The sequence below is a fragment of the Oryzias latipes genome, chromosome 4 (genome assembly GCF_053564925.1).
Source record: "Oryzias latipes strain Hd-rR chromosome 4, Olatipes_Hd-rR_3.1".
Lineage (NCBI taxonomy): Eukaryota > Metazoa > Chordata > Actinopteri > Beloniformes > Adrianichthyidae > Oryzias > Oryzias latipes.
The window spans coordinates 15,222,256-15,294,344 of record NC_136240.1 but is presented as its reverse complement, the minus strand read 5'-3'; the positions used below and the strand labels follow the sequence as shown (position 1 = coordinate 15,294,344).

Here is a 72,089-nt window from a genome sequence, read left to right as displayed (position 1 = left end):
TTCCACAAGTCCAAAAAAGACTCTGCAGGACGCTAACGGTGTGAAGCCAAAACTGCTATTTGACAATCAAGAGAAAAGGTGTGTCACGGATTTTCCTGCTTAGCTCCATTTAAACAGCAGCCATACAAGTGTGCACCCCACCTCCCATCACCAACAAATACACCTGAAAGACCCCCTCCAAGTCCACTCAATGAGCACCATCCACACCCTGCAGAGGTAAACTATCAGCTCACACAAATGTGTGGGCAACTTAAGCAAATGCTTTCTTTTGTTAATGTAAGTGTTTTCCTCCCATAATGATAACAAAAATAAAATAATGTAAGTAGGAAATTTAGTAAATCCAAGTGAAATTTACTTTTTTTTCCCCCCATTTGCCTATATATTGATTTTTGAGAATATAACTAGCATCATAGTACTAAAGCTGCTGCGTTACAGCGGAGGCAGATGTGTTGTCATTGTCTTACAAATCATTGGTGCAACAACAAAGATCATATCTGTTATTATGCAATTATCATTCAAACATTTAAAGTAAATGGTATCTCATTGGCAGACACATTTTTGACAAATACATCAGTATTTGACTTTCCTAAAGACTCACTCCAAAATAAAATTGTTTTTGGTGTTTTTTAACACTTTGTTGTAGCATTTTTGTCATGATTGACATATCTAAAGAAATATTAAGATTTAAACTGGATTTGAGTATTTCTTTATTCAAATCAATGTGAATCAGAACCAGACAAAAAAATGCAGTTTGACAAAGCTTGTAGTTATGTACAAACTACAATAGGCAGACCGTAAGCTCCCTGCTCCACTCCACATACAGAGTATGTCCACTCCATGCATCCACTTACAGACCAAAACGTCTTTGTTTCCTTGCCTGAACTGGCATCTGGCTGAAAAGTGTACAGCTGGATGGCTCCGATATTGCTCACCATTTTTGTTTAACGGCTAATGTCAGGTAGGGATTGTGAGGGGCTATAACCTAGCTGGAGAGGATATAAACTAAGGGATGATGGGAAATGCGCCCCGCCAATGGTTCTGCCCCAAACTCAGAAGGGAATTTTTAATGAACTCCTGCTGCTCTGCAGAAACTATGTCCTAAAAATTGACACAGGTTGTTGGATTTTGGCTAAAAATATTTTTAATTCTTACCAACTATGATTAAAAGACCACTGGGAACGATTTTGCAGTAGATCCAAAAATGTTTGGAGCCCCTTTTGCATGCCTTTAATTTGCCCTTGATATGGAAGGAGTAAAACTGAAATGGTATAGGCATTGAATAGAGTTAATAAAATAATATGAAATTTAAAACTCTAGTTGGTGTGCGTGTTGAATTTCTTTTAGTCTTGGATCATTTTTTTATTAAATGAAACAAAGTAGGGAGCTTTTCCACTTTGAGGTTTCAAAACCCTGCTGTTGCTGTTCTGTGTGTTGTGATGTGTGCGTAAGTTTTCTCCTCTTACACCACAACAACATCAGTTTTGTTTCAGATTTTCATGGCTTGAGAAAACGGATATGTAGAGTGAGAGTATGAGAGAAGTGTGAATTGCGCAAGTCTCACTTTCAGTGTGTGAAAGATGGCAGCTCTGGCTTTATACTGAAATTTCTCAGGATTGCTTTTTCTTTAAAGTAAAACATGAAATGGAAAGAGCATACACATAAGTTCTGTCTCACTTATTTTCCTAAGTGATTTATAATCACGTTTGGTCTTTGCTGGGTGTTGGTGGGTTTGGATGTTTAACCTTTATTCTGTTTGACCCTGTTATTTTTGTTTCTCACACCAGGTGACTCTTAACTGGCCAGACCAAATCTTTTTTGATGTTTAATCCATGTTCTAGGAGTCTGCCACCTTCAGCACCAAGCTATGAACTGCTACTTTCAGATAAATACAACAGAGTATGTTTTTTTTTGTTAACATTATTCTATGAATAAACAATGTATTTGCACAAAAAAAACCTAGAAATTTTTTTAGCATAGCACTTGAACTTTGAAATAAGACCCATTTCTTTTTTTGCTGTGCTACCAGTAATTCCAATATAGAACATTTGCTTAAGATCTACAAGAAAAAAATATGTAAATGAATTTATAATTTTTAGAACAGTTTCACTTTGGGCAATAGCTAGAATCTGCAATGCAGCAGAACATAAGAAAACACTTTAAACTTGTTCTAATAATAAGCAAAGTTTCTCAGCATCTGACAAGTGTGCATTCTGAAACACTCATGACAAGGATTATGTCAGCAGCAGTATTTTAAATGTAAAATTAACTACAATTAATTTAATGTTAATTAATGCTAACTGAATCCTCCTAATTCTCCTGCTAATTATATATTTTTTATTCAGAAATGTGGTTTGGAGCTTCTGGTTGCAGACCTCTGCCTTTTTCTCTGTGAAGGCCAGGCTTTTAACTTGCATGTCAAATTATCAAGAAAGAAAAATGTTCAGAGTCATGTTATGTCAATATGAATCTTAATAACATTTTATTTTTAAATCTGAATATAAATGTATCTGTTTTTCTTAGAGCTTTTTATTTGAGGTTTTTTCTTATCGACTGGTTCAAAAAGAGACAGATTTTCTGATGTTGACTCAAGTTTAATAAAACTGACCATTCACTTTAAAAAAAAAAAAGAACTCCATTTTGTCATTAAAGTGGCTTTGTCTGTGGGCCAGTAGATCCCATTACTCATCTTTAGAGAAGCATAGTCAAGGTCCTGTCACACTGAAAGGCACTAGATGGTTCAAAGTCCTCTTGAGTCTTTGGCGTTGGGCCTGGATGTCAAAGACAGAGGAAGAGAGCGGGAAGTGGGTGTGGCGCTCTGTGCCACCGGGCCAATGTCGAAAAAATGATGGCAGCATCTGCCTGCTTTGTCAGAGGAGCAAAATGTAATGAAAGAATCTAACTCTAAATGTTCAGCAGGAGAAGATGACAGAGATGGATAGGTAGGAGGTCAAGGGCTTTATCTGACCAGTAGGTCCAGTTTCTTATCTTTAACCCTTACTAGCAAATTGATTGGTTGTGGGGCATCAGTCATCTACTAAACCTGGGTCAAAGCTTTCTTCTTCATTCCAACCCACAATTGAGATGTTGTCAGCCTTCATGTTAGCCAGCATATGGAGATGGATGAAAGTACATCACGTGAGAATGTTCAATGAGGAAGGAAGTTACATTTTAGACATTGTTGTTCAAATATTATGAAATATCACAGCTGTTAGATTGCATGACCATCCTATGGGACGCATTAGTATTATTTTGAGCTTTTGAGTTTGTGACAAAAGAATAATCTGGAATTTCTCACTGGCACAATTACTGGTTTAGGGAAAATATCAAACATTCAGTCTAGCAGAGGTTAATTAGATTCACATTTTTATTATTATGTCTAACTACTTTAACAAAAACAATGACATTTGATTGACCTGAAAACATAAACATCAAGATCATTATTTTACCTTTAGAACTTAATTGCTTGAAGCGTCAATCTTTGTTTTTTTTACTTAATTCTTATTAAATTAGAAGACCGTTTTATTAAACTTTTTAAAGTCTTAAATAAGTTGTGCAGAGACTGACCACTGTACCTCTTAAAGTCTCACTCCAATCATCTTTTGATCTATTGTAATACTGTTCCCAGTGGTCTTTTAATTAGGATTATAGCATTTTTAGGAAAAATCAAAAAACCTATATCATTTTCTAGGACATGGCTTCTGTCACGGTGCCTCTGTCAGTTCTCCTCCCCTTCCCCTCTTTGCTTGGCTCCTGATGCGACACAGCTGCGACCACCCAACTCATCACCTGCCTGCCTTCTTAAGGAGATCCTGGACCAGCATTCATCGCCAGTTCGTTGCCCCTGATGGTGCATAGCATGGTCTTCACGTTCTTAGTTATTTTTTCCAAGCCTCTGCCTAAAGTCTCGCTCTTACCTTGTCTCCAGGAATCCATTACCATGAGTGGTCGCCTGAGTCTGCTGCACTTCCGGACTCCAGTCTCGTCATTACCTCCTGTCAAGCCACGAACCTCTGCCGAATTCTCCAGTCGACCACAAGCCTCTGCCGATACTCCTGTTTCGCCACGATCCACGGTCGAATCCACCAGTAACATCACGAGCCAACGCTATCCTCCATCCTCGTCGTGGGATCGCCTCGGATTACTCTGCTTCGCCTATTGAACCACGATCTGAAAATTAAAACCTTTACTACTCACCTCAAACCTCGCCTGTGTCTCCTTCCAGGTTCCAGCGTCTGGGTCGGTTTTGTCCCGCTAGCCATGACAGCTTCAGCAGAGTAGCAGTAGTTTGTTTAAAAATTTACTGAGTTGTGGGCGGGACAGATAGTGCAGAGTGAGCCCGCCTTCATTTCCCCATCATCCATTTGTTTACAATTTCTCCCAATAGCATACAGCCCCTCACAACCAATAAAATTAGAGGTGCAACAAAAATGGCTAGCAATAATTGAGCTATTCAGCCATACAGTTTTCAGTCAGATGCCAGCTCAGACGAGGAAATCAAAAAAGTACATGGATCTATTTGTCTGCCAGTATATGCATCAGAATGGAGAGGAGTAGGGAGCTGGTACCCTGCCCAATGCAGATTTTATGTTACAACTACAAGTTTTTTTAAAAGGCATGCTCCTGATTCACAACAATTTGAAAGACCTAGCTTTTTTCTGTCAGTCTGCCTCAGGGCAGCTGAAGTTACCATCAATAAGTATGAATGAGGGGTGAATGAATAATGGACACGCAAGCGCTTTGAGCAACAAAAAAAGCGCAGATAAATCTAATCCAATATTATTATTTTTAATAAAGAAATATTCAGAAATGCAGTCCTCCATCGTGAGAAAAAAGCCACAAGAACATATTAGAATCACCAAAATTACAATTTTTGAGTGGATCTTTAAAATAAAAGTCACTGTAGTCAGAGGGTGTAAGGTAAAGCTGCCATTTAAAATATGCTAAAAACTACAACCGTCATTAGTCACTGTGATCAGAGCACCTCAGCGCAGCAAAAAGTAAATCCATACATCTAAGTTTGTACAAGTTACAACCAGATAAACCTAAAACTACATGTCCGACAGGGTTCTTTGTGTTGAGTCAGATGTCCTTAAAAGGGGGATGGGGCAAACTTGCCATAGACAGAATTGGAGTACCCAGCAGGGTGTCATTAGGGCACAAGACAAGGGGGAGTCGGGAGGATGTCCGCACTCCAGGGATCTAATCTGGTGCCATAGCCTCTGATTAGAAGTAGATGAGTTCTGCAACTTCAGAGCTTCGTTGGATTCCAGCTGGTGTTTTCTTTTTCCTCCATGGTTTGGCTACTTTTGAGGCCAATTTAAACCCAGGTCAGCATTAGCTTGGCTTCTTCAGTTTAAACAAAAAGATCAGCAGGGGCTCATTATTTGGCTTAGTCACATTTAAGTTTCATGGTTTTTGTTGGGACTTTAATAACATTCAAATTCTGATTGTGTTCTCAAAAAAGAAAAGAAAGTTAACGTAGACATTCCAGGTACTTATGCTAGACTGTCATGCATATCTAGATAAAAGCCAGTAGTAAACACTGATCAAGTTTGATGTTTACTTTTAATTTTTCTTTTTTTGGCCCAAACACTTGTACCCTTTCATTTCTTTCTTATTAGTGTTTTCTCTTCTTACCTCTTTGCCAGGACATGTGCTCTATACAGCACAGCTTCTGTTGCCTCAGTTTTAAAGTTTTGTCTAAAAATCCTCCTCCGTCTTATCTGGAAACCTTTCATCTGAGTGAAATTAATGGTGTGTTAAGGATGGTGGAATTAATGGCTTGCACTAAGGCCTGTGGCCTCAGCTGGCTTAGCTGCTTGCAGATCCACCTGATCCTGCTTGTTAGAGGAGCTTGCCCATTGTGGAAGCCGGATGATTGTGTGGTATCAGCCTCTTGTCTCTGTCTCTTTTGTCTTTTTGGGGTGCACAGGTCTCTTCTTTTGTCTGCCCCCGCGTCCCTTTCAGGTGGTATCACAGCTGGCCTTGTTAATTCACCCAGGACATCATGTGACTTTACCCCCCAGCAGGCTACTGTAAACCCGCAGACACCCTAAAAACACAAACATCATTTGAAAAGTTTTTATTCACTTACAAAGACACATTTATGACCAGGTTTTCAAATGCAAGGGGATTCCCAAATAAGCCATCTGTTCCACCTAAGGGTGGTGATCCACACGGTTCCCTGCACATATATACAGTTAGACAATTACCCTTAACATCTAGTTAATGAGTTTATGGCGTCTGGAATGATAGCTTTTTAAATAAAACTACAGGATGTTCACAAAAACCTGACATGGCTGTAAAATTGTTTTAACCAGAAAATGTGCCTTGTGTGGGATCATTTAGAAAAGACAAAGAGTAGTCTTTAGACAAAAAGGCAAGATTCAGTCAGAAAAAGCCAATTCTACTTAGCTAATGAGTTGTTTCATAGAAATGTAAAAAGGTAGGTCTTTAGGCAGAGCTGCTGTCCTGCTGATTGGGCCTGATGGACTGAAGGGTGCAGAGGTCTAACCACTTTGTCTGCTGTTTATTGTGGCCATGCTAATTCAGCCAAAGAGTCCTGTTATATCACAGAGAGATTTTATTGAGGCATGAAACAGAAAGGGGCACAAAGTCATTAGAGGAAAGTCTGAGGTAAACGGAAGTTCAGAAGGAGGTTTTGTTGAGCGGCCGTACTTCAGGATTCCCAGAGAGGCACTTCTATCAAACACAAATAAAAGCAAAACTTAAAACTTGAGCTGTTCAGGATTTGCCAGTTTCCCTCTGAGTCCTTCAGAAACAACTGCTGTGAGACGGTGCTTTAACTTATGAGGAGTGATCAGCCTTAAAGAAGAACTTCCTGTGTTAACTGAATGTCCTGTGGCATGTTTCTTTTCCAGGTTTGCAAATGAACAGAGGGTCGTTTGAAAAATGAATATATAAAAACCCTCAAAAACAAATTGTATTTAATGTGGAAAAAAATGGGTTTTTAATATACAACCTTAAAGCCAATCTGTTCATTATTGCATCTAAAAGCTGCATTAGGGGTATCACTGTTTCAATTCCTTGATAAAAACAGACTTTGGAGATCATAGTGCTCTTAGAAATGTAAAAGAACCGTTGCAGTGCAAATCTTGCTAGAAACAATGCAATTAAGTTTAAAGGCTAGGCGGTAGGTGCATCCCTAAGAGGCAGAACTATATAACAGGAAGGCATCAGTAAAGGTGAAGTAAAATATTTTTCTTTTTCTTGAAAGAGGTGCATTCTGAACACAAGATTTTGTAAATCTTGCTGTAGCGGGCAGAGCAATCAATCAGGTTAAAAGCAACAGTCTTGTCAATTATAGATTTATTCATTTTCACACAAGAATTGAAGCCTTTAAAAGTAAACAAAGAAATCATATAGAGAAAGAAAAATGGACATTCTTATTTGTGGTAACAGTTGGATTTAAAATGCACCCCCCTGAACTGCTACTTCAAAGGTCTACTTAAGCCTCAGACAGAGCTGGATCTCATGTATTTGCATTCAAATGTCCCCATGTGGTACAATCTGACCCACAGAAAAGATATGGGATAAGGGAAAAAAAAAAGACCCCCCCCCCCTTTTTTTTAATTTACCAGGGAGGTCTTTTCTTTTTTGAAAGCACCACCAAGCTATTTTAGCTTGTATTAGAGGGGTGAAGGGTACAAACAAAATACAGTACACAGAGGACAGCTAATCTCACCAGACTAGATTCGTTTTCATGGTTCACATGTTTGCTGCTCTTCCCTTAATTCCAACCCATAATCGCTCTGCGTTTGAGCGCACTGACCTCAGCTTGCCCTCAGCCCACTTGAGAACGACCTCGGCCCTCTTCAGATCTGCTACATTGGCAGCCCAAGTATGAAGGGCAGATGTGGGACATGAGCCAATCTGCTCTCGGAGGTGTTTGCTGGCTCCATCCTCTCTGTCAACACGCTGCTTTCTCTGTCTCTCTGTCACTTGCACAATAAGAGGCGGTGTTCTTTTGTCTAAGGAGAGTTTAAATGGAGAATGCAAACCCCAGATTGAGATGGGTGGATGTCAAAGGGGGTCGTTTGATCTCCTGATGCTGTTTGAGAAAGGCCTGACTGTGCCTTGATTTGTGCTCTAAACAAGAACTCTTTAGTTTGCTTTTGGCACAGATTTGTGTCCCGAAGATGGTTTTCAATGAAGAGGTAGGTTTGGATGCATTTACAAGGGGGTGTAAGGTTCATCTGCTTCAGCTATAGCTAACTTGTTTTATGCAGTTTTACATGAACAATATGAAAAAAGGAAACAAAAAGTTTTGTTTTCAGGACTTCAGATGTATTTTGTGGATGAATATAGTCAGTTTCACAGCACTTGGAATAGGACACATGTCAGATACAAGGTGAAAAAAAAACTGCCCAAGGCTAAAATAAGAAATAAATACAGATGGAGAAGTGTAACACTACATTCACATCTCCCTTGGAAACACGCGGTCAAGCTGCATCTTCCAATAAAAACTCTGTCAGGGGTGTCTAAACTTTTTGCAAAGAGGGCCAGATTTGCTTAGGTGAAAATGTGTGCGGGCCAACTATTTGGCCAGCATTCTGTGAACCCTTATTTACATATATAATGCACGTATAATGAAAACGAACTATTTAATGGAACATTTTTGCTATCTGTTACTTTTCATTCATTCACATAGAACAGAAATACATCTAAATACATTTTACCCCAAACTACTGTGAATTACTTGTTTGTAGACCAGTAATAAAACAAAATAAAAAGACCGTCTGGGGGGAAAAAAAACCTGTTTGTCAACATTAAGCCTGGTTTTGAAATGTTACTTTACACTGTTAAATGCTCAGTGTAATCTCCTAAATACAAATGATCATTATTCCGTAGTAAAAACGGTTGTGGTTCAGATCACGGAAACAAATCTGTTCTGTTTGGGGCCTAAGGCTCTGAAGGTAAAGTGACCACAGGTAGTTGACACAGGTTTACAACAGCTTCTAGCGTAATTTGGTCAATCATAATCATGGAATTGTAGTTCTTAGAAAGTTCAGGTAGCCGCATATTATTGATTTTATGTTTATGACAGGAGCGTGCAGGCTGGTAGAAAATTGAATGAAAAAAGTAAGAAATAAGAAACCGGAAAGATAGGTTGTGGGACATCACAGATTGGATGATGGCATAAATCCATCGTTTCAACTGAGTTCTTTGACATGAAGTAATACTGCATGTCATCATTGATTCAGTAATGTCCTGTAGTACCTGTCTTTGATATTTTTTTCATGTTTTGGTTTCTGGAATTTTGTTTTTTCTAAAATGTGATGCTTTTTTTGTTTTGTTTTGCTTTTTAAATTCTCGTTGTGATCCTTCAAATGTTTTCGCGTCAAGTGATTTGTTGATATTATTTTCACTTTAGGGCCACCATAGATAACACGATATCACTGTGCTCCTTTTTACTCTGTGGGTAAAAATGAAATCCTGGTTCTTTCCTTTCCAGCATTTTCTTCACATTTCCAGATCTAAAACTACAACATACACTCTGATATGTGATGGGAAATATCACCTTTTTGGGGAGAAATCTGCATTTCAGTTAGAACACAGGGTTATCCTGTTTACACAATCACATGAAAAATCTGATAACTTAAGAAATCAGATGCTAACTGGATTTTTGATGTGTTAACAGGCTCAAATGATAACTACACTACATATTTGATCCCACATCCTCTCAAAAACATAATATAATAATAGTTCATAAAAGATGCAGTAATTAATAGGTAATGGAGATGTTGAATGTGAGATCATGGCTCTAGTCAGGCTTACAACTGTGACTCTTTGCTTGCAGGGCAGCTTGAGGGCATTGCTGATATGAACAAAGCTTCAATTGAGAAGATGTGTGCCACTGTTTGCAAAAGGATGCTGTGACGCAGACCACTGCCTTTAGCCCCAAGGTGTGAAACACATTAACACATCTTAAGCTCAGTGACACACTGCTGTGTGAGTCAATAATGTAGCAGCATGAGCATTTATTTAATCGAGCCGCTCTGTATTGTGCCCCATCATGCTCTTTTGCTGTATCAGCTGACTTGTATGTCATGGTAATGTGACTGGCAGGGGTTAGAGTGTGATAACATCTGCAGTAATGAGCATTTGGATGATGAGCTGAATCCTGTGACCCACGCGGCTACTTTATGGCCTCCCCCTGGCGATGCTCCAGCGTGAGGTTTACTTCCCTTGCGGTTGAAGGCAAGAGGGTCTGGTCATGCGGCTTGGTGTTGTGATGCAAGCAAGACGAAACAAAACAGGGGTTGGGGGGTGCCAAAATTGCTGTTTTCTAAAGCAAGTGGGTTTAACTTATGTGTAAAAAAGGTTTTTTTTACCCTACATATTATTTTAGAGACCTGATACATCACCTTGGTGATTCAGCACATTCTCTGGTATTATATTTGTGCTAACAAGACTAATTATGAAAAACAACTGTCAAGAAATCCCAAGACATAAATACATAAGACAATTTGTCCAGGTATTGAAGGCTGAATAAATAGTTTATCAGCTTTATTTGGCTTTCCTCAAGGAACCTCATCACTCTTTAGCTACTGCCACGTCTTAATTTGCAAGTGTAAACAGCTACCTCCCTGCAGCCGGCATAGATGTATCTTCGAAGGAGAGCTCGAGGGGCAGAAATACTAACGCACACCTGCAGCAATTAAACCTCACCTGTCTCTGCCCCCACACACTAACTGCTGGCTGCATTTCAATCATGTTGGAAATGTTGGAACTCAATATCCATTGATCTGTCTACCAAACTCATATTTCACAACATACACAAATGCTTAAGTTGATCAAATTTGGCATTAATAGCTGGATCAAATGTTTAGAATTTTGGAGTGATATTTCTTTGAAAAAGTTTAAATTATTATTATTTTCATTGTGCCATATGTGTGAGAAATATGGATTTACAGGATAAGATTTGAAGCTGGGTGTGTGGATCTATCCCAAATAAAAACGTACCAGATCTGCCTTTAAACAGTGTGTGCAGACAGACATATGACTGGACAGACAGTAGTCTGTGGAAGAAATATGAACGGTTGCTCTTCATTGCAGTTATGGCTAGCCATAAAACCTTAAGTACTCCTTTATAGTAGAGCACATTTGTACGGTTGATGTAATAGTTGTTTAATGCCTATACCCACCCAATGTTCAGTTTGTAAATGGCTGCTGATTGCCAAATTCAGGACAGGTCACGTCCCCAAGGATGCATCCACAGGCTGCTCCAACACAAGGGCAGGACCTGCTTTTTATTTTTTTATACACCTTCTTTAACCACAATTTTCTTCCTTTCAGCTTTTTTATGCCCCTTTATCCCTTTCTTTGTCTTTCTGTTCTATGATGTAGTGTAGAGATGGTCACTTTGGGTGCAAGGTGGCCGGATCACGAGGGGAGAGGAGTGTGCCGTCCATCAGACTGCCGGGCCCTGGCTGTCTCCTAATGATGATATCACTGGAGCCAGGCATGCGGAGTGCACACTCATCTTGCGTTGCCTCGCCTCTGGTCGCTTGTCTACCAGGCAGTGCAGGTGACTCATTGTGGCCCTGATGGAGTGTGTAACTTTGGAGTCTGGTGCCTGCCTGAGTCTGGGCGTGTTGCGTCAGTACAGCTGAATACATTGGTGAAATGGAGCATGATTTACTCAGCGACCCCTTAGAGTGCATCTTCCATATGAACTCATCTGTGACTCAATGACTAAATCTGCCACAAATTTAGCTTTGGTCTTCTCACCTTATAAACCCGCTTGCAGGTATGAGATACAAAAAAATGCAGGACATCTCAGTTCAGTTGGCATCTATAGAGCAGTAAGGACTCAGTTACTGTAGTCGTGTAAACACTTTAGATTTTTTGAAGGTTGCAATGCAAAGTTGTTTTGAAAATCTAGTGATAGTAATTAAATCTAGCAGACACGAATGATCTGTTTGTCAGGAGGCTTCAACACCAGGCACAGCTAATGAGGGATCTGTCTGTTTTACAGACATCTGGTGATGGGACATTTATATGACTAAATCTCCTGGTGAGCAGTGTGTGTTTGAGTAGTTGAAGCAGCACATTTTACTTTGTAGGCTCATATTAACCGTGTGTGTGTGAGATTTTAAATGGTCGGTTAGTCTTGTGAGAGGTCAAAGTTCTGTCTTATCGTCTAGTGTGCGTGAACCTGTCCGCCTGCTGTTGAATGATGTTTATAGTCCTTATCAGGCTCCACAGCACCTAAGTGCACAGATACCCACACATGCTCAAAACACACACGCCTCTGCCCTCTTGATTGCTTTAGTGGCAGAAACTGCACACAACCTAAACAAACAGGAGTTCAAACACACTTGCACATAAACACACACATTTCATTTGGCCTCCCAGTCTTTTCCCACACTGATAGAGATCAGGAGCATGCCATAAAGCAGTCTTGCAGGGCACAACAGAGACCCTCCTCTCATCTTTCAGCCCACTTAGATCACACAGGACTCATGCAGCTGATAAGAAAACCATGGTTCCTCCCTTAACCCTTTATGGAAACTCCTGCCTCTTCTCAAGCACTGCTCCTCTCATCGCTGCCTCGCCTTCACTCTTTTGTCATTCTCTTCAACATTTTTCTTAGAAGCTTTTGCATAGCTATAACTGCCAGCCTGGTATTCCACTGTTTCCAAAATGGAACTTAAACTGACCAGACATCATGCTGGCAATTGTCAATGTTGTAAATATAAAGCTGTGGTGTGCATCACCTGCTATAACTCTTCTACTTCCTTGATCTCATTGCCACATAGTCTGCATGACCTCAGCTTCATAGAAAAAATAAGTTTCTGCTCATACTGACATGAACTGACCTCCCCATGGGATTTAGAAGTTGAAATATCTCAGCTATCTCTATGATGTCATGATTTAATGTTGAATTAATGGCTAACAGTGGTATCTAATGTTGTTTAAACTCAGCTTGGAAAATTATTTACTGGTGCTTGAACGTGTTCAGCTCTTTACCACTTATAAATCATGTGCCCTCACTTGACCTCTGTAGCACTAAAAAGCCAAACTTGCTCTTGCAAGAAAGCTAAGTGGGCTTTATTGGAAACTGCAGTTCAAGTTTCAGCCTGTTCATGCCAGGGTCCTTTCATCCAGTCTGATGATTTTACTTTCCCAAATACTGTACAAACATTTTTACACCATGTCAACTCTCAACTAATTCTGAAATAAATTTTTAACATTAGTATTTGTTTTTTTCTTGCAGATTTTTCTAAGGAAGGAACTTAATAGTAAAAGAAATGTCTTACAGCACAAATCAATTCTGAGAAATAAAGACTGTGGGGTAAACAATAAAAACCAGTAATCTGTAATTTATTGTGGTTTGGAAGTGAATTGCTCAAAACTGGTGTTGTTTTTTATTAGTCTATTTATAAGTGTGATATGATTCAGTGCAGGAGTTATGGGAGTAGATGGAAACAGCTTGTGTTTTTCTTCTTTTGTGGATTGGTGCAAAGAAAAACTATCAAAACAACAAACATTTGTATGGAAGCTAATCAAAACAGTAAATTGCTAAAAGTAGAATGTCATGTACACACTTAAAAGTTAAAATAAACCTTGAAAATGTTTTCTTTTTTATTTCCTAGATATTATGCTTTTAGTCATGTTTGGTTTGCTTACAACTTTGCTAAGGGCTAATGTATAGGTCTGGAACAATACAAAGGTATTTATAAAGAAAAAATGCACCAGATACCTGAATTTTATTAGTACTCAGTGTAAAGGGAGCTCAAGTGTTTGTTTACTAATTATCTATTGCTAAATTTGAATAAATAAGTTATTTCATTACAATAGGATCAGGAACATATGCAGTAAAAACAAGTGTGGGGTATTATTGCAATCAGCACCATTGCTGCTACTCATCCTACTGCTGTTTGCATTTGGTCTCCCAAATTAACCTGTTTGTGGGACAGTTCAACTTTTATTGATCCTTGCAAATTTAGAGTCTACCACTATGGTTCACTATTTGATTTAAGCTAGGGTAAAATTTTCTTTAAAGTGTGGCAGATTATGATTAGGTGATCACTCTGGTTCTGTTCCAAGAGCAGAATGCTTAGTCACCCAGCTTGCAGGGGTGCATTATCATATTAATTGGGCAAGCTTTGCAATACTGGACACACAATCTATTGATCCTGTAATAACAATAGGTTTTTGACAAAAAGTAAACGAGTCTGATCAAAAGCTGAAACTGAAGGACCAACAGCATCTACTGGACTAGTCCTGAATACACCACAAATCTAACCGTGTGTTGTGAGCAAGCAGTAACATCCCTCAGCCAGCAACACCCCCGACTACATTACAGTTCTATGTGGTAACTGTCCAGGCACTGAGGATAAAGGAGTATTCTGAGTGCATCCAGAGGTGACGAGGAATTGACCCTCTATCATGTTTTGAACACTGGTACAAATGATGGGGTGTGGGTTGGTCCTTAAACATTGCTTGGTATTATTTGCCATTTGGGTAAAATTGGAATGTACATCAAGAGAAAGGTTGTTGTTCTGAAAGGATGCAATTTAAATCTAAGTCGGTTCCTTAACTCACATGAAACTGAAATTAAATTTTCTTTGCCAAAGTAAGTGACCACATTATTTTTGAGCCTTCATCTAAGGGACACAAGTCCATTAACCTTTTACACCTTCAGCCACTTTACTTTTTTATTGGGCCACTGTTGATTGACGATATAATGACAAAGATTTCCAGAACCATAAGAACACCAAAGACCTAATGCACTAAGAATTAAAGCAAGTGCATAATGTTAGAAATCAAGAAATTCCTTCGAATTAAACAATTTTCCACTCACTACTATTGCAGTGTACAAAGTCCTCAGGTTTTCTAGTGAAATCACCAAAAACTATTGTTTACCTTTTGGACTGTTCTGTAGAAAGCAAGGAAGGCAGGAATCTGAACATAACATGTTTGATTTCCATCACCCACTTGAACATTAGCTAAGAGTATTTAGTATATTGCAGCACTCGGCAGAAAACAGAGAATAAATATCCACATTACCTCTGGCCCGATATGTAGGAGATCAGGCTTGGTGGAAAAACCTTAAACATTTAATAAATAAACGTACACATGACAAAATCAAGGGAGCAAAAGCGTGGAAAAGCAGTTTACTTGACTACGAAGAACTGAAAGCCAGGCATTTGTCATGAACCATAACCTGCAGACAGGGGGACAATTCAAAACAGAACACAATCAAAACCAAGAAACATGACTGACAAAACCAAATTTGAGCGTCCAATCTTCACATAGTGACTGACGAAGAAAACAAGAACATGACAAAAACCAAAGAATTGATCACAAAATAAATCCAAGAACACAATCCACACAATCAGACCAAAACTCACCGGTTCACCTCCACCTTTTGACGATAATAGTCACATTCTGAACAAAGAAAACAGATGGTTTGAAGAGGACTGAAGGAAGCCCTCTTTGTCAACACAGAGAAACCTTCTCTCAACAGAGATGGGGGCATTTGCTGTCTCCTATGTCTTTGGACGGTTGACTACGGTCTCGTTCACACCTACAACACAGCAAACTACAGCTGAGCCACACCAAGACTCCCACCAGGTAATACTGTAGAAGACTGGCCGACCACTCAGATCATTGACAGTTGTATCAGCTCACACAACTAAAGGAGTTTGCACATTAATGCCCTGAATTCCCCAATAACAGTTAAACCCAAAAGAACATTTTTTGTTGAGCAGTGTCTCCTAGATCAACCTTCAAAGTTTGGTTGCCCCAAAGGGCAAAATCCAGTGATAACATGACATGGAGAACTGAGAATCTCCACAGATTTTCAATGGATTTCACAAAACCTGCTACAAGCTGTTTATGTTGATCAAGAGGGGAACAGTGAAAGGAAGTGGGAAAAAAAGAGTTAATCAAAAGGAAATGCCAACCAAGAAGTAAAAATGACATGCTTTACAGCAGAAAGAAAAAGTTACAACTAGCTTATTAACTACCTCTTGTTACTGTAATAAAGTACTTTAAAGGTTCTTTTATTTTACCATGACTTTTTTAAATGGTCAATCTTGTTCTGCTTTGACTAAACAAAGATTTATAAATCAAAGGTGCTCTGCTCTTTCCTGAATTTTTTGGCATCAGTTGTGTGTGACTGCAATTTCTGTGCATGAATGTGTGAGACTTAATTATATCATTTTGTGCCTCATCAAAGGTTTTGCTGAAAGAAACATTTTAACTCCTGGAAAAGAATATCTGCAGATAGAGTTGTTTAGAAAGAATGCTGTGAACTCATCTGCAGAGACTGATGCTGTAATTAGAAGTTGTAATTTATGTTTTCATAAAACTAAAAGCTCTTGATTACTCAGACTCATATTTTTTTAACAAGGGATGTAATCCATTCTGTGTTAATTGTCATCATTGGTATTCCTTGCCCTCTGATACATTAAGCCTGAAGCCTTTCTGCAATTTCCTATTTTCTTAGCATTACCTGAAAACAAACAAATTAACTAGCAAGTTGTTAAGTAATCAATAATATTACTTTGGAGTTTGCTTCAGAAGCTATGCTGTAGTGCCAATTTGTTTTACTGCACAGTTAGTTTTGCTGTTTTGAATGGCTGAGATATCACACAATAATTCCCTTTTAATCACTATTTGATTATAGTTCATAATTCATACACATTATTTCGTACTCTATGGGTTTAGTTGTCAACGCACTATTTCTATATATTAGCAACATTTTTATTGTAAATTGATGTTTTAGGTTTATTTTTTGTCTTAAAACAATGCCTTGTGAAGATATTATCATGTTAAATATTGGGTTGGGGTATGTCAAACCTTTTGATTGAACTTTCTTTTGCACATGACCATGTGTGTGTGTGCTCGTGTTTGCTTGTGATGATGGGGATTCCCAGCACTGGTCACAGAGCCAGATATGAGTGTGGGAATGAGACCGAGGGCTGGCAGGCTAACAGGTCTAACACAGAAGTGGGAGGCCCAAACCAATATAGCACAGAGACTGCTTATTCAACCAGCAAAAAGAGCCAAGACTGCGTGTGTGTCTGTGTGCAATTGTGTGTGAAGCCCTTGACCACTTGCCTTCTCAACGGATTCACATAAATTGCACCCATCTTGTAGTGGAAAAACACACACACTTTCTTCTATGGGCTTTTTTTGTACTTTTTTTCCCAGGGATGTTTGTATTTTACTACAGTGGAGGTATTTGGCACAGTTTGTGCATTAATGTGGAGAAGGAAGATTTAGAAAGGTTGTGGATCCGCATTTGGCGCCTGTCTATGACCCAGGATGGCTGTATGTGTTTGTGTTGGGGATTACTTAGACATATTTTTTTTACAAGGACATGAGGAAACTGCTTCTGTTGATAAATCTGTTCAAATTATTCAATAAAGGTGTTGGCATTTAACATGGGTAAATGGATGTAGCTGTTGCTGCTCTTTCAGTGCTTGATGATGATTTAAGAGAGAAAATCAAGTAAGTGGCTTGACAATGGCGCAAGGACAGTCTGGTAGAGTTCATTCAGTTGAACAAGGAATGTCAAAAGTAATCAGACATTTATTTGGTTAGCTTCACTTTCACATCTGACAAACCACACTGCCTGCAAATGTCACACAGTTACAATGGCTGTTTGTTTGCAGTATCACCCAAACTGAGAACTGAGCAGGGAGAAGGAAAATCATACAGGAAGAGAACCCTGCTAATTTTGCAAGCTTTAGACCAAATTGAGAGATCCCATTACTTCACTTCTCAATGTTGACCAATGATGCATTTTCTCAACTGTTGGTTTGGGTTTGCTCTGTAGGCTGGAATATGTATACTGTAGTTAGTTTTCTGGCAGACGAAGGTTGGCTTTTTTTCTTCTTCCCCAAGTTGAGGTAAAATTCTACATTTGTCAAACAAAGAGAATTGCCAAAGAAAACAAACAGGTGCAGGCCAAAAAGGACAGAGGGATTGTTCCTCAAGTATCCACCGGAATAAGGTATTAATTTGAAAAGCTTGGATCAAACCATTGACTGTATGGGAGAACTGGACTGAGTGGTCCCTCCCCCTTTGCATCTCAAACGGGAACTGCCCAACCGGCTTCAAGAAGCCAAACCCCCATAGACTTCTATTGAGAAAGAAACAGCGTACTACTCTGTCATTATTTTTATCAGAACAGCCATTCTGGCTCTGCAACCTTTATTTCCAACATGTTCTTGCTAATCCTATATTTTTTTTATGATATTTATTCTGTAGTGCAAGTTATTCAAATTATAAACTGGCCAATCAGATGCCTAGATGAAAGTATGAGGTGCCTGCTGGTCCGAAACATTTTGACAGATTCTCCTGAGCCCACTTTCAAGTGGTACGGGTGTGGACTTACAAAAAGCTCATTCCTAATGGATGAGAGTGGTTGCCATGGAAATGATGACTCAGAAAGACTCAGGCCAATAAGAGCTTACTGACATCCTTTGGTATTAAGAAAAGCTGGTAACTGAATTTAGTTAATTTCATTGGAGCAGGAAGTAAGCCATTTTCTATGGGCGACAATCACACTCACTCAGTCCAGTTCTCACATACAGTCAATGAGTCAAACGCGAGAGAGCAGAAGTGTCAAAGATATAATACAGTGGATCTCCTTGTCTTTCAGTTTAAATCATGAGAGTTGAAAATTGTATGGCATTAGCTTCTTTACAGACATCTTTCTGACATGTGAGTAGGCTGGTTAACCCTTGTGCTATCTTAGATGACCCCACCCTTACATTGACGTGTTCTCCCTACCATGACAAAGGTGGATAAAGGTGGAAAGATTTCATGTAATCCATGGACACCAGTGAAGATCACAAATCATTGAAGAAAAAAGGTTCATCGCACTGTCTAGTGGGTCTAGATGACCCAACTCCCAAATGGTAAAGTGCCCAGGATACCACAAGGGTTACAATGTATCAGGTGTAAGGAGAATTATTTTCAGTCCGTGTTACAAAGAAGTATCTGTATACACACTTACAAAACAAGGTAAAACTGAATTAGTGTCTGCTTAAAACTTTGTACTTTGTACTGGTTAGTTCTTAAGTAAATATTTAAAATAGCATCAGAATGGCCATATTACCCAAAAAGTGCTTTGAATAATATTCCATCAAGTTACTTGGGTATCCGCTGATTTCAGGAAACAATAAACGTCTGGGATTAATGCCTATCCGACTAAAAATGCTAAAAAACAAAACAAAAACAAAAAATTGTTTAAAATAATTCTTAGGAAATTCTTCAAATTCTTCTAAAACTGAAATGATTTTATGTACACAAATAAAACAAAATAATAATAATAAAAGTGACCACACAGGTTGAAAGTCTGGGGTTTAAGGAGGTGAGTCTTGGATTTTATGTGCATGTTGAATATAAACTTGCATGTGAGAGCAGCCGGACGCTGGTACTTGATCATGAGCTGATTTACAGTTTGTAGCTGGATTTGTTATTTCAAGCAACTATTTGGTTGTTTTTGGCAAGCAGCAGAGAAACCCTGAGAGCAGCTCCTTATCCTCAAAGGGATGAACGCAGTGTACACACTGAGCGAGATGTCAATGCTTGTGTTCAAGAGGAAGAAGCCGATGCAGGGCAAGGGACACGCGATAAAGTGATAAACACCTACAGCAAAAGAGTGAAGAAGGAGCATTCTCTCTCCATCTTTTGACATCTTGGCAGTTCCTCACGAGGAGTTGAGGAGGTTGCCTGTGTGAATGTCTGCTTGCTGTTGGCATGGACACTGTTTTGCAGGAAGCCGCAGTTCCATGCCGCTGGCAGCCGCTCTTTACTCACTTCCTGTGTGCTGCAGGGCACGCACGCACATAAACACGCTCAAACACACATGCAAACCCTCGCAAAAGGTTGGAGTGGGGCAGGGCGCTCGCCTGGAGAGTGCTCAACATACTGGGAGAGCAACGGAGGGAGGCATGGAGGGGAAGAGAGAGGGAGGGAGGAGGGAGTTCAGCAAAGAGCAGCACTTTCCCACAGTCTGGGGATTTGACACATGGCTCTCACACATTCCACAGCCCTGCGGCCGGCCGAGCACCAGCACTGACGGGAAGGAGGGAGAGACACAGACTGGCTGAAAGAAGGGCTCCCACCTTGGTGTTTGCATGCAGAATGTTGCTGTGGAGGATTGTGTTCACGTCTGTGTGTGTGTGTGTGTGTTTCAACATGTGTTGGCCTCATGCACCAGTGTTTAGATCCGTCTGAGACAGCGACCAAACACCAGCCGTCTGTTTTAGTGACCTGCACCTGTTTCGATGTTTAGCCTGTTACCGCAGCCAAAGGACAAAGAAGTTAATTTAATGACTTTTTCAGACTTCCTCAGAGCCCGTCTGTGTGGTGGGATTGTCATGCAACATGTAATTTTGGTGTTTGTGGTTCACTAGAATGTCTTTGGTAAATTCTGTCAGAGATATTGTTATTGAGACATCCTAAATGCCCTCTCTATTCTCTGCATTAAGGATATCTATCTAAAATGCACAAAAAATATGTTTAAAGACCCACTCCAATGAAAAGTGTGTTTTTAAGATGTTCTAGTGGCATTTTTCTCATTACAGAGGAGATGTATAATAAAATAAGCTTAGAATTCAATTTTTGAGTATTTATTTATTTAAATCGAGGTGAAGTAGACAAAAAATACTGTTGGATTAACCCTTGTGCTATCTTAAATGGCCTCACCCTTACATTGACGTGTTATTCCTGCCATGACAAAGGTGGATAAAGGTGGAAAGATTTCATGTAATCCATGGACACCAGTGAGGTTCACAAATCATTGAAGAAAAAAGGTTCAGTGCACTAGTGGGTCTAGATGACCCAACTCCCAATGGTAAAGTGCCTAGGATAGCACAAGGGTTACGCTACTGTGGCCAGGTACAAGTTCTCTGGTGTAGGTCTTTGTTTTTCCCTCATCCTCATCTGGCTCCAAGCTATATGGCTGAATGGCTCCAATATTGCTCGCCACTTTTGTTGCACCAGTAATGTTAGGTTGGGGTTGTGAGGGGCAGTAAACTAGTGGAAGAGTGTGTAAATAGATGGATGAAGTGGAAGTGGGGGGGCAAGTTTACTCCATCCCAACAGTCCCAGCCACAACTCAAAAGCAAGTTTCAAATGAACTCCTGCTGGTCTGCAGAAATTATGACCTAGAAAACGACACAGGTTTTATAAAATTCTGGCTGAAAAGTGCACAATCACAATTAAAAGACCACTGGGAACGCTTTTACATTAGATCAAAAGATGATCAGAGTGGGAGTTTAATATGGATTTCCGAGCACCATAATGTTAAATTTCTTCTTTCCTTCCTCTTTTCATTCATCCATCCTTCCGTTCCACATGTGTGTGAATGGAATCTTAATCTGCTTCATCTGGCTGCACACCTGAGTTCTATTAACCAATCAAAGGGGGAGTTCCTAAATGTTGTTCTGTCTACAGAGAAAGTTATTTTTATCCTCTATATACATATATATGAAATATCCTTTGGCATACATTTGCACATGAAAGACGAAAACAATTTGGTTCCTCTGCTGTGACAAAGTTTGGGAAACGTCTGCATTACATCAATCTACAGGCTAAAGAGGATAGAAAAACAATTAAGTACCAACAGGAGAATATCACACCACCAACTTTACAACCCATCACAAAAAAATCTAAACAAAGCAAGGAAAACTTTCATAATGGAGATGACAAGGACAGTTGTGAAAAAACTTGGAAAGACACATGCAGAAATAAAGACAGTGAACGGCTAATACACAACAGAGACTATCAACAATCAAAACACAGCAATGACTTCTTGTTCATTTAAAAACATTTAAAACCCTTTTATGCCAGAGATTCCGCTCTAGTCTTGACATTCCTTCAATCACAGTAACCCCTTCAACTGTGTGTGCAATTAACGTTATTCCAGCAGGTTCTGAATGCAGAAAAGCAGCTCTGCGCTATGAAACACTGTTATACAGTTAAGTGCGCAATTGACATAAATCAGCTGATTCTAAGGTGGAGAAAAAAGCAGCTTTGCGCTGTGATGCAACACTTTACATTACTTGTTACATATTATACAATGGTCCGGGTGAATACTTAATTCTGATTGGCTGCTGGGTGTGCATTAAAAAGTGATAATGCATAGTAATAATAGCACGCCTAAAAAAGAAGTTCCGGTCACATAGCTGAAATTTTCCATATCACCAAGCTGGCTTCTTTAAAACAACCTTTTGCTTCATCATCTGGACAAAACAAGTGGTATGAGGTAAACTGTCTCTCTGATCTGATACTTTATTTAACCCATCGTGACTATCAGCATAGATATCGCTTTCTTTGCCACCGAACCCGAGGTCCGCGCCAGCGGAGCCGGCAAAGGCGTTGTCACCTTGTCACAGTATCGTGCGCACCACGTAAAAAATGGTCCGCTTTTTGTGAAAAAAGCGATCCAAACCGAAAAAATAAAGTAAGTGACAATAGTATAAACAGGTTAATAGCCTTCGAAGTATGCACTATCAGCATTAACGCACTCAGCCGGAAGCACACGTCGGACGGTTCAGGCTTCCACGTAGTGCGTTTTTTTCTGCTTCGTCAACCATCAAGCCTTACCTGGTGCATAGCCACTTTTCTCCGTGTCAGAATCAGCTGATTCATGTTGATCACACAAACAGTCAAGAAGTTGCGGTATTAAACAGCATGTAAAGTTTAAAATTGATTGGAAATTTAAAAAAAAAAAAATATATATATATATAAAAGGTAAATTGTCAAATTATAGCTGAGCTTTTCTAAAAAAAAGAAAACTCCAGAAATAAGTGTTGGCCATCACACCAAAAATAAACAAATAAATCAAAACACCAAATTATGTACTGGCAACAGAACTCTGTAGTCACATAATTCATGATCAGGGAAAGCAAGTAGAACTACGCTATGCATACGTATCCTAAAATCAGCAAAGAACACCACCAATGAGGAAAGGAAGCGAGGACCGAGCCACTGTTGTCCTGGACACAAAAACATAAGGAAAACATTTGAAAAAGTGTCCCTCAGCAGACAGAGAACCAATGCTAAAATTTAATAGCATAACAAAAATACATTTGTTGTCTTCATGTCAGTGGGCAGAATAACTCCAAGGAAAAAGCTACACCCAAGATCCATAAAAACCATGCTCCCCTGTGCCCTATTGTGGATATTATTGGATTGGTCAAATTCAATTCATTAAAGCCAATGGTGGAAATAATAACTCTGCTGCAAAAACTCTAATCTGCTGGCACAAGAACGCAAAACCAAAAAGAGGAAATCCTCCTCAAACATGATGTTATCTGATACTTACATACTTAAGCCTCGGTAGATGTCACACTGAAATTGTTCAGAAAAACTTTGAAAGGATGAGATCATCAAACAATGCCTTATAGTGGATTACAAATCTTTTCTTTAAGGTTTCGTGGCAAATTCCACCCATTTCTGCCTTTTCTTTATGGAAGACAGAACAAACAACCACCAAAATGACTCAAAAAGACATAAGGGTGACATGAAAAATAACTAGGACAAACACAAGAGCTCACTGATAATCTCAACACTCTTGACTCTACACCACTCCACCAACGAGGAAGAAACTGAAAACACAATAACATTCCTGGATATGGAGATCCAACAAAGAGGATGGCAGCATAGAAATAATAATTTAAAGGAAACCCACACACTCAGACCGTACCTGCTATGGTCATTAAAACATCCCATTGTACACAAACTGTCAGTTGTCAGGACACCTTAAGAACAGACCGGGATCATCACAGACGAGGGCAACAGACAGAAGACGGAAAGACCTATCCAACTCACACTGGAATGCTGCCAGTATCCAGGATGCTCCATAAACAAAGGAAAAAACAGGTGGAAAATGAGGAAACCCAGAGAAAAACAACAAAACACAATACTGAGGAGAAAAGCTACCAAGAAACTACAAAGCTACAAATAACAGAGCCATATATCTCCATATATCTCCTACATTTAAGTTACTATAGTATATTTGAGTTAAGTTGGTGTATCTCTAAGACGATGATCTTTTTTCTAAAGAAGTTCATTTTTATTTAGAAATTTGAAAGATGTTTCATTTTCTGCAAATATTTTTGATTTGATTTATTGATTTATTGATTTATTTCAAGCATTGTAGTCAAAGCAATAAAGATTTTACACATATTTATCAAACTCATTACAGAAATGTTGAAATGCATAGTTTAAGACAGAAAATAAAACAAAACACAACAAAAAAGTCACTTAAATCACATTTTGCTTAATTAAATACAGTGATCATGACCTATAGTCAAGTAGAGCTTTATTTATTGCTTGAAAAGGAGTGGGAAGAAGAGAATTTATATAATCCCACCCCTGCTGAGTTAATTAATTTCATAGTTTTACAGTTTTTGTAATCCGGTTCTGATCCGATAGATTCTTTTCAAGTAACAAAATGATTGATTATCTTCGGAAAACTTTCATTCATGATATTTTTCAAACTGTAAATCGCAGAAGTCAAAACTGGCCTTCAAGGACTAGAGTCCAGCTGTTGAAACGTAACTTATGTGAATATGGTTACAATTGTATCTGTATCCTTTTGTTTAGAAAACAAAAACAAAAAAAATCTGCTGATTTCACTTTGACCCAAACTTTAGCACAAAGAGAAAAGATGCACCAAGCCAGTCAAGATAACTTAAATACCTCATCTAAATAGAGGGTTTTATTTTCAACAAATCTTTAAATAGCACACATTTTTATTTTTTCTGCTTTTCCCTCCCATCTCCTTTTAGCTATTTACGTACAGATGGCTTTCTGTGGGCTGCCTTTTACTTGCATAGTTTGCTCAGACTAGACTCAGTTATGCTTGAAATGTCTGTTTTCACCTGGGGGGGCTGGTGCATCATTGTCGTAACATTTCATAGTTGGAGGTGAAGGGGTAGGGGGTGGGGGGTTGCCACAAGCTTGGACAAGAACATTCTTGCAACGCATTGCAGCAAACAAGTCCATAGGTTTCTTTGTGTGTTTTACCCTTTTCTATTGATCTTGCAGTATATTTGTTGATTTAGTTCATTCATAACTGCTGCAATGGCATTTCTTTTCACCCAGATGTTCCAGGGATGTTGAGTTTTCTTCCTATTCTTCTTCCTAGTCTTGGGCTGCTGGACTTAGTTATGTGTCTGTTTCTCTCCTTTTTCTAAATTGACAAGAAACTGAAATGCAAAAAAAAAACAGACTTTGTCTTTGTTGTTGTGGGAGATGCAGTTATTTTTTCATTCCATGCATGACTTGAAATGAAACTTGACTCTTGCAGCAGCTGTTTTTCGTATTTATTAGAGATTCATCACAGATGAAAACATCTGGATCCACAGACATTTGATGTTGGGAGACTGACATCAAGTTTTGCCTATAGGGAATGAATAGGATGGACTGCCCATGCTTTTCCGCATTACATCCTTGTGTTACCTTGACACTGCAATTTCCTGCTAATTGAGAGCTGACAGCCTTTTGCCTATCAGCACATCCTCTGCATGCCTTTGTTTATGCGTGTGTGAGTGTGTCAGAGTTTGGAGAGGTCAGCTGGGCTAATGAGCCAGGGCAGTCAAGATAGGAAAGGATGGGTGGGAAAGAATATTTGAGTTTTGTCTACGTGTGTGTATGCACGTGTGTGTGTAAAGTTTTTGTGAGACTGTGGTGATGTCATGAATGTTGAAAAAGACTGGCAAAAGTATGGCACACTTGTTGCAGATTTGCACTTCGAAGGAATACAAAGCTCATTTTTGGAGATGTTTGGCCTCATTGTTCATTACTGTATTTAGCAAATAACAAATCTTAATAGCACTAGCATCTCTGTTAGGCACAGTAAAGGAGGTTTGATGATTTTAGGCTGTTTTTCCAGTCAGAACCCCCGATGGCATTGAGCAATTTATGAAACGTTGTTTGCAAAAGAGGCAGCCACACAATGTGACGGCTGAATCTCAGTTAAAACTGAGTCTTATGACATGATGATCATCTCACATCTAAACTCAGTTAAACAATCAAGCCTAAAGCCTAAAGATATTTTTTCTGTTTACTAGTACATGCCCGCCACCAACAGTTGGAAGAGGCTAACCGCAAAATGTCAAGTTAGTGCTAATCTCACGATTTGGTCATGAAATGGAAACGGTTCAGTTCATTGCTGGCGTCCTTGCAATGGTGGATTGGATTACCATCATGTCAGGCCATGTCCCCAGTTTATCTTAATTTGAAAAATAAAAATTAGACGTCGCCAGGCTTTTTAACATTTCTGGGTTCACCAGATAAACCAAGTCCATTCTTCCCTACCAAATCTGAATGCCTGATTGTTCAAAATTCCACCTAGTTTAACAAGCAATGGCCATTCAAAAGCCACATGTTTTGTACGTAAAGCTGGAAACAGTCTTAAAAACTTGCCTTGCTACTCGTGAATGTAAAAGTTTTGAACGGCGAAGCCCGAAATGCATGTTACACATGTTTACCTAGACCTTTAATTGGAAGTAGTGGCTTGAACTTGCGTTGCCGAGGGTGGTGTGCACATAGCTGTGATTCTCTCTTGTCCTGTTGCCTTTCTGTTGCAGAGCGATTTTCTGACTTTGGATTTAGAAATTACCTGTGGATTTACAAATGTTCTGACCTTTGCTTTTGGATCTGGATTACCTTTTTGAACGTATAATTGGATTTCCCTCTCACCACCACCCAGCCCACAGTGGCTCTTTAACCTGCACTTTTTTCCCATCTTAGATTCATCTATTCTCCAGAACACTTTAGAGACTAACTTCCTTGGTTTCTTCTCTTCATCAGCTGAGCTTCCTAAATAAAACTGTTAAAATGTTCCAGTCTTTGCCTTCTTTGGGTTGTCCCAAAATCCCCACGCCACTTTTTCTTTCTCATCATTTGTTATCCTGTTTTATGTAAAGTTTTACAGTCATTACCCCTTGATTCAATATGTACAAAGAAGTTGTTAATAATTAAAAATTGCTTTAAAAAATGTATGTATATATATATATATATATATATATATATATATATATATATATATATATATCAAGTGGCACAATCAAGTGGCTGGAATAATATACAGGAACATGTGTGCAGAATATGAACTGGAAACCCCAAGGTCAAAATGGGAAACACCTCCGAAGGTGGTAGAGAATGAGAGGGCAAAGATCCTGTGGGACTTCCAGATCCAGACTGATAGGATCGTAATGGCGAACCAACCAGACATTGTAGTGGTGGATAAAGAACAGCGGAAAGCCGTTGTGGTGGATGTGGCAGTGCCAAGAGATGGGAACATCAGGAAGAAGGAACATGAGAAACTGGAGAAATACCAGGGACTCAGAGAAGAACTGGAGAAAGCATGGAAAGTGAAGGTGACAGTGGTGCCTGTGGTAATTGGAGCACTCGGGGCAGTAACCCCCAAGCTGGAGGAGTGGCTACAACAGATACCTGGAAAGACCTCAGACCTCTCAGTCCAGAAAAGCGCAGTGCTAGGAACAGCTAAGATACTGCGCAGGACCCTCAAGCTCCCAGGCCTCTAGTAGAGGACCCGAGCTTGGAGGAGAAACCACCCGCGGAGGGTGAGAGGGGCGTTTTTTTTTATATACATATATGTATATATATATATATATATAATAAACTAAAAACTGGAGTAAAGTTGTACCATAAGCTTGGCACTGGTTTAAGATGTTTGAAAATGGGCAGTGAAGAGACTTGACTGTTCAACATATGGCAATTCCCATGACTTAACTCAACAAAAATGCAAAGTTCTCCTCTTATTTGTCTCTAAGAAAAAAAAAAGGACTTTCAATTCAATTTCAATTCAATTTTATTTGTATAGCCCAAAATCACGACAACAGTCGTCTCGATGGGCTTCGAAGTAAAACATGAAATCAAAAGGATCACGAATACAAAGAGTTCAATAGAAAAATACTAAAATGAACTAACAAACTGACTAAGCTATACTGGCATCCCTGCCCTTAGACCCCCCTTCGCGGTAAGGAAAAACTCCCAAAAAAAAACGGATTCCGGAAAAAACGAAGAAACCTCAGGGGTGCCCACATGAAGGAGGGATCCTCCCCCAGGACGGACAGGCGATTTACCAGAAATCTTAGAGAAGATTGTCTCTCGGTGTGTCGGCGTTGGAGTGGTAGCATTGGTCATTTCCATGGTGTCAGAAGGAACATCACAGTGGCTTCATTGTAGCCAAGTGCCAACCGCTTTCTAGTGATTTCTGATGTTTTCAGAGGCAGCCCAAGTGCTCTTTTTTTTTCCAGATGACTTGACAGCAAAGAAAAATGTCTGACTTTTTTCACCGTCACCATAAAGTGATAGCAATGACGCACACAGTCACACACACACACACACACACACACACACACACACACACACACACACTTAACTTTTAGGTTTGGGGGATTTGGCTGAGGAGTGCTTTGATGTTTTCTCAAGTTGTTTTGCTCGACCAGGCAGACACCATAGAACACAAAACCATTCTACCCCCTGTGTGTAAAGGCGAGAGATTAGCAGCTTCTGGAGCTCTTCTAATGAAGCCTGTTTGATGTGAGGACCCAATTACCGTATTGGAGCTTTGAGAGAAGGTTTGAGTCAGTGTTGGAGGGGGTTCATCCTCTGTGACAGAGATGACCTCGCCGTCTACCCCTTTACTCATTTACACCACCGCTTTGGTGAGATTTTCTCTTGTCCAATGCCAGATTATTGTTGGGCATTCAGAGAGAAATTCTAGTCCTTGATTGTTATAAGGTAAGATGGAGAATAACAAAATCAGTTTTTGTAAAAGAAGGTTAACTAGAAATCATTTGAAAGTCTTAGACCATTGAATAGTCATTTGATTTTGTTGAAGATGTTCCACAAGGTCACAAAGAAATGTATAAAAAAAGAAAAATTGGATCAATAACCAAGTGCCAGGGACCTGAATGAGTGGTGCTAATATAAGCTGCCGTTGTTTAAAGCAGTCTTGCAGACTGATGCTTCCCTTTTTGTCCAGAAAGAAGTCTGTAGCAATCACAAAGAGCAAAGTTTGTTTTTACGCAGCTCTACCACAAATATCCAATTGTTGAGGCAGCACAATTCAAAAGATTGGAGGCACAGCAAAGGTCTACAAATGATTTAGGTTCATTTCCCAATTGAACAAATGATCCTCCGTAAACCTAAACAGCTTTATTGAGGATTTCTTAATCATTTCACTTGTGTATTTTCTTTATTTGTACTTTTGAAAATGAACAAAAACCAACAAAATGGCAAATAATTATATTTTTCGTCCAAGAAATTTTCTTTTGTTGTAATATGTTCATATGTTTTTTTGTGTGAAGTTTAGTTTTTTAGGAAACAGAAAATATTGCCAGAACAATTTGTCCAACTCCTGAAAGAACGGTACTCTTTTTTTTAAAGCAAGTTTTCCTGTTGACACTGTGTCCTTATGTATATACAGATATGTATGTCTGTGTTTTTACTGATTCATTCAGTTATAAAAGATAATAAAACAAAGTCAAAGAAGACAGAATCCAACCTGAGTCAAAAAGTCATTTTTTTACTTCTTTACTTCTATACCGGTGCAGTGCTTATTGGCATTTTCAATAGTTTTCCATTTCCTTTCAAATAATGGAAAATTATGTGTGACAGTGTTAGTCTACCTAAACAAACCATAGCAAAAAACAATTCACTACAGACAGAAACACGGTTTAAGACTGAAAAAGGACCAAAAGCTCTCCAATCGTTTAGGCACATATTTGAATAAAAGTAAATATTTGGCGTGTGGGAAGGGAAGGAGTTGCGGTTGTTATGGGTGTCGTCAGTCTGTAAAACAGAATTGTTCTTCACTGTTTAAATAAGAATAGGACAAAACAAACTGCAAATGTCTTTCAATAATGAGGGACCTGCCACACTTTGCACCTTTTATCCCTTTAACACCAGAGATGTCACTGGCAACACCTACAGTCAGGACCATAAATATTTGGACAGAGACCCATTCTTCCTAATTTTGTTTCTGTACATTGCCACAGTGAATTTTAAATAAAACAACTCAGATGCCGTTGAAGTGCAGACTTTCAGCTTTTATTCCATGGGTTGAACAAAAAGATTGCATAAAAATGTGAAAAACTAAAGTGTTTTTTAAACACAATCCCTTCATTTCATGGGCTCGTAAGTATTTAGACAAATGAAATAACTGAAAACAAAACGGTCATTACTAATATTTGGTTGAAAACCCTTTATTGGCAATGACAGCCTGAAGTCTTGAACTTATGGACATCACCAGATGCTGGGTTTACTCCTTCTGAATGCTCTGCCAGGCCTTTACTGCAGCAACTTTCAGTAGCTGTTTGTTTGTGGGCCTTTCTGTCTGAAGTGTAATCTTCAACAAGTGAAATGATACTCAACTGGGTTAAGATCAGGTGACTGACTTGCCATTCAAGAATATTCCACTTCTTTGCTTGAATGAACTCCTGAGTTGCTTTGGCTTTATGTTTTGGGTCGTTGTCCATCTGTATTTTGAAACGCCGCCCAATCAGTTTGGCTGCATTCACCTGGATCTGCGCAGACAGCATGTCTCTGAACACCTCAGAATTCATTGGGCTGCTTCTCTCCTGTGTCACGTCATCAATAAACACTAGCAAACAAATTTGGGATTTTCACACTAAACAATTCTCTGTCCAAATATTTATGGTCCTGACTGTAAATAACACTTGCTCTTTGACATACCATAACATTTTGACCATTTACTTGTTTTTTCTTTTTTTCATTTTGACCCTTTACACATCACCCTTAATCAGCAGATTCTGATTCAGAAAAGTGGCTCAACATATTACTGTGGCACTGACTCTTCACCCGTAGATAGAACTAAGGTAATTCTGAAGCAGAAAAAAGCAGCCTTGTGCTTATATGCAGTACTTTACATTAGTGAAGTGCTCACGCAATCAATGTTAATCAGCTGATTCTATCACGGAGAAAAACTGATTTGTGCCATTGTGCGTTTTGTGCCATTTACAAATGTAGTGTTGCCTATTGGTGAAAACCTGCTTTTTCCAGCATTGATTTCGTGAGCACTTAAACGTATTTCAATTTTATTTATATAGCCCAATATTACAACAATAGCTTATCTGACTCTACAGCTACATGTTTAAATAGTTCAGCAGACGGGCTTCATCCAAAGCCCATCCATATGAGATTGAAGAGTTACGGTAGTTGAATGTCAACACAGTAGCTAAACCTGCGGTGTTAGAAGGTTAACCGACTGTGAGCACAACTGAATCTTTTTAAAGAAGCTTCAGCGGAAAACAGTTAAACAGCTGTTAGCTTTTATAATAGCTTAGTTTAACTTGACAGACACAAAAGATGTTACATGTTGTCTCCTCAGAGACTGCACTGACCTCCCAATGTTTAAAAAAATCACTAAAAACTCATCTTTTTAAAATTGCTTTTTATCTGTATTCTGCCATCTTAACGTTTTATTTTAACTGTATTAGCTCTTGTTTTTATTGACTATCTTTTACTGATGTGTTGTAAAGCGTCTTTGTGTGCCATTTAAAGCGCTATACTGTACAAATAAAATGTATTGTTATTATTATTACTATATTTATTATTATTATGGGTCTGCAGACCACTGATTCCTCTCATATGTAACTCAACCCTCCTTTGTTGTTGGTGAAACTCTTTATTTTTCAGTTGCTCATCTCAGTTTTTTGTTTTGATGAGACTCTTGATGACAAATACTCCCCACTGTCTTAAATGATCAACAAAAACAAATCATATTAAAAGGGGAGAAATTTGTCAAATTGCAGTCAAAAAGGCTCAAGTAAACCTTTTTTTAATAAGATAAAATATTTTACACATAATTGTTTTAGTAAAAAGGACATAAGGTTTTCAAAAGACTTCATCGTAAATGGGGAATGTTTAGATTTATAGAGAAGTCTCCAAATGCCCTCATTGTTTGGATTGTGGGAGTGAACTAACCAGCTTTATAACCAGTTCACTATTCAGCAGCACAGGCATAACAAGAGTCTGATGCAGCTCTTAGAGGTTTTCTATAAAATAAAAGATTTTGTTTATATTTTTTTCCTGTACGGGTGGCTTTGATACTGAAAGCTGAAACCTGAGGGATTCATGGTTTCATCAAGAGAGAGGAGGGAAGTGGATGACAGCATGTACAGGGTACGTGGGGTTAGGACGGTCAAAGGGGTTGTGTGTTTCTGAGTGTGTGCATTTGGGTTAAGGTTAGTGAGTGTTTATGGAAGTAGAGGTGGGGTGGGGGCAGGCTAATACGTGCCAACAGGGTCCTGTTTGCATCTCCAGAGAGGCACAGAGAGGCGAGATCTTATCTGGCGCGTGCCTCGGCTGCTGTTTCCCACACTCTGCATGCTCCATTGCCAGGAAGGGAGGGAGGGGGGGATGAGAGGGGAGACTTATGAGTGTGGTATCAGCGGGGGTCCAGTCCTGTCAACTCTACACTGTTTTGACTGCCATGACATAATGTGCCTCAATACAGTGAACCCCCCCCCCCCCCTTCACCCTCCATGCACACATAAAGACTTTCCATTTTCCTTTCTTCTTCAAAGGTGCCGCGCATCAACAGAGGCCTCCTTACTGTTAACGCCGCATATTTGGCTTTTCATCCAATTCTCTTTCCACCCCCCACCCCCACCTCCGTGCTTTGGCTTGCCCACGTCTTTCACTTTGATTACAGCTTTGCTATAGAAGAACCCCCCCCCCCCCTTTCAAGTACCCCAAGCACGCTTTCTGACATTGTGCACCGTGAATGAGTGTGGATCATTGGAAGAGCATATTGCAACGATTAGACAATGCTATTGGCGTTCTTCTGTGACATACATGCACTTCTTTTGTACTGTTTTTGCTCGCAACCATTATCCCTTTTTTTATTGACATGGCAGCACACTCTACAAATGATGCTTGCTGCCATGTGGCTTCTTTGATTTCTTTGAGATGACTTGTGAGAGGCAGATGGGTTTATGCAAATTGTTGTTGGTTTCAAAAAGACTAAAACTATTTAAGTTTAATTCATGCAATGCTCAACAATACCTTCAACAAATGTTGCCAAACTTGTTTGTTTTACCTTTGTAGTTATTTTTTAATTCACTTATCAGTTTTGCCATTTTTGTCTACAGTTCACCATATTAAATATAAAGTTTATTCAGTTTTCTAAATCTTATTTAAAGCCAACTTTTAAAAAAATGGTCATTTTCTAGGACATACATTCTGCAGAGCAGCATAAGTACATCAGAAATGAGCCTCTAAGTTGTGAGGTCGTTGGTGTCCACAAATTAATTCCCTGTTCTGCCTTGAACCTTTCAAATCTGTATGAACGTATAAATTTGCATGAATGCAATGAACTGCTTTGAACCATAACAGGGGCTATGGAAAAATCATAGCAGATCAAGACAGTCACGTCTGATCCTCCTAACAGTACATCCGCTACCATCAATTGAAGGTGAAGAAGATGCTGCTCTTTTGTTCTTTTTAATGTGTGTGCATTTTCAGCCACCCCCACTGTTGGGAAAGGATCGATGCAGCATCCGCCAGCAGGCACCTGGCCCCTGGCTGCTACTGTCTGACAATGAGAGGCAGCAGGGTGTGTGTGTGTGTGCTGAGGATGGAGGGAATGAGAGCAGTAGAGGGAGTCATGAGGAAACAAAATGCGATGGGAGGAAGAGGTAGAGCAGAGAAGAGACAAAATATGCCAAAGCTGGCTGACTCAGTCCCCCCCCCCCTCCCACCCCCTTACTTAGATCACACATGTGTTGTCTCCCCTGAGCACACATGAACATGTACAGACACACATTCGCAAACACTCTTCCTTTACTGAGCGCTTCTGCTCATCTGCGTGGGGGGGCCCTACAGGCAGTCTGGGCTCCTATGTGCCCTCTCTTTGCACACAAATGTATTTGCACACATTTATGGGCGCACGGAGGAGCTGCTGTGTAAGACGCGCTCTGATCCTGCATGTTGATGATGAAAGACAGGCAGCCGGGCTCCTGTCTTAGTGCCAGAGGGCCAGACCTGAACGCGCTGATTCTTTATCCTCCTCCTCCGCCTCTTCCACCTTCATATTCATTGAATTAATTTCGGCTTTAACTGCTATCGTATTGTTGCTATTTACCGCTCTTATCTTTAATGGCTCTCAGTTACTATTCTGCACTTGCCATCTAAGTAATCCAGCAGACTAAGACAATCAGTAGGTCTCAAGGGGTCTGAAGTAAGGAAATGAAGCCTTTTCAATGGAAATAATCAATAGAATTGTTTTATTGTGCAGCAAATCACCACATACACAAACAGTTCAATGAAACACCTCCACCGGTGGAGGGCTTCAAGTTTTTACATGCATAGCCCCGAGCATCACACCTGGCCAAATGAGAGTTGTGATCCCACCTATCCTCTTCTCGCCCTTCTTTAACCCCCAGTTTGGCAGAGAAGGACAGAACCGTCTGTTTTGTCCAACCAGGTCAAACTTGCTCCGACTCCAGTCGCTTAGAGATGAAATGGCCTGATTGATGAGGACTTGAATTAGCCTGTGGATAAGAGGAGAATCCCCGTTTTTTTGATGGCTCACACACACACACGTACACACACACACAGAGGCGTAAATGCACGACGCCCTGTGAGTGTGGCACAGGCAAGAAGATCACACACTCTGTGTCGTAGCCGCTAAGATCAAGCTATGCAGAGCTTTCTGTAATCCCCCTGGTACAACATTAATGATAAACTAGTGCTTTGTGCCCTACACACCAGCTGCGACTTTCTCAGGACAATTAAAGTTCCTCAGAAGAAGAAGGAGAATAAAGTAGAAAAGAGGGAAGTAGAGTCAGAGGATTTGACTGAGAATACATCTAAGAGTGCTAAAATGATTTAGTGAGGAGAGGGTTGGAGTTTGGGGTAAGACGAACAAAATGCACACAAAAACTCAAGTTGAAAAAAGGATAAGTCACAGGTGCTGGAGCCTTTATATTGTTTGGTAAGTGAGGCTTTTAGCATAAGCCATGCAGCTGAAGATTTAACAGCACAAGGTCTGGGTGGGCAAATGCCTGTGTCGGGGCTGAAGGCAGATTAGCTGCCATCTCCAAGGAGTAATTTGACAACCTGTGGGAAACATGACTGTGTTGTGATTCCACACCATAGTAATTTAAGGGGGGATATATACATACATATATATATACATATCTCTATATATATATATGTATATACATATATGTGTATGTTTCAAATGCTTGTTTTTCTTTATACATGTATTTGATCTTATTTATCTTTATATGTAAAAATGCTGAAATACTCTTCAGGGTTTGCGATAACCACTTGAATATTTTAGTGGCGTTGGCTAAATCCTGTTTGACATGCTTTTTATTTCCTGCCAAGCTTGACTTACTCTGCTGAAAGCACCTGTGATGCATTGTTTGCCTTCAACAGGTGTGGGGGGGAAAGCATGAAAGTATACTGCTGTGACGTGGCAAACTGTGTCCCTGCCCCGTGCCTTCTGCCTCAATACAACCACATTCTGAAGCTTACAAAGCTAAATAAAAAGAAAAAGGAAAATCCAGTTGCTCCAGATCTGTTGGCGGCATGAATACTGAACTGCAAAACAAGTGAAGGGAGGAGAGTTTATCAGATCAGTCGGAAAAGAGGTTCATTTGGCTGAGGGCTTTTCAAATGGATCTGATAGGCTGTTCATAAATCCTTCTGAGGAACCTTGCTCCAGGATGCGAACCTCCTCAGCAACGTCATTCCTATGGACCCTTGACCCAGACTAACAAGCTGCACCACTCCAAGCCTTGATCTCTTTAGCATATTTGATTGAGCTGTTTATTTTAATGATTTTGTTTAGAATCTCCTTTAACATTATTCGTAAATCTAGTCTACTAACTTTAGGCAAGGATTTTTAATTTGTTTCAGCTGAAAGCTTTACACTTAGTCTTCAAACGCTCGTTTACAGTTGCTGAAAGTATTTTTAAGTGTTTACACCGTGGTACATGCAGACATAAACTACACTTGTTCACAAGCCATCACTCGGTTCATGGATGGATAATCAGTCAAGGTGAGTCGGTACAGATGAGGGTTAGATGGGGATGCTGGAGAGATTTCTGGAATGTATATACCTTCTGCATTTTGCCCAATCTGCCACAGGCAGAAAAGCTGCACAACCACAAATGAGAAAATCTTATTACTTGGTCAAGCAGAGCAAGGACAAGCGGTGCCTCTGTCCATGGAAATATTGAAAAAAAGGCCTTGAAAAGAAAAAACAAATCTTGGCTGCTTTTGTTTACATAGGCTAGATATGGTGCCGAAGTGGCAGTTTTTTTGCCACAAACAGAAGGTTAATAGTCATTAATTGACATGTGTCCCCAACATCATCTGCAAGCACGGCTTTAAGGAATGCCTTTTAAGTGGGTTTAGTCTTTATACTCCACTATATGGGTTTCTTTGTTCTGAACAGTTCAATTAAGTATTTTGATTATGCTCTCGTCATCATCAGAAATTGAGGCAATTGTAACTTTATAACATGAGCTCTGCAAAATGATTTTATTGCATTACTCTCATTTTTAATCTATATCTATTGTGTAAGGGATAATTCCTGACAAAATGTCAGTTATCAGAAATTAAAAGACAAAGCAAAGGCTATTGTTTCTGCAAAGTCTGTTTATTTATGAAAATGGGCCCCTTGAGGGGCATTATAATCCCACTTATATCATGGTCAATTACATAAGAAATGGATATTAAATCACAAGAAGGGGACTATTTCATACACGGTGCAACGCGTTGTCATGGTAACGGCTACAAAGCCTGCACCAACCTCACTTTGCTGCAGCAGAGGAAAGTTTTATATATTCGAAACATCATAAGTTGTATAAAGTATCACTTCAGATGGAAAGTGAGCCTTTTAACGCTTGTTTTTGTCCAGATGATGAAGGAAAAGTTTGTTTCAAAGAAACAATCCAAAATCCTCATGTCTCATCCCATCCTTCTTCTCTTTTGCTCCATCCCAGTCTTTGCAATGATAAGAATTCCAAAAAAGGTAAAGGAAACTATAAAATCACTCATGTCTCTGCTGTCTTGCTCTTGCGATAAAGTGTAGAATAAGGTATGTCAGCATATGTGTCGTTGGCCCTCTTAATAACAGGTTTGTGGTCAGTAGTTTTTGAAATGCTTAGAAAAGTGTTCCTGTTGTTTTTTGATGTGTTAAATTGGAGCATTCTAGACCTAATGTTTGTTTTGTTTCCTTATTGTTCAAAATTGAAATTGATCCCCCTGGGTGATGTAAAGCTTAAGGTTGGAAGTGTATTATAATAAAAAACTTAATAAAGCCACTTTTTAAATTGTATTTTGATCTTTTGCTGTGGCACAATGCCAAAAATGTAAATGAAAATACCTCAAAATGAGGCTTTGACAGCAATTATTAGGTTGGTCTGTGATATAATCAGATGAATCAATTTCAGGGCATAATTAATTAATCTCTCAAAAGAATTAATCGCAAGACAGTAGATACATATATGTAATTATGGCCTTTAGTGAGTTTGATTAGTTATGTTTCCTCAGTTTATGCCTTGTTCTGTTTCTGATTATGCCCCCCATCACAGTCACACCAGGCTTAAGTTGCTAGTCATCCACAGCTGTCCTTAGTTAAGTCATTCATTCCTCAGTATCTGGTTTTGTGCAGCTTTGTCAGGTGCTGTTCGTGCTCCGTTTTGTTTGTTTATATCATTTATATAGTCAGTTTTTTCAAGTTTTTCAGTTTCTCTCATTTTTTTAGAGTAAAGCCTGGGTGTAGGACCCAAAACGCGGAGCAAACATTTCAACTAAAGTTTCCATTTTTAAACTATCTACGGTAAATAACTTAAAGGAGCACAGCAGCAGGCAATTTAATCTCCATGATCTTTCCTAAACTTCTGTGGTCAGAGGTTACATGTGCAGACCTGAGTGGGTGGAGATGAGATACCGATCACTGAAATCAGTGTGAGGCTTAGATTCTGCAATGTACTAACTTAAACATAGAAGGGGGTGGACTGGATCATCTCTGAAAGTTGAGAGTGAACCTGAGTTGGGTGTGGCAGTGGGGGGTTGAAAGGGTGTTAATGCGGCTGAGGGCAGTACTTTGTTGGGATGGGTGTGCAGCAAGATGAAACCTGGAATGTGCCAGTGATGAGGTCATGTGTGCGTGTGTGTTTGTGTGTGTGGCCTCAGAGAGGATTCGGTTCACAGCCCCATGAGGCCCCCATCATTAATGATGTCATGGGAAACATCTTAGCTGTTTGTAAACTGTCTCCATTTCCTTGTAGAAATCTGCAAGCCACGTGACGGACTAAAGTTTGAACTCCTGAATAAAAACACGTCTCGTCTGTGGGGAATCTCTGAGAAGCAGGGGCTCTCCTGCTCAGACAAGACGTAAATCATTACATTCCCTTTGATGTTCGTCCGTTTCTTCCTTGGTCTGCGTCTCCCTCCTGTCTTCATCACTTATCATTTCCCATGACTGTAAACATTGTGAAGTGATCCCTGCTGCTGTCCTGCAGGAGCACTGGCCCCCTCTCTGTGCGCTGCTTTGAAACGTAGATGAACTTGGAGGAGCTGGTAAAATGAAAGAAGCGGGCTAACACCATGGGATAAACACATTCCTTTGCAACCTGACCTGCTACCGCTGTTGGCTGGTGGTGCGGTGGAGCAGGGAGGCTTCAGGCAGATGCTTTGTTGCCTCTAAGCAAGATTGGGGGTGGTGTCTGAATATCCCTGGGGTCCCTTAGATCTCACATGCAGCAAGCAGCACTTGACCTTTCCAGCGCTAAAGGAATATGACAGCCGTGAAGCTGACGGAGAAAATGGGGAGAGTGGCAGAGGGGGAGAAGGGAGCAAGAGACAAAGCTGCACTAAGTGCCGGCTGCCACCGAAACAGTTAGTTTGCAATCAATGTCAGTCATCCCTCCTGTCGGGACAGTTTGATTTTCACTTTTCAAATGAGGCGTTTATTTTTGGCCTGATAACAGGCCTGGCTAAATTGAAATTGGCAGCTCAGCAATTTACAGATAATAGTCGGCTACGCAGGAGATCATGTGAACAGCCCTTTCTTTCGCTTTGCACGAGGCCCCCCCACCATCTTTCTCCTGTCGAGGATGAGAAAGGAGGAAATGAGGGAGGGAGAAAGAGAGAAAAGGGGCTAATCTTAGCAATAATCAGAGGAGGCTGAGAAGGCAAAAAAATAGAAGAAATGTAAAGATGAAGGAAGAGAGAAAAGAGGGTGTGGGAGGAAAAAATGGAGCAGCGTGTTGGTGATCATTGTGGGTGGGGGGTGGCATTGAGGAGGGGTTAGGGTGTACAGGAGAGGTGAGGATAGAAAGAGAAAAGGAGGGAATTCCTTTAATGTTCCTGGCAGCCGACCAGCTGAGGTCTCAAGGTTATCCTGGCTTTGCAAACTCCCACGGGAAAGGTGCAGTGCTGAGGGCCGAGGAGGGGGGGCTAGAGGTGAAACAGAGGAGGGAGAGAAAGCTGGCCTTTCTCCCCCCAGAATGAGAGCTAATGCTCAGGGGGAGAGTATTCCTCGGGCCGTCTCGTCTGATAAGGTTGGCCTTGGCCCAGGTAGGAAACGAAAAATGGCTCCTAGGCCTCTCAAGGCATCTTAGCAGCACAGCGGTGAAAACTTTGCAATTCACAATCCAACTCTCGCCATTAAATCCTCATTAAACTAATAACGATGTATTCCCTGCTGAGTTCTTGCAAAAACTCTTTCTGCAAACAATGAGATGTAGCTTTTTCGACAGTTTGAAGGGTAAGCTAATGACACTTTAGAAAAGATGCTGACAACCGCTCTGAACAACACAAATTAATTGTTTCAATGAATTTTTTTGTATTTTTGTTTTTAGTGAAACTTCTTTTGCATTTATCGTAATTCATTCCAGCAAAATCTTAACTTTGAATCCCTAAATTGTTTTTTTCCCATCAATATTTAGTAATCAGTTAAGATGAAATGTTTGATAATGTCAGTTTAGATTTCACCCCCTTCCTCACCCAGCACTGCCCCTAAGATTTTAAACTATTAGATGGGAAAGGCTGCTCCTTTAGCCATCAGAACTGCGTTTCCATTTTCTGCCAATGAATTTTTTAATCTTCACTTTATATAAACAGGGGTACACCCTAAATTCTAAAGACATAATAGGACAATGCTAAAAAATATCAACAAAACAACCAGATTTCCATTTGTGGATCTCTAAAGAATGATCTCTAAACACAATAACTCAATCTAATGGTTGATTAAGAATACAATTTATATTTTGATTCTAACTAAAATGAGATGACCAGCCCAGGATTAGAAGAGAAACTGATTTTTTCTGACATTGCAAAGCGTCCAAAAATGTCAAACAAAAAGTCAATTAAAAAAAGCATTACTTGAAAAACGTATACAAGCAATGGATGAGCACTAACACAGAGTATAACGCTATTAAACATGTGGTTTGAAAACCTTAAAATTAATGATTATTATTAATATATGATCTAATTGCATAAAATATATATCTGCAGCTTTGATTTTTTTTTTTTTTTTACATGTTTGTTTTGGATACAACTAATTTAATAAAGGACAAGGACTCTGGCATCACCCAGACTCCTCCTTTGAACTTCTGTTGACCTGCATATATTTATATATCATCCATCAATCCATTTTCCAAACACGCTTAATCTTCTTTGGCTGGTGGCGTGTGCTGGAGCCTATCCTAGCTACTGTTGGGCAAAAGCAAAGTTCACCCAGGACAATCACACAGAACCCCATTCCCACTTGGGGACAATTTAGAGTGAATATATATCAGTATGTTTAATTGTTTTTGTGGTGTTTGAATCTAATCTTCAGACATGACACTACAAGGCACCTAATGTCAAAAAATGGAAATTAAATCTCAAACATTCTAAACAAAAAAGCTGAATTGTTCAGATAATGTGTAAAACTGAAGAGGAATTTTGCACTGCTTGATCCTTGAAAACACAAAAATTTCAAAAATGTAACTGTGAAAATATTCCTCATGTGGCCCAAATCTGGCAACATCTTTGGTCTCCCTTTTCTCTCAACAGTGTGAGCTCTGTGCAGAAGCATGGCCATAGTCAGAGCATCCAGTAAACGCTGGCTCATTTGCATGAATGGCTCTCACCCCCACTCACATCACTCAAAAGCAACAGAAGCAGTATTCCCAGATTGCTCCAGCCTCCGGCGCACTAACTAGAGACTCAGGCCAACACGCTGGTCCTCTCCCTAACTGCTTCCTCTCCACTGCTGCTGGCTTTGACTCACCATGACCTCTCACCCTCGACGCTACACTGCCTCCTCCACACATGCAAATAGCACTGGTCTGGTCCAGGAGGCATTGGGAAAAAAAAAGACGGAGGAAAGGAAGAGAGAGAATGACGTGGATGGATGGAAGCTTGGGAGCTGGTGGTGGTGGGGCTGAGTGAGGGGGAGGCTGTACAATGAGCGGTGGAGACCCCTAAAGGAAGCATTTTGGTCTCTGAAGTGGAGGGAAGCGGTGAGTGCCGTCTGGGGAACCTCTGGTCTACAGACCAGCAATGAGGCCTTAAAACATCTCTCTCCGTTTCAGCCAGCCCAATCGGACCCCAGCGCCCGTGTCTGCGAGGCTTACAGTGACCCATGCTGATCTCTCTGTGTGTGTATGCCTGTTTGTATGGGGAAACGGAAGGTGTGAGTACATTTGCTGTACTTATTGTTTTCCTTGCTCCCAGGCTGCTCCAGGCTCCTCAGTATGTGTGTGCGAGGGGAACCAAACGATGTGTGCGGTTGTATTTGGAATGCCTCCAAAAAGCCCTCATCCCCTCTTCTCACTGTTTTCTCTGCTCGAAGGATCTGTCAGTTCTCCTTCTCTCTCTTTGTCCTTACTTTGATCCTGCTCTCCAAGCCTTGGCTGGCCTCGCTAACAGCAGCTGAGCACAGGTCCTACTCCACTCCCACAAACGGCACACATCAGTGCTTCAGACCATGCACATGAACACACACACACCCACACACACATAGTCTCCTTTGCTGTTTCATTTTACTCACTCACACACACTAGAATCAGTAATAGCAGACTCTGCTATCATATTCTGTAAGTTTTAGAGCTAATCGCTTTCACACGGCTCTCTGTAAACTGTAACCCTGCGTTCACACTGCAAGCAGTTGGGTGATGGGTTACTGCAGTATGGCTCCTTGTAGGTGGTGTTTAAGCCTTTAAATGAACTATACGATTATTACTAGGAACTCTGAGGTTTGTTTCTTTCTTTCTTTCAACAAAGGGAAAGCTTGTAAGTTGTAATTGAATTTCTTAGCATGTCACTACATTTTAAGCCTTAAAAGCCAGATGAATTAATTTAAAATACAATGGGAGTTTAAAATATTCTGAATTTTGAGGATTTTTATGATATATATTTTTAACATCTGATCTTTATAGTCCACAACTAAGAATAAAAATGTGCTGCAGGAAATGTAACTCTTAATCCAGTTTCTTTTATCTTTTAGCTTTGTATTGCTAAAGTCCCAGTCCGATCATCTTTTGATCTGTTGTAAAAGTGTTCCCAGTGGTCTTTTGGTTATGATTATGCCGTTTTCAGCAAAAATAAAAAAAAAAGTGCCATTTTCTAGGATTTAGTTTCTTCGGAACGGAAGGAGTTCATTAAAAATTTGCCTGTGAGTTAAGGGCTGGACTGTTGGGGTGGAATAAGCCTGCCTCCATTTTCCATCATTCATCTTTTTACACAGTTTACTGCTAGCTTACAGTCCTTCACAACCCCAACATAACATTACCAATGGAACAAAAATGGCAGCAAATATTGGAGCTACCCAGCTGTACAGTTTTGAAATGGATGCCAGGGAGCAGGGAGCTTGTAGCCTACCGACTGTCGCACCTACGTCCCTTCTAGACATGTTTTCCAAAGGCGTTTTTTGTTTGCTCGTGATTCACAACAATTTGAATAAAGAAGTACTCAGAAACACAATTTTAAGCTTATTGTTATTTTTACAATTCATCCGTAAGAAAAATGCTACGAGAACATGTTAAAAAAACACACACACTATTTTAATCGGAGTGGGTCTTTAACACTCTCTTGTAGTAATCAAAAGTGTGTGGAATGCAATTATGTAATTGTCATTAGCTGTTAGGTAAACTTATGATTGTCACCAAGAAAAAAAAGTTCAAATGTCATAATCTCATCAGAAAAAGAACCAAAGGGGAGATTGAAGGATTTCTGGAGTGTTTTCAATTTTCTTAATCAGTGTTGACTCGTCACTGTAGATGGGTCATTTGCAGCTTTGCAACCTCTTTCAACAGTGATGTCATGAAAGTGCTGCCCTCAGTTTAGTAATGGTATCTACGGGAAACATCCAGGACAGAGGTCATACAGCAATGCAATGTTGGACGTTGAAGTTACTCTGCTTTTCAACTGAACACAATCAGTGTTGCCACTCTTGGTTCACCAGCAGCACTTCCTGGTATCCACCAATGGGGTTAAAGGCAGAGGGAATTGGGTGATGGCATGCCACACTTTTTTTTTTATCTCATCTTCACAAATGCACATAGTCACACTTTAGCCCCACTATCTCTTTCACTGATTGCATTGTTGCAGTGCATGGCGGTGCATTAACAAGAGGCCAATAAAGATATGAGGGGTGGGAAAGAAGCAGAGGAATGAAAAAAAAGAGGAAGCGGGAGATAAGAGTAGTAGAGGAGGAAGGGTAATATAATAGGGTTAATAAGGATAAGAAAAAGAGTAAGAAAAAAAAGCAATTGTTGTGAATTAGCATGTTGGTCCTACACTGCTGCCCTTACAGCTGCCAGATTGTGTTTTGCATCAAACTCTATCTTTCATGTGATCAAAAGCTTGAACAAAAGACAGCAGAGTTCAGCTTCGGTCGTTTCCCACAGATTTCTCTGGGACACCCATCAGGAAAACTCCCGGGACCTGCCCAGGTGCACCCAACAAGACTCGCAAGGAAAAGGACAGAGCACCCTGACTCAGTTCACTGCTGGAGACCTCTTGCAACATGAGCGTGAGAAAGTCATTCAGGCGAAAAGAGTTTCAAAACCTGCACTCTGTCTACAGACCATCAATGGGCTTGTTTGGGAACTCTGTCAGTGCCATTGTGTGGGACTAAATGACTCAGGTGTGCAGTCCACAACAAAAGGGAATGTTTGTGATGTGTGGGACAGAGAGGCTCATGCATGGAGTCTGCCAAAATTGGCATTTATGCACAAGACTGGTGGACTCAGTGATGTTTCTGCCTTCATCTGGCTGAAATACAGCAGATTAAAGCACATCCAGATTCCTTTTGAAACTTGAGGCTGAAACATGAAATCAGCATGTTTAATCATAGCTATGGCGGTCAAGTCAACCTTCATACAGAAAATTTTGATGGATCTTTTTAGCATAGAAGTAATCTCAGTTTGAAGATGACCCTGAATCATCTTTTCCTTAAGTTTACTGCAGGCTTCAAAGCCCCTCACAGTACTCTTCAAACACATTTGTTCAACCCAATTATTGGATATTCATGTTGGCATATATTTTTAGGATACTTTTTGAAGCAATACACATTTTTGGGGTTATATTTTTGCGGTTATATTGGTTTCATTTTAAATCTATTTGTTGTTGTATTTTTCCGGAGTTGAAATAACACAGAAAAATGTTGGAAGTTGGATTAAAAGTAGCCCATCTTGAGTTGTTTTTAACTATAGAGGTTGTAGTGCGCAGCAGTGTTGTCTATCACTGTTAAATCTTGCAGGCAACCGCTTGGCGACGCCCCGCAGATCCAGGCGGCAAGCCGGCGAGCAGAGCGCCTTCCCCCGGTCGCCTGCGCGCCACGTGTCGCGGTCTTTCCAGCAGCTGGAGGTGCGCGAGCGCACAGAGCCGCGCGCAGAACGTCAATGTGTGACTGTTGCTGTGTCACTGATAACTTCACTTGACTGGTCTGCAACATCAACAACAAAAAGCCCAGACAGTGCCTCCTATTGTTCCACTTTTATTCCCAGGGAAGCTGGTTAAAACATTCACAAATCCCCTGAACTCATGGTTACACTTTATTGTGTTGGATTGCACAACTTTAGGAACACAAAGCTGCTGCTCGTCAATAAACCTTCAGAAGGCAATTGTCGGAGTTATTTCACTCACTTTTGCCCGTCTGCTCTTACGTCTATCTAACAATAAAGATAAGGAAATGAAATTATGACCTGATATCTTCAAAAGCCTTGAACGCCGTGGGGCGGCTACAGGCGGGAAGGGGGAGGAAAGGGGGGGGGCGGCGGCGGCAGCGGTGTGATCGTGTGAGCTCTCCAGGCTCAGAAATATCTCTGCTCTGGCTCACATTCCGATAAGGGAGCCCGATCCAGCTCTCTCCGTAGGCGTGGTTTTCCCAGGCTTTTAAAACAGCAGCTGCTATTTACCTTCCCCTCTAATGTAAACCACTGCCGCCGCCACATGCCCTCCCCTGGCCCGGCGGCCCCCCGGCAGCCCGGCGGCCAAACCTCCAACCACCGCGCTCATAAAACATCCTGGCACGTGCTCCACATTCGCAACACGGACAGATGATTAAGTGGCAAACTTTTGTCAGTGAAATGTTTCTGCAGAGAAATGATGATCCCGTGTCTCTGCGTGCGTGTTCACCCCCTCATGTGCTCCCCTCGTGGGCTTTTGGAGATGTTTTCTTTACTAAATTGATTATAACCGCAGCCTAAAGCCAGGATAAGAGCCCTATTTTCTTCCCCTAAAAAAAACGCGCACCACTTTTCATGTTTAAAAACATAAAGTTATTAGTCATTTTAATGTGTCTAAACACAAAGATGTTTCTCTTGTTATCACAAGCCTTGCAGACTAAAAGTCATGCCCAGTCAGCGGCTCCACTGTTAATATGGAAACGGCGCGATGATTGAAGACTGAAGGCAGTTTCCTCGGCTGCGCCCTGAACTCGGGCCGTGCGCCATTGGCCGCCAGCTCCGGCAGCCAAACAACCAATGGGAGGGCGCCGACCACGAGCCGTCCTCTCTCGGGCCGCGTGTCCCTCGCCCTGATTGGTAGAAAGTTACTGTGGGAAAGAAAGTTTGGGAAGTTTCACACGAGCCGTTCGCGTGCAGGGTGAGATATAAATACATGCAACAAGAAGAGTCTATCAGACAGATCTGCTTCTGGTTGAGGCGCAGCCGCCGCGCGCATCGCTCTGACGGATACATACCTCAGGATTTTTATTTGTCCTTTTTTAATTCAAAGGAAAAAGGGACTTTTTGCCAGTTTGAGCGCATCAATTTACTCATTTCCTAAACCAGTGGATCCTAATTGTGGGATATTTCTAATAAGAAGATGCCTGCAGATATGATGGAAAAAAACTCATCCTCTCCGGTCGCTGCAACCCCGGCAAGCATGAACACAACTCCCGACAAACCCAAGACAGCCTCGGAGCACAGAAAGGTTGGTACATTTCATCAGAAATGCGCTCTCGTTCTTCTTCAGCTGGTGCGCATCGATCCAGAAATGTTCGGATCCGAATCATGACGTATATTATTTTGTTTTATTTAGTCCTCAAAGCCAATCATGGAAAAGAGAAGAAGAGCCAGGATCAACGAGAGCTTGGGTCAACTGAAAACACTCATCCTAGATGCTCTCAAAAAAGATGTAAGTGTTCCGGTTATCGGTCGATTTCAAAGCGTTTCTTGTCAGATAGTTGGCGCGTAATGCTGACCAGGTGTGTTTCCGTCGCTGCAGAGCTCCAGACACTCCAAGCTGGAGAAGGCGGACATCCTGGAGATGACGGTGAAGCATCTCCGGAACCTCCAGAGAGCTCAGATGACCGGTAGGTCTAATTTTACAATCCGATCTGTTGCTTAACGTAATCATCTGGACTAGAAAACACGACTCCAGACTCTACATGCCTGTGTTGACTCAGATGTTTGTCTCGCCGCAGCTGCTCTGAACACAGACCCTTCTGTTTTGGGGAAATATCGCGCCGGATTCAGTGAATGCATGAATGAAGTCACCCGCTTTCTGTCCACGTGCGAGGGGGTCAACACCGAAGTGAGGACGCGGCTCCTCGGCCACCTGGCCAACTGCATGACCCAGATCAACGCCATGAACTACCCCAGCCAGCATCAGCACCAGCATCCGCTCCCATCCACCGCGGGGCCAACGCACCCGTCCTTCAGCCAGCCCATGGTGCAGATCCCCAGCTCGTCCCCGCAGATCCTGCCCATGAACCCGGCGTCCTGTAAAGGCGGCTCCTCGCCGGCCGCACTGCCTTCGGACGCCACCAAAGTCTACGGGGGCTTCCAGATCGTGCCAGCCACAGATGGACAGTTTGCGTTCCTCATTCCCAACGCGGCGTTTGCGCCGAACGGCCCCGTTATCCCCGTGTACGCCAACAACGTCAGCACGCCGGTGTCTGTCCCGGCTGCCGTTTCCCCGGGAGCCCCGTCAGGAACCACTGATTCAGTGTGGAGACCGTGGTGAGAGGTGGAGGAGTGACTGAAAACATACTCTCTAGTTCAACATGTCATCATGATAGACTTTTCTTTTTTTTTTCTTGTAAAATGAAGAGTATGCACTATATTTGTACAGCTAACAAGGGACTAAAGTTCATATTGAAATGAGATTTGTATTGTGGAAGTTCGTTCACTGCATTTTTATAGGCTATATAAATATATATATTTGAGTTGTCTTTTCTACTGTGTGACGCCAAAGACATGTTTGATGCTGTCCTGTTCTTCGTTTTGGAAGACAAATAAATTTGTAAAAAAAAAAAAATGTTGAAAAGTCAGTTTTTTATCATATCAAATGGAACAGACTTTAAGTTCACTTCTTTGTCCATTACTCCAAGTTAAAGCTGAGATTTTAATGTGAAAGTACTGCTTTTGTGCATGGAAAAAGTTTCTGAAGTGTATTTTCCAGGACAAAACTTGAGTTAAAAATATGAAATCTTAGTTCGTGACATCAACCAAATTAAATATTTTTGACCATAAAACACATCTGTGGACAAAAATGTAAAATATTGTTACATTTGTGCATATAGGAGCTTAAAAAGTGGATTTTGGGGGGCGTTTCTGCACCAAGAATGTCCAAATGTTTTAGGGACATCTTCAGTCTTGTAGAAAAATAAGGTAGTGGAAATTGAGTAAAACTTGAAAAATCAAAAGCAAACTTAACAAAAGTTTTTGTTTCTTTATGCATAGATACCTTTTGACATCAGGAAACTTGTTTTATTGAAAGGTTCATTTTTTTTACTGTCAGACAAACATAATTTAAGTTAGACTGTCCTGGAGTGCCAGCAAACAAGCTCGGTGATGCCATTGGCTGCATAAATGAATGGGAACCAGAGGAACTGCATGTAATCAGTAACAGGAGGGAGATCATCTGTTGGCGGTGTTTCCCTCTGATTTCCAGCTGTTCAGTCTCTTGAAAAATGTTGGACTTTTAAGGGAGTCACTGGCGCCATCTAGCAGCAGACAAAAGAACTGCAACAATAGGGGTGTTGGAGGATCAATGTTGTTGATGAGTGGATGTTTTATAATCAGCGGGGGCTTTTTGACTTGTTTTGTGGTGTAAATATACCCAAAGGACAGTTTTGAAGTTTTATTTAAATGATTTTATTTTTGTAATCTCATTTGGATCATCATTAATTGATAACCGAGCTGCCACTGTGGCAACAATGCTGATCCTCTGCTGTGTGCCACAAAGAGAAGCCTTAGGATGTGTCTTTAATCAGAGCTTAGGGAGGTCCTTGGTGCTGGTTAGGGGCTTGACAGAAGAGGATACATGTTTAACACATTGCCACTGAGCCATGTGGTAGCGCTCTGCTCTGCCCAGGTGTGCATGCCCCCTCCAGCTATCTGAGTGTGGCCCTCCTTTGAAGGTGGTGTGTGCGTGGGGGGTGTGGGGGCACAGGTGTTTGCAATTATCAGTGTGCTAAGAGGCAAAAAGTGTGGATAAGTGCCATCATTTTGAATTTCCATCACACCTTTTTATAGGGGGGCCACGCATCACTGTTTGATTGAAACCATGTGTGCGCCTATGCCCGAATGCATGGATGTGATTCTGTGCGTGCGGGACGCGGCGTGTGGACACGAGGCACGGGGGAGGTAAAATGGATTAAGGGGGGGTAGATGTTTGAGGAAAGGTCTTCCATACAAGGTAGCAGTCAGCATCCCATCTCCGAACGAGCCCTACACGAGGCTCCCACAGCATTCCAGCTGCACCAATGCAGAGCTTCCTGCCCCTGGGGCCACAGCTGGACACAGGACGTCTGGGAAGGCACGTGTTGTGACCCGGACAACACCCAGCTGCTGAGCCGCCCTCCCAACACAACCAGACGTTTTCTGGTCTCTCACTCCTCCTGGGAGCAGCTTTACGAGCCTCCTTATTTTCCCCTTGCAGTGGCCGAGCTGTTGGAGTGACCGCACACATGTCACAACACGACTTGGGGGTTAGCCGCCAAGCCTGTCCATTAACTTTTCCCACACTCCGCATGCATGCAGGGAGCGCAAAGAGGAGGTGGGGGGATCCTATGCTTCCTCCTTGCCTCTGTAAGTGCTACCATATGGTCCACTCTCTTACTCTCCCTACTACAGTCATCCTGTGTTGCTCTGCCTCTCTCTCCCAGCCCATCACTGGGGCTGTCTTTGATTGCGGCCCAGACAAGCAAGAGCTTTATGATTTAAGTCCAGGGCTTGCTGTACCAAGCCCTGGACTTATTTTGAAGCCAAACTGTTCTCCCTCCCAGCCCTTTCTGCTCTCCCTCCACCCCCTTCCTCCTTTTGCAGTTGCAGGGGAAGGCTGTTTTCTGGCAGGAAATGAATAGCTCCCAGATGAGCGCAGGAACCTGAGAGGTCGTGAGAAAGAGGCGAACCCCCCTCCGCAGGCCCGGCTTGCTGCCAGCCGCCGGGGGAATGTGGGAGAGCGCCTCTCTGACACACGCATCAACCCCTCTGCCCTCTACCACACCGCCTGCCTGCCTGCCTGCCTGCCTCAGCGCTGGGCCTCAAGCCTGGAAATAGACTGACAAACAGGGCAACCGCCACCAAGCCAGGCTGAGCGACTTGTCAGCTATTGAGCCGGAGGGACAGGAACCTGTGGGAGGAGTTGGAAGAAATTGTTGCAGCTGGATCAGACTGCTTGTGAAGTTTGAATCGCAACACAAGCAAAGCACCACAATAGAAAATGAGATGTGTTGTTGAAGTTCACTTAGTTTTGTCTCATTCTGACACATTTGCACAGATTTTAGTCGGACAGACACGTGTGCACACTTGCTCACATGCGCTCCTCTCCCTGTCCCAGAGGCTCCCATTCATTCCACCACATTTACTCACTCAGACAGGTGTTCCGTGTCAAGAGAAAAGGGTTTCCCCCTTCGGATCTCCTTGTGCTGAACTAACATTTATTCTGTCTGAAGCTGACACTGCTTTGGTTGGATGTGGTTTGATGTTCTTTCACACCTGTCCGGGAGTATTTTAGGGTCTTTTTAAATCACATCTCTTCATCGCTGGGACATTTTTGAGATTAAGTAATTAAAGCCCGTTCTCTTAATAGCCTTGTAAAAACAAGTGCAAAGGTAAACATGCTCACTGACTCCTGATCATAGCAGCTTTTGAAAAGTGTTGATTAGATAAATCTTTACAAAATACCAATCTAATCAAATTAAGCTTCCTCTAGAAAATTTAATGGCAAAAAACGAACAGATTTTGCTTGGATTAAAACAAAACAGTAAAACAAAAATGCTTTAATGCTTTTTATATGCATATATACATAACTATCTCTCTCTCTCTGTAGGCAGGCAGGCAGGCAGATGAAAAGGAGTTCCATTTTGTTCAGAGTGGAATTTAGAAAGGTTAATCAATTCTTAGTAATCAATTATCAATATCTGAATTTGAACATTTAATTATGAACTGATGAATTGAATTGAAATGAATCAAAATCTTATTGATTCAGTTGTTTAGCAATGATTACCAAGTGTAATGTAATCACACATTTATGGTGGTTAAATTTTTTGTTTTTTATGTTTCTCAAAGCAAAGCAGCAAAAACAGGAAGTGCTCTAATAATGAAGGAAATTACCCGTATAGGCTAATTTACATTGTAAATGGAAGAAGTAGACTTAAAGTTCTACATTCCTATTTGCTTTTGCATTAGGATAATGATAGACTTTGTGGTGCTTGTTCTGGTTTAAAAGCAGTCAGACATTTCAAATTTATGTTAGGTTTTATTCAAAGGGGACCCAGTTGTAAGAGTTCTCAGTCAACCCTCTGTTCCTTTATTACTGCCTCACTCCTTACAGTTTTGGCCCCCTAGCAGCTTTACTGTACCAACTCAGTATACATCTTGCAGTGTTCCTCCATGCTTTCATTTCCCAGAGTCCCTGTCGTTCTTTCCCATACTCTGTCTTTGTCTCTAAAAACTCACTTTTAGCCATGCTCCTATGGTAACCCGTGGGCTCAGGAAACAGGACAAGCTGTGTGCCCACTTTCCTTGGCTCACCCTCCACGAAAACAAAGCCCCCACCAGAGGCTCCCACCACCAGCCCATTCAAATGTCAGCCACCTCGTTTGAAGTCACAGGCTGCCATGTAAATCCACGGTGTTTCTCACCAGCCCAGCTACTCAAATGCACACAGAACAAAAGCCTACAGCAAAGGTGGTCCTGAGATGCTGGAAGGGTGCTTCTTTTAATTTGCAGCCTTTAGACGGGTTTTCTTGAAGCCAGTCCACCTTTTTTTGTTTGTAAACATGCTTTTTATTTAGATTTTGGTGGATGGTTTGAGAACATTGTGACTTGAGGAGAGTAGGACATGGCAACCATACGCTGCTGTCAATTACATGTTGGCACATCCTGCAGCTCTGGGCGGCGACAGTGATGACCCCATCACACTGTGCCTTTGTGTGACCTATCCCGGGAACCAGGGGCAATTGAGTGGGAGGGACCCTCTCCCCCCTCAGAGACCATCACAACAAGCAAAAATATGAGGCAAACAAGTTCCCACCGAACTCGAGTCCAAACAAATGCCAACGGTGACAGTTTGGTTGGTTTTGATAATGCACAAAGACGCCCTTCATGAACACTTGAGCTTTGACTCATTTACCTTTCTAAGCCAAATATTCCAACTGTGGGATGACCCCCCCCCATATTTTCCCATAAAAGATAATCGGAGTCTAACATTCATCATCAATATTTCCATCTATCTTATTAGTCATTTTTGCAGTTGGTGATGCACAACTAAACTACTGAGTGACGAAAAATATAAACAATTGAGCGGCTTAAAACAACAGAAATGACTCAAACTGGATTTAGAAGGTATGAAAAGTCAGCGTTAGGGACACAACAAGCAAATTTGTTTGGATTGTTGTGTTGCTGGAGATTTATTATTCCTTTGTGTCAAACATTTTGTCCACAAGGGCTCTAACCAGCTTTGGTTAAAGACAAGCATTTATGTTTTTTTCTTAATTTTCTGAACATTTGTTTATGTTTGCTCACGTAGGTTGAGAAATGGGGTTTACTTGAACCTCTGTAGCACTTTGATTCCCATCATGCATAGATGTTCAGTAAATTATTACTAAAATGAGCATTAACCATTACTCTCCCACCACTGTGCTTTACATTCAAATGCTTAGCATCTTGTTGCTGGTTTTTAGGTCAGACTTCTTTTGGCCTAAAACAACTGTCAAAATATTTCTGACCTTGTTGAAAAAGTCTTGAAGTTAATTTTTAACACAAAGTTTTGTTGAATTTAAATATTGTTAATTTTAATATTTCCAGTCCAGTGAACTTGTTACCGTAATTGAAAGGTGGAGTAGTCTCACATATCAAATTCTTTTTAATGTTATAAAACTATACATATAAAACGTTTTTTGACACAAGTAGTGTAAGAAAGGATTGTGACTGTGAAATTTTTCTTGATTTTTTTCATTATCACTTTTTTCTGCACAACAACATTGGATGATATCTGAACTCTCAACTGAACATGTTTGCAGACATTTAGGTATACCGGTCTACAATTGTCTGGAGAGACTTTTACGTAAATTTATTATTGATTCTTAACTTTTTATTGACAGAGACTTCCCTTGGATCTTGATTTCTCAGTTTCTTTTGTTTGCTATTGTTTGGTTGCCAGTTGTTTCCTGAGGACTTTACTCCATTGAGTTCCATTGCATCATGTCGGTATTTAGAGACATGAAATTGCATTATCCCACTTCCTTCTACTCCATCCAAGCAAAAGCTGTAAAAGTGTGACGTGGACCTGCAGTTAATCCTCTTTCCCTTTTTGGAGGCAGTGGCGGGAACTGCAGAGGAGCTGGTCGCAGAGATACGACCACAAGTTGCCGAAGACACAAAGCAGCCCCTGTGAATGTGTTGCTTGATGCGCTGCATAATAAGGAGTTAGTCCATGTCATTTGGATAGTTTGGGTGTATGATGCAGTGGGCATCTTGTTTCCAAAAACAGCCCAAGCCAAAATGTGGGTTTTTCACCAGACTGATGGTGTTTTTCTTCTATGTGTGTGTGCTCCATGCCTCCTACCTTATCTTTCTCTATAGCCTCACCTTTGTGTCGTGTGTTTCCAAACACTCCCACAAAAAACCCTGTTATCTCAGCTTTGGTTTGCATCATAAATGAGACCCACGTCTGTGTGCACAGCGTATGTTTGTCTTTTTGGAAGAGGGGTTCTGGCAAGCCTGTCATGGTGTTTGAGCATGTAAACCCGGTTTCTCTGGGAAATGGGCCCGAAGTGATTATCCCGGAGACTGTGATGAAGCCACACGCTGTGGGTGGAGGAAATGAAACCTCAGAAGAAGAAGTGTTTCCAATGGCATTGTGTTCTGTGGTCAAATACAGAAAGCATTCTCTTATAAAAGATAACTGTAATGCCCAATGTTAGTCAATGTTGAAACAGCTGTTCTGCTTCTTTGCTTTGTTTAATCAGTTGTGGTAATAAGTAGGCTCTAACAAAATGTAGCTTTTCTAGTGTATCAACAGCTAGTTTATCTTCCACTTGGCATTTGCTTTAGCATAGTTCAACGATAAAAAGAACTTCTTTAGGCATGAGTTATTAATCTTCAGTTCAACCTGAAATTAACTATTAAAAGCCTTTTTTGCAGGAACCACGTCTTATAGTCGCAACTTAGCAGTCATAATCAGGTTGATCTATTGTGTTCATTCTTGACTTTAGATCTTTTTTTGGTTTGTTTTTAAAACTTTTTATTAAAATCACTCAGCTATCTAGTTAATGTATTTTCTGTTTGTTTAGAGGATGTAAAATCAATGTACCTGTTATTGGTAATAACTTCTTTTTTCATAATCCAATAAGATAAGTATTTTACGATTGCATGCCAGTTCCTATTCAGAAAACAGAAGCAGGATTTGCTGGTCTGAGGTCACTGTTTGGTTCTGAGGATCACAAAATCTGTCTGATTCACACACAGTTGCACACATTTGCTCTGATTTTCCCACAATCTCCCTCGATTTGATTGCAAGCCTATTTCCTCCTGCAGCGCAGGCTGCATGCGACCCTCCACAGACGATATCAGGATAATTGACAGTGACTGGAAATATGCAGCATCATTGAGCCCCACCCGTGTGACTAACAGGGTTAGAGCCTCCTCCCCTCGGAGACCGAAGCCTTGTACGGAGCCATCACTGATATTCAATTTGTGTTAAAGTTCCCTTCGAGAAGCCCCCAGGGGCCTGACTTGATTAACATATTATATGGTGAACTCTACGAAGTAGCTGGAAGTGCTGAAGGCAGTGGTTTAATAATGGTCGGGGCATATTATGACTGGAAAGTGACAGTGGTGACAGCGAGACCTGACAATGCTTAGCCAAGTTCTCTTTAGGGAGACAAAAAAAGGCAGAAAAGTGACTGGTGTTCAATGGAACGAAGAGTCCCTCTGTGTAATTGTGCGGCTTCACTGACGGCTCGGCCATGCCAGCTTGAAGCTAATCAGAAGTGATTCATATAAGCGAGTCACAATGCTGCGGTGGATTGAATTTGTTTCATCTACGGTTCTCTCCATCGCTTACTTATCAGTCCAGTGAACCATTCTGCAAATAAATGGTGTGCAGACAATAGGAGCTGTTTGTAAGGGCATTTTTCCCACAGTCCTATCTGACATGAAAATGGACACACACTGACACATAGGCAAAGAAACAGACAGACGCACACTCAGACCCAACTTCTGAGAGCGTCAAGATTGAGGACATTCCTATGCTCCACTGCAGGATCATTGTCTGCTGTAGTGCAGTGCACAAAGAGGGGTCCATCTGTTGACCCCCCCCCCCCCACCACCACCACCACCACCACACTACAGTTAAATGACGCTGTTTTTTTTTCCATAAATGAGACTCCCTTTTCTTCAAATTTTATAGATGCTTGATGGAATCTTTACTTGTAAGTGGCTCCTGTTACTATCTCTTGTTAAACTCCAAAACCTCTTCAGTAAATTCCTAAACCACTAGGTTTATTTGAATGGAGTCAAAGAAAGGACAGCCTCCTGTAAATTGGGGCTTTTCTTGAAAAAAAGAAGAAAGAGCCCTCCAAAAGCTCTTGTGGTAGTCATGTTGAAACTGTAAGACCTATAGACTTATAAGATAACCCTTTTCTCTGTTTTTCATTTCCTCCAAATGAGAAAGGACACATTAGAAGCCTCTGAAAGAAGACTATATAGGTGCTCATACATGAAGTAGTGAAGGAGAAATTGGCAAAAGCTTAAGTTTCACAGCAGGTCTGTAATGGTTTGAAAGAATGTAAAGCCCATGACAAAAGCAACTATGAGGAAAAAGGCAGAACAGGTGGTCATCGCTGAATGCCCCAGCTACACAAATCAGCCAAGAGGTTTAGATTTCACTGATAGAGACCCCGAGGTTTATTTGCTCTTCATGTCAGCAGAGATGTGTGAAAAGATGCTGGACCTCTAACCCCAAAAGACAAAAGTGTCTGCGTGGCCTTGAGGATTAAAATGAGAGGTTAATGTTTTTCATCGTGCAGGAAATTATCCGTCGGCGCTCTTTGGAGGAGGACATGTTGGTTATGTGGGTGGACAAGGCCTTGACTTCTGCTCTTTTCCATAACCGTTACATTTAGAAATCCTGAGGCTGAGCCTGGAATGAAATGCACAAACTAGTCTGTGTGTTGAGTAAGAGAAATAGAAAAATAAAATAGATCTGATTAGAGGTTAGAGTTTTCTAAAATAATACTTATAAAGTATTTATTTAAAATAAAAAAAAATTGGGTGCAGTTAGTGAAAAAATGTCTCAAATTTCTGAGCTGAATAATAGAACTTTAAATATTTTGAAGCCTCAAAAACAAAAACATTGTTTTTAAAATAAGGGATATCTTGTCGCTGTATTGACTGATGCGACTAAGATGGAAAAAGACTCGAGCACAGGGCTGCCACCCCCGGTTGGCGTACCTGCAGGCTGAGACGAGCTGGTGGCCGGCGGAGGCATGCTGTGTTTAACTAACTGTGCATGTGTTTGGTGGAGTATATGTTTGTGTGTTTAACCATGTGTGTCCGCTGCTTATCTGATTCCATCTGTGAGTGCATGTATGTGTGAGGTTTAGAGTTGTAACCGCAGGAGCACGATGACAGATGAGCAGAGCGGAGAGCAGGATGGGTAATGGGGCAACGGGGAGAGCTTCAGGTGTGTGATAAACCTGAGGTGGGATGGAAAAGGATACGGTGGGGCATAAGTGAATTTTATGGTTGTGGGTGGTGTGTGTGTGTAGTGGAGTTCTGCTTGGGTGAGCCTGAAGAATGCCCATGTAGATTCTGGAAGGGAAAGAAGGAGCTCCTTTCATCACATGAAGCTATGTGCCCCTAACTCCACCCCAGATGTTCCTGTGACCAAGCACGCGTTCCCTCATTTATTTTTCCTGTGCACTTCCTCCATCATTACAGGAGACGTTCTCAGGAATGAACTGAGATTTTTTTAGTCGTCCCTCCCCTCTGTGGCGTGGGAGCTGTCAGTAGGGTTTGCTCTGACTTGCTCCAGCAGCAAGCAGGTCCTTGTACTTTAAAGGGCAATGGCTAATTAGCCATAATGACTTCTACTTTGCTCTGGCCATGTGTCATTTCTTTGATGCTGTGATTGGGAGCACCCAAGGGAGACTACCAGACAATTTTCTGGTCTAAAAGGAGGGAGGGGTTGGGTGGGATACGACAATGATGTCAGATGTAGCAGAAACAATGTTAGTGTTTATTCAACTCACTTTTTTTTAAATCAATTTATCCGTATTAATGCTGATGCAGATATAAAACTTCCTACAGTTTTGTTTTGTTCAACTTGATGAAACTCCTTCAATTCAAAATTAGTTTAATTTGTCTGTAACTCCCTAATCCGACTGTTCAAAAGAAACTACTGTACATTTTTTAAACAATTTAGAGGCCTATACTCTGATTTAAAAAAAAATAATGTTTTTTTTGTTTTTAACTTGTTCTTTTGGCAATTTTTGGCATGACAGAGAACATGTATAAAGAAAAGTAATTTTAAAATTGCGTCTCTTAAAATTATGCTTTATTTTAATCATTATGAATCAGGAGCAGGCAAAAAATGCTATTGGAAAAAGCAATTAAGTGTGATGCAGAGGCTACTATAGTAGGCCTGATGCATCCATTCAAATGCATCCACTTGTAGATGACTAGATCCATGTACGTCTTCGTTTTCCTCGTCTGAGCTGGTATCTGGATCAAAACTGTACGGCTCAATAGCTTCAATATTGTTTTCCATTTTTGTTGTACCGCTAATGTTAGCTTGGGGTTGAGAGGGCAAGAAAGCAGGTGGATGATGGAAAGGGCATGCAAACCATTCCACCCCCAACTCAAAGACGAATTTCTAATAAAATACTGCCGCACTGCAGAAACTGTGTTCCTAGAAAAAAACACAGGTTTATTGATTTGGGCTAAAAATAGCATAATCATAATTAAAAGGACACTGGGAACAGTTTTACAATAGATCAAAAGTTGATTGAAGTGGGACTTTAATACAATATAATATATTTTCAACAGTTTAGCAGTTTTCTAATTTCAATTTGCATGATCAGAATCTCAAGATTTACACCCAAATATGGGACTGTTTTACCAAGCAGTATTTAACAGGGACTGAAAGTTACTTTTAATACTTAACACGAAGTGTAGATACCCAGCTGGAGATGTCTTTCTTTAAAATATTCCTTTTTAAAACATTTTCAACCTCCTGGAATCAAAAAAACTAACATGAGCAATATGCCGAGTCCCTCTGATGCTCTGGTTTGTTTCTTGCAAATACTTTTTTTCTCAAATGGTTCCCAAACAAATGTGTTGCATTTTGCATCTGAGCTCCACCTTTCATCTATTTCAGTCGGTTTTGCTGTAGTATCTACACACATTTAAGATGTGATTTCTGCCGTTTTTTCTGGAATTGTTGGATGGTTTCAATGTGAAAGCATATTGGCTTGCAAAAAAATTAATTTGCAAATTGCCTTGTACTAACTTTATCTTAAACTCCTGCATTTTGAATACATAACAATTAAAAACTTTATTTAAAAAGGTTTCAGAAAAGTAGAAAGTTTTACTATGTACTCATTTGATTAAAGATCTTTACACTCAGTCATTGATTGGATAATTTGAATATGATTTGATTACACCTCACTGTATTTCAAACCAATGATGAAGCCTCTGTGACCTCAGCTTTAATTCTGAAAGTGTTCCCTTGCCTTCTTGGTTTCCTTTGGATCAGGATGAGCTGCAGAATGAAAGCTGAGTCCTTTGATCCCCGTCAACACATTGAAAAGTCAAACACACATAAACCTGAAAATGCACACGCCATTGTCGCACTAATGGTGCCTGAAGGCCAGTGCAGCTCAGCTCTCCCTTGGAGCAAGAAAGTGAGAGACACAGGAAAAAAGGAGGTGTGAGAGCGTCAGTCCCCCCCCCCCCCCCCTCCACCCCTAGCATTTCTAAAATAGGTTTATCTCTGCCAGGGAGGTGTCTCTTTGTGTCACTGTGCCGGGGGCTGAAGAAGAAGAGGATGCAGGCAGCCAGGAGACACAAGGAGACAGCCAGGGAAAGAAAGACCATGATAAGGGACGGAGGGGGAGGTGGGCCCTCACTGAGATGGGACCACCTGCATCGCCCTCTTTTGCTGGGAGATTATGCGGGCACACAAAGAGGTGCCGGGACGGCACTGGGGAGCGCCGCGTCAGGAAAGTGAGCAGCGTGGAAAGTGAAGGTGGCGTGCGTGGCATGGGTCTGCCACATGCTGTACCACCTCCCAACTGCCGCCTCGCAGGAAACGTCCAGTCCTCCTCCTTGTCCTCCTCCTGCCCTTTCTACCATACCACCACAGAAACCCAATTACATGCAACAAAATCTGTATAAAAAAAAAGACAAATTTAAAGTTATATCTATATGGAAATTACTGGATGCTTGCATTGGAGCAAAATGTGTTCACTTTTACTGATTTCACTCTTCAAATTAGTTTTTAATGGAAAAAGTGTTACATCTCCATGCTTTCATAAAAAAAACAGGTTATATGGTCTTCATGGATTTAATTGATTCCATATTTTTGAGTCTGTTTCATCAGCATAAGTATTGCAGCATAGCCCCTCCCTGCAGATTTGTGACAGCTTCTGCTTTGAAAGGCACTGCTCTCATCCATCATTGCTCCCTGTGTTTTGTGAAGCTGATTCATTCAGGTTAAATTGCTTCAATTTCTGCTCCTTGATGCCATGGATGGTCCCACAGCTGTGGTCTCCAAGCGTGGACATGAGCTCAATGACCGGTTAGTCCTCATTGTTTCAGGCACAGTCATCTGGTGAGATTAATAGCTCCTTCTGGTTAATTATTTCAGGCCTGTTCATTTGGTCTGTAGATGAACCTACTCTAGCCTCCAAGCCTTCCATCCTGGTACAATAACTTCATTTGGACTTTCCTTTTTAAACAAATCTAATAATTAAAGAGTCTCTTTGTCTATTTTTGCTGATGTAAGCCATTAGATCAGGTCTCTGTCACAACAGATTTGTAAAGGATTCCTGCAAAAGTGACCCCCCCATCCTTTCCTTCTTTTTATTATAAAGAGCATCCCAAGAAAGCTGCAGAGCTCAGCATACTCTGCAGCCAAGGTAAGGAGGAGAACAGAAAGAATGATAGATCAGAGGATGGCCGACCACTGAGCAAACCGGTGATTCTCAAGGTCTCCCTGAATGGGCCTTTTTTAGGTATTCATTGTTGCCTTTATTTTCACCTTCTATCTATTCTTCAAAGTGCAGTCGGAGTCCTGGCTTGGCGTGGGTCTAAGCTTGCGTCCTTCCCAGCAACAGCTCTGCAGGCCGCACTGATGTTCTTATCATAATGCTGTGGCGGTGGCTTTGTGTGCATCAACAGGGGAACTCAAGACAGAAAATCTACCGCTCCTGTTCCTTTATGTGGCTGGGATGTGCCACCGCTCACATTAAAACTATGTCACAATGCAGGTCACATCAGAAAAAACTCTTCCCCTTTCAATTTCTGCATCACAAAAGGTTGTCACTTCTGAATCACACTTCATTGATACAGTTTTAGTGCATATTTTCTTCTTCAGCAGCCTTTTGCAAACTTCCTATCAAGCTGTGTATTTTTGAGTTCTTGATACATTCTTTTGAATTAATTATGTAAAGTAGCCTCTCAGTTTGAATATTTTTCTGAATAGCAATAAATATTTACCAAGTAAAATCTATAACTTTAATTTAATTCTGTTGATACCTGCTGATGAAGTGCAGGACTGGTACATGGTAATCAAGGTTCTATTCCCTATTTGTGTTACTGCCGAACTATGTTGCTACAAGGGGGACTCAGTCTGGGGCTCCCTATGCAGGTTCCCAGCCCAGTTAAAATACAGGCTCGTGTCAGGAAGGGAATCCAACTTAAAAATCTCTGCCAAACCACCTGTGCAAATCAGTGAAACATGTTTTGGTGTGGTGAAAGGCACGAAGACTTGTTCTTTTCAGTGACTGATCTTTCACAAATGCATTACTGAACAGCAATAACTTGATTTGTAATTTTTTTTACTGTACTCTTAAAACAGTACAGTTACAATTCTGGCACACAAGTGTTATTTTTTTTTAACTGTAAATATTGATATTACGGTACATATTGGCCCTCCAAGAAACTGGTGACCTGTTTAGGGTGCACTCCTTCCCCAAACAGTAGCTGTTGGCTCCGGCAAATCCATGAAAAGGATTTTCCAGGCTCTGAAGATGGATGGATGGATGGATGGATGGATGGATGGATGGATGGATGGATGGATGGATGGATGGATGGATGGGGGGATGGATGGAGGGATGGATGGATGGATGGATGGATGGATGGAGGGATGGATGGATGGATGGATGGATGGATGGATGGATGGATGGATGGATGGATGGATGGATGGATGGGGGGATGGATGGATGGATGGATGGATGGATGGATGGAGGGAGGGAGGGAGGGAGGGATGGATGGATGGATGGATGGATGGATGGAGGGAGGGAGGGAGGGAGGGAGGGAGGGAGGGAGGGATGGATGGATGGATGGATGGAGGGATGGATGGAGGGATGGATGGATGGATATTATATCATTGTATTTATTTTTGTATTTTTTGTTGCTCATTGGGCACTTAAATCTGTTATAGCTTACTGACTATAGGATAGCTAGTAATTGGGTTCCAAATTATGAAGTACATCAAAAGACCACTGAGGACATGTTGCAAAAGCTTGATCAATTAAAAAGGTTCCGCCTAAACAATAAACTATGCTAATAAGAACAATAAACTAAACTAAAATAAACAATAACTCTTATGAATTAATGAGTCTATATTAATAATAAAGTTTGTAAAGTGCAATATAAAACTATTGCATTCACAAAAGTTTTTATATTGTTTTATGAATCTTGCAGATCGTGTCTTTAAAATGTTTTTATGCTGCGGTGGTATTGGCTTATTTGAGCTTCTGTGAGGGATCCTGAGACTGTCAAGTGCCTGAAAAACCCTTGAGAACGCTCTCGTCCTCAACCCACGCCGTTTTAACTCTCTGCACAGACACTGGTGTCAGGAAAAAGTGTTTGGTGAAACAACACATGATGACATTATTACACGCACCACTGTCAATTTTTGTACTTAAGAAGAAAAAAAAAGGAAGTTTGACTGAAGAAATACTGATTTACCCTCAGTGTCATACTGAAGGTGTATCATTATAGTTTTCTGAACATTTCATTTGTTTGCCAATTAGAATTATAATTTATAATCTTTTTGAGGCAAAAATTGACAACAAATAAATTGTGTCTACACGGTCGTGCTGTTCCAAGTATGTTTTCTAGCTTTGTGTTAAGAAGTACTTGAGCTTCTTTGTTCATTCCAAAAATTGTATTTGTCTGATCTGTACCTCCAGCTTCATACACAAAAAAGACAAGTTAGTTGTCTTCCAGCTTCCCTGTGAAGCATTCTTGTGCTCCTCTTTCCCTCCAACACTGAAATCACAACCAGTTCCTCCAGGATGAACCCAAATGCTGCACCACAGACACTCCCTCTCCCAAGAACCTCTGGCATGGCGACTCCCAGCTGTCATGTAATAAATGTTAGGTGTCTTAATCAATTTGCAATGCTTGGGGAGCATCTCTGCTGATTTAGCCTGTAAAAAAGGGAACAAGTGAGAGAAAAGGATGAGACAGAACACAGAAGAACGGTACTCGTGAATGTGGTGAGTGTGAAGTGAAAAATGGGGAGCAGGAGGGGTCTATTAAAAAAAAGAAAAAGGCTTCCTGTGGCGTAAGTAGTATTCATGGATGACAGAGTGACCATGAAGGATGGAAGAGGGTCTTCTTCTTTGCACATTTTGAGGTTGACTCATTCTTTGCTTGGCTTTATTTCCTGATGCGGCACACCACGGGATTCCTTTGTGCAGTAGCAGCAGGTAGCGATAGAGCGGCAGGTCAACTCCCGGGCCAGCACCACAACCCCCTTATCCCCTTGACCCCTGCTGAGATTTTCTCTGTGCAGGAGTGAAAGTTTAAAATCCAGAATGGGTGTTTATGAGAGAGAACTTCAAAATAAAACTTAGGATCAGGGGAAAAGGGAAAAAGAACAATTACTTCTGTTTTTCAGCTTTTCGATTTTTTCATACTTTGAAACATGCTTTTTTTTTTTTTTACTTTTTTGTTTTTAAAAATGTTAAGAATCTCTTTTTTTAGAACTAAGACCCAACTTACTTAGAAAATATGAACAATCTAACTGTTATCTTTTTTTGCATTAATACTTTTGCATTGCAATTTTTCAACAGATTTGATGTTTACTTAATTAATATCCCAGGCTGTTTTCTTTGTCTCCCCATGGCAGCTTAAACTTATTTCCCAGTGGGTGGTTCTTTTTGAATGGACTTGCCCAAACAGCACACTACCTAATCGAATAACTGCCTCAGCAAGGCGCCCAGCGTGAGTGCCGTCCCCAGAAGAGAGCTTGACCGAAGGCTGCAGGTACCTTTCATTGCTGCCTGGCATGTTAGCCATTTCCCCAGAGTCCTGCTGCTAGAAATTTGTTAGCCCCCACTGGCTTTTCTTTCTTCGAGTGTCATTTGAGGGGCCCCCTATGGGAGATTTGTTGATATGATAACTTGATTAGACTACAGGATGGATGACATGGTGGCAACAAGCCAGACAGGAAATTGACAGAGAGGTGGTGACTCCTCTCTTTAACCTCTCCTCAGGAACCTGGTACTTTGCACCTGCCCTCGGATAATCAGCTTCACTGATTACAGCCAATGGAAAGGTTTAGAAACTGAGATGTTACAAGACATTGGACTGTGAGTTCCTGTCCTCTGGATCTTCAGAAGATTGTGTTGAACCGTCTGGAAAATCTCTTCCAATGTTCCACATTTTAAACAACAAAAAAAAAGTGTATGGGTGCACATTTTAATGAAGCTCATCATGCAAGGAGCATTTTCTAACTTTTTTGACAATAATTCCATATTACATGTTGACCTTTACAAAATTCTTCATCTCATCATCTCCATACATTGTCATCAACAAGAGATTGCAGTTCAGGAAACAAAATACTCCAGGGTTGATTAGATTGGACTGCAGAGGCCATAAAACTTTCGACACACAGGTTTTCACCTCTTTTAGGACAGTGACAGATACCTTCTCTGTGTCTCTTCTATCTTATTTGTTGCATGGTGCACTGAGGCCACTCAAGTCAATTAAGTTCACATCTCCACATTGCCCAAACAAGAGATTGTGGTAAAAAGAGGAGCGCTAAAGACCAACAGGAGCCTCCCCTTCTCAGCCCCAGCATTGAGGAGCAGCAAAAAGGACACCAAACAAAGGGCGGCCCCTCTCTGTCTCAATGACTTCTCTCTTTGTTGGCTTCTTGGGCCCCATAAAGGAAGAGGGACGCTCTTGTTTGCCCAGGAGGTGGTTTAATAGCCCCGGGTAGAACAATGGCACCACATTCAACCCTTCCAGAGGGGTTCATTATATGGGGCTGTCCCAAAATGCACGGTCTCTGGACATTCCCACTGGAGTGCTGGGTGAATGGTTCTGATGGGCGGGGTGGGCCAGAAAGGGCATACGGGGGGAGATTGGAGACCATTGAGGTGACAAGCAGGTTCCATCTGCCCCCAGTGCCTCCTCACCTTGCATCACGGCAGCTAGGGGCCTCTTGGTGCACAAAGGGCAAATTTAGTGTGTCGATGGGGTTTTAAGCACTCACTTTAGACCAGACCATTGAGGGAAATATCAACACTGTAGACCAAGAACGGGTGCATTCAGCTTCTGTTGGCCCCTTCCCATTGACCAAGTTCCCTTTCCTTTCAGTTGGTTTCTCCCTTTTTCTTCATTCAAGCTTTGCTTTTCTCATCTCTGAAGCTCTTCTGTTCTTACCATTTTTCCCATACCTTGCAAAGGGGCGGATGACAAGAATTAAGTTAGTTCTGGCCCGGCCCAAATGTTTTGTCTGTCCTGAACAGTGGCAGGTATCTGTGGCTGTGATAAAATGGATCATCCATCAACATCAAATCCTCACTAGTCAGGAACGTTGTCCCAACCAGCAAGTCGGATGCTAAAATAAAATAAAAGTCTACTTTTAAATAAAAAAAATTTTTTTTACACATGCCAGGAGTTATAAAGACAACGTTTTTGGTCAGTTTACTGAAACAACCACTGATATATTCAACAAGAAAAAATTATGTCTTTAGAAAGATTAGATGCACTTAAATGACTGATTTCAAGGTACAGAACTTTAAGGAATATCTGTAATCTCTCCAAAAGCTCTAAATTAAATTAAATTAAAATTAATGACCATTGGTGGCTTTAGCTGACTGCTCCTCTGGGATTACACTCGCTCGTCTCACCACCTGACAAAAGGAGTATTCAAAACAAGCTCAGATTCATCTCAGGTGCACCTGTAGCTTTGTTTGTCTCTGCTGTCCCCTCAAAATAATCCAGACTGATCACAAGCAATAAAAGTGTTAAAAAATCTCTGATCTGAAGAGGAAGTGTGTGTCTATCATGTTGAGCGTATATGATCAATAAATACACTTGCAGCCTCTCTGGACTGAGATTAAACGTGTATTTTATTTCTTTTTAAAATGTAAATTTGGCTTAAATGTATTTCCTACAATGTGAGTTAAGACAATTATCTAATTAAATTTATGTCAGTGAGTAAGTTAACTTTAAATGGCTAGTAATGGTGAGATTTTTGTTGATTTGAGCCACTTTGAAACTGCTCTCATCAGGAAACTCCTCTTATCAATGTAACTAGCGACATCCGCCTAAACACTGACGCTGGCAAAGTCTCTGTCTTAATCCTGCTAGACCTGAGCGCTGCTTTTGACACTGTTGATCATGGGATCCTTTTACACAGACTCCAAGAGATGGTTGGCATTTCTGGCTCTGCTCTAAGTTGGTTCAAGTCCTATCTAGAAGACAGGAAATATTTAATTGAAATTGGGGGTTGTGTCTCTGACTGCATGGCCTTGACCTGTGGTGTGCCCCAGGGATCAGTCCTGGGAACCCTTGCTCAACTTCTACATGCTGCCACTAGGTCAGTTAATTTGCAGTAATAACATATCTTTTCACAACTATGCAGACAACACTCAGACCTATGTTTCACTGACAACAGGTGAATGTGGGCCATTGGATTCACTCAGTTCCTGCATCCAACAGATCAGTGCTTGGATGCAAAACAACTTTCTCTAGCTTAACTCAGACAAGACTGAAGTCATCGTCTTTGGTCCACATAAAAAAGAAAAAGTGTCAGCAGTTACCTTCACTCTCTGTCTCTATAACCTTCAAATCAAGTCAGAAACCTAGGGGTAATCATGGACTCTGACCTAAACTTTGACAGCCGTATCAAGTCAGTAACATCAGTAGCATTTAACCATCTGAAAAACATTGCCAAAATCAAAAACATAGTGGTAAGCCAGACCTGGAGATACTTATTCATGCATTTGTCTCTCCAGTAGCTTAGATTACTGTAACGGCCTGCTCATTGGCCTCCCCAAACGAGCTGTAAAACAGCTTCAGTACATCCAGAACGCTGCTGCTCGAGTCCTGATTAGAACCAGGAAGTACTATCACATCAGTCCTGTGCTCAGGTCTCTGCACTGGCTTCCTGTGGCTCAAAGAATATACTTTAAAGTAGCTCTGCTTATTTACAAATCTCTCCATGACCTTGCACCAAAGTACATCTCTGACATTTTAGCACCATATGAACCATCTTGGACTCTGGGGACCTCAGGGACCGGCCTCCTGCGGGTTCCCAGAGTCAAGACTAAACAAAGCAGCAAAGCTGCATGCAAAAGCATGCAAGATCTGGAACAGTCTCCCTGAGGTTGTGAGACAGGCCTCAACTGTGTTAAGGTTCAAATTCACCCATTTTTGTTTTCTTGTCTCTTTTCTTTCTTTTAAAGTATATTTTATAATGTTTATTTATGTTTTTAATCTTTGCGCTATTATGTATTGGGATTTTAATGCAGTGAGTATACAAAGTAGTTGTATACTCACAGTTTGGGACAAATAAAGTTGCCAAAAGAAGTTGGGGTCCTGTCCGCTTCAAGAGTACAACATGTTCAACATACTACAAAGAATATAATCCTGACCAAATTAAAGCTAAACACTTATGAAGACTTGTAACCAGAAAACTTTACACTGGACAACTCTGATAGTTATTGTGCAATTATCTGTGGATACTAATTTAGTAAAGAGTAAATGATCAACATAGAGTAAATGTTCCTCATAAACTTACTCTAGTTAAAGAGTGGGTTTATGAATACAAAACCGAACTCACTGAGCCATGTAGAACTCATCTGTCTTTGTAAACATTAGTCTCTGTGAGTTTTACATTTTTTTGGAAAACAAAATATTTTTTGGCATCAATATTTTTTTCAGGTTTGTAATCCTATTTTCTAATTTTATGTCAATGCTGTAACTTTTTAGGAAAGGCTAATTCTTGTTTTTCATTATAATATAATATGAATGCAACAGAAATGAGAAAACCCTCTCTTTTTTAGCCATTTAGAAGTTCGGTCTCTGAATTGAAATCGTTTTTCCAAATATTTTATAAAGGAAGACATTTCTGAGCAGAAAAAAAACAGACATCTTGTGTCTCTTTAATGTTGAGGTTTTTTCCATGAACCTTTTTGGACGAAAGCAATGATCAACACCTCTAAAAATATTTCTCAGGACCCTTTAGCATGAGGCCATGGGAACAGAGGCAGCAAAGAGCTCAACACAATCATCTATGTCTGAGAGCTCACACATGTGTCTGAAAAACGGGCAGTCTGAAGGATGAGGCCTTCATGGTCACTACACCAATCCTACCCCGATAATATCCAGGATTGCATCTCCCAGGCACCCCACTGTGCAGTTATCTGCTAGCTGTGGAGCTCCCACTGGGTTGACTCAGCAGGGGCCACGGGCGGTGGGCAGACTCCCCGGGGACCAGATTGCACCCATTTTGCACCAGGCTTTTGTGTAAATGTCTGCATATGTATGTGTGCACTCCTAAATGAGGATCACAGTACACATAAGGGGAGATCTGTGTGTTTTTGAGAATCTATGAGTAAGTCTGAGTGGTCAGTTCAGCCAGATGCCTCCACTCCCAGAACTCTTAGCGGGGTGCCAGGGAAATCCCGCTGTGCTGCCACAGTAGGAACACAAACTCGCCACGGGGAAAGGCCAGCAGACCTAATGATGAAGCACATCAGTCTTCCTCTCAGGCTGCCCTGACATGCCCAAATGTCTATGTTCATGGTGGCACATCCATGGAAGAAGAATGTGTGTGGTAGGGGTGCTTTATGAAGCCCTGTGGGAACCTGTGTTCACTCTCAGCAGTGGAGAGCATTTAAAGACTGCTCATCACAGTCGGTGCAGTTTACTCGCTTGGCAGGAGGTTGTGATCTTGTTTCACTGCGTGTGGTTTCTCTTCTATGCGTGCAGTTGGATAACTGTTCTATGTAGTTTGGAGTGTGTTTTATAAAACCACTTGATTCTGCATGCTGTCAATAACTTCTCAGGTTTCTTGTAAACATATAAATAATCATTCCTGAGAATAAGTTTGAGGGGTTCATTACTTTACCGCAAATAGAGAGGTTATGGGAAAAAAATGAAGCAGCCTGAAGTATAGTTGAGTCTTACAGAGCCTCAGAATGGGCCAAACGAGACGGCAGGTATTGTTTGAAACCCGCCTACGAAGGCTTCACTGTCTTCAAGCCTCCAAACATGGATGTTTCGGGTTTTTAGAGATGATACCACCGAGACTGTTTTTCCTTCCAAAAAGAGCAGGAGACCATCAGAGGTCACAGTGTTCCGCCTTGCCAGCATCTCCCTCCCCCACTTGGCTTTCAACATATCCATCACTGGGAGCAATCCACTGCTGCAGATTATATAATGATAAGGGCTTTACTTTACATGCAAAAGGAGATCAGAAAATCAAGCAAACTGAGCAACCAAATGGAGAAGCGGAGTGGCTAAGAAGGACTTCAGAGGTTGTTTTTGCATGGAAAAGGTTTTCTTTCTGTCCTTTGTTTCAGCTGCTTCCTTTTTTGTTTCTCGCTTGCTCTGTGGAGAGTGAGTGATGCTTCACTTGCCTCCAGCCAGAAGGTAAAACTGAACTGCAGAGCCAAGCTGCCAAATGATGAAAGACTCAGTTATCCAGGGATGCTCTGGGCCTGGACCAAGAGCTCAAAGCTGTAGAAAATGCTCACTTTTCAACTTAACACATTTTTTTAAACCGCTGTTGTTTTCTTTTCTTTTTTCTTTTTTGAGGGATACTGTTTTAGAGTTTCACGAGTTTCATGAATGCATGCAGCAGGAGCTTTTTGTTGGAGAAGACTGCTGGCTGGCACTGAAGTCTGAGCAAAGTATTCCGTGCTTTTGTGGGTGTACATGTGTGTCATTTGAAATGTGGCTGTGCTGTATTTCATTTATTACTATTTCTAATCATATTCACAAATAGCTCCTTCGGTCTTCAGTTTTCCTCACACTACGCAGACAAAACACTCATAACACTCTTGCACAAATGGTGATTCGAAAGAGATGCAAATTCTGTCCTAAATGCTAAAATGTGCTTTTGACTGCTCCGTTTGATGTGTTTTCTATTTCTGAGTTGTTTTTACGTCTCAACTTTTCTTTACTCCTAAACTCTGACAGGCATCTGGATTCTTGCAAGATTTGAGAGAACACCATCATGGGAGAATTCATGTTTCCAGCTTCCCAGCTCTAGTTTTGTGGTTAAAGCACAAATGAGTAACCATCTCATTCGAAAAATAACATCACCTATGAAGTTTGGAATGGATCCTTAGATAGGGTTTTTATTGGATCAGATTTTATGTTTTTAAATGAAAATTGTGTTTTTGGTGTTTTTAATATGTTCTCGTGGTATTTGTCCCACGATGAAGGACATACATGAGGAAAATTTATCTTAAAATTGTGTCTCTGACCATTTCTTAATTCTAATTGCTGTGAATCAGGTGCAGATAAAAAATGCAGTTGGAAGAAGCTTTTAGCAGTGACTTAGGACCTAGAATGGCAAGCCACAATCTCCCTGCTCCCCTGCATTCTGATGCACCCACTTGCGGATGACTAGAAGTATAACGTATTCTTATCTGAGCTGGGATCTGGCTGATAACTCTGCTGCTGGATAGCTGCAATATTGCTCACCATTGTTGTTGCACCGCTAATGTGAGGGGCTGTAAGCTAGTGGGAGAGATTGTAAACAAAGGGATGATGAGAAGTGACGGTAGGCTTACACTGCACCAACAGTTCCATCAACAGCTCCAAGGCAAATTTCTGATGAACTATTGCCGCTCTGCAAAAAAGATTTCCTAGAAAACGACCTTGATTTTTTTGGGGCTCAAAATGGCATAATCATAATTAAAATACCACTGGGAATGCTGTTACAATAGATCAAAAGATGATTGGAGTGGGGCTTTAAACATAATAACAAAAAATAAACAAAACCTTTGAACGCCTCTTAATGCAGTTAGTGAATACATTCTGGCTAGGATGGGCAAAAGCATGTTAAAGCTCAACTTTGGCCAAATATTTCAAAAGCAACTCAAGTGTGTGGAACCCCTTTACTTATAAAATGTTTCAGTCTGCACAGTTTCTGGTTTTAAAATAAATTTAGTAACAATATTTCTGATGCATTTTTCTCATTCCTGCAAAAAAAACAAACTCATGAATGTTGTATCTGGCATTCTACAACTTTGCACTAACCGAGAGTCTTAGTAGATTAGGTGTTTCTTTTTTTGTTGACAGAATGTCTTTCATTTAGACAGAAACAGAGGAATCCTTCATTCTCAGGTCAGGATGCAAGCACCCTGCAAAGACTCTAGTTCCCAACTGTAATCCCACCTCATACAGAGAGAAAATGTGATGCAAGGTGTCTGCAACACCATAAGGATTGTATTTTTCTGTCTTTACTGTAAAGCTACTCCCTTCAAATTTCCATCCAGGGGTGTAATCCTGCATCTTACACCATTTCTTCTATTCATCACACTTCATTTTTCATCCCTGTGTGAACAAGGAAAGGTGAGGAAACTGGAGGAAAGACTTTGCTCTGTTTGAATGAGCAACAAAGAGAATGTCGCCAGCTACATAATCACAATGAAGAGAAAAGAGAGAATCTATATCTGTCAGTGAAAATATAGATGTTTATTCAGTACAAGAGAGCCAGGCTAAAGGACGCTCTTGCACTATTACACAGTCGGAGTTAGTCTGGTCTTTTTTTTGTTTTTTTTGTCCACAGTATGATAATTGTGTGTGTCCGCAGGAAACGTGCATAACTTTGCGTATTTATTTTGTGCCTTGAGCACAGGCCAGAGTCCAGATCCAAAACAAAATCAGTCTCATATGTGAATCTGGAAGAGGACAGGGTGCTGATAGAAGGGTCTGACCAGTATGCGTGTGTGTGTGTGGGTGTGTGTGTGTGTGTGTGTGATTCACTGCACTGTGTCCATGTTGAAATCTTAAACTGAAGCCATGCTGCAGGGGATTAGGTCCTTATTAGTCAACAGTCTGTCTAGTATCCACCAAAGTTATTACAAGTCACAAACTTTATCCTAAACAAGTGGCTCATACTGCTCCAATATCCTAATTTTTGGCGGAGGTGTGAGGGGTCGTAATTTAGTTGGAGAGGACATGCACGGATGATATGAAGGGGCCGGGCTCACTCCACGCCAACAGCCCTGCCCACAACTCAGAGGTGATTCTAATCAACTCCTGGCGCTCTTACTGAAACTATGTCCTAGAAAAGGACAAAAACTACAAAATCATAATTAAAAGACCACTAGGAATGCTTTTAAAATAGATCAGAACATGATTGGAGCGGGACTTTAAATAAGAAATGTGTCTTCTGTGTCTTTTTTAACTTTAACATGATGACTAAAGATTAAATTAGGTTATTTATTTATTTGTTTGTTTGTTTGTTTATTTACAGAGTCAAGGTCCAAATATAAACTCAACAACCATATATAAAAAATAGTGAAACATAAAAAACAGTCAAATAGAATAAAATCACCAGTAAAAGTAGCACAAAAGTAAGGAAATACTAAAAACAATAAAAGTGATCAAATACAAAAGAGGTTAATT

General features: G+C 40.9%; 1 protein-coding gene and 1 long non-coding RNA gene across 2 annotated transcripts; both read left to right on the top strand.

Moving 5' to 3' along the window:
* The first annotated feature begins 41,390 nt into the window (after window positions 1–41,390).
* LOC144992035 (uncharacterized) lies at window positions 41,391–44,062 on the top strand. Its single transcript, XR_013655765.1, has 3 exons — window positions 41,391–41,531; window positions 41,604–41,704; window positions 43,920–44,062. It is a non-coding gene; the product is annotated as an uncharacterized LOC144992035 (long non-coding RNA).
* A 2,279-nt stretch (window positions 44,063–46,341) lies between these two features.
* her6 (hairy-related 6) lies at window positions 46,342–47,484 on the top strand. Its single transcript, NM_001104843.1, is given in 4 exon segments — window positions 46,342–46,449; window positions 46,558–46,653; window positions 46,744–46,831; window positions 46,943–47,484. Coding segments are annotated over 4 exon segments (834 nt in total).
* The last annotated feature ends 24,605 nt before the right edge of the window (window positions 47,485–72,089 follow it).